General features: G+C 33.3%; 3 protein-coding genes, 1 long non-coding RNA gene and 3 pseudogenes across 4 annotated transcripts; 3 read left to right on the top strand and 4 right to left on the bottom strand.

Moving 5' to 3' along the window:
• The first annotated feature begins 10,225 nt into the window (after positions 1 to 10,225).
• On the top strand, positions 10,226 to 12,586 carry LOC137829294 (uncharacterized; annotated as a pseudogene).
• On the bottom strand, positions 10,773 to 10,878 carry LOC137830786 (small nucleolar RNA R71; annotated as a pseudogene).
• A 17,451-nt stretch (positions 12,587 to 30,037) lies between the features above and the next one.
• LOC137828807 (cell division cycle protein 48 homolog) lies at positions 30,038 to 34,171 on the bottom strand. The gene is made up of 9 exons (XM_068635518.2): positions 34,093 to 34,171; positions 33,829 to 33,994; positions 33,519 to 33,747; positions 32,496 to 33,262; positions 32,189 to 32,410; positions 31,992 to 32,063; positions 31,625 to 31,906; positions 31,095 to 31,454; positions 30,038 to 30,686 (listed from the first exon to the last, which is right to left on the bottom strand). The coding sequence occupies exons 1-9, from the start codon at positions 34,119 to 34,121 to the stop codon at positions 30,378 to 30,380; spliced, it is 2,436 nt and encodes an 811-aa protein (XP_068491619.1). The 5' UTR covers positions 34,122 to 34,171; the 3' UTR covers positions 30,038 to 30,377.
• A 12,994-nt stretch (positions 34,172 to 47,165) lies between these two features.
• Positions 47,166 to 54,146, top strand: LOC137828806 (membrane magnesium transporter). The gene is made up of 4 exons (XM_068635517.1): positions 47,166 to 47,433; positions 47,570 to 47,622; positions 47,701 to 47,801; positions 53,758 to 54,146. Exons 1-4 carry the CDS (start codon positions 47,361 to 47,363, stop codon positions 53,849 to 53,851), a joined length of 321 nt encoding a protein of 106 aa, XP_068491618.1. The 5' UTR covers positions 47,166 to 47,360; the 3' UTR covers positions 53,852 to 54,146.
• Positions 49,933 to 50,822, top strand: LOC150025944 (uncharacterized; annotated as a pseudogene).
• Positions 54,147 to 57,510: 3,364 nt separating the features above from the next.
• Positions 57,511 to 58,442, bottom strand: LOC150025943 (uncharacterized). The gene is made up of 2 exons (XR_016523335.1): positions 58,135 to 58,442; positions 57,511 to 58,019 (listed from the first exon to the last, which is right to left on the bottom strand). It is a non-coding gene; the product is annotated as an uncharacterized LOC150025943 (long non-coding RNA).
• A 5,072-nt stretch (positions 58,443 to 63,514) lies between these two features.
• Positions 63,515 to 65,136, bottom strand: TAF8 (TBP-associated factor 8). The gene has a single exon (XM_068635516.1). The coding sequence runs from the start codon at positions 64,849 to 64,851 to the stop codon at positions 63,793 to 63,795; it is 1,059 nt and encodes a 352-aa protein (XP_068491617.1). The 5' UTR covers positions 64,852 to 65,136; the 3' UTR covers positions 63,515 to 63,792.
• Positions 65,137 to 72,089: the final 6,953 nt, after the last annotated feature.

Below are 72,089 nucleotides of genomic sequence, written 5' to 3'. Positions count from 1 at the left end.
ATATAATAATAATATGTAATTATAAGTTTGTAACACTAAAAATATGACATGTAATTATGAACTTACAATACGCTGATGTCATTTGACCCCTTGGTTTAGTTATAGCCAACTTCCATTTCTCATGTCGACTATGAAGGACATATAAGTTCAGCAGAACCAGATTCTGCCTTTTGCCTCTTTAACTTTTCTTCTATTATTCTTCTTTCTAGCTAATCATAACCTCCCCGAGACAGTCTATGGGGAATAGTATTTTTTGTGCAATTATATGAGCTTTCTTCCTCTTTTCCTCTAAGTCATCATATACATAAATTATGAATTTCATATAAGATTTAATATAACACACACACACACACACATATAATGAAATATTCACCAACCTCCCATTTGGGATCTGATGAGGACCTAGGAGGGAGTGCGCCTATGGACTAGGCCCAACTTCTGTGGAGGAAGACTAAGAGCATGCCTCAAGACATAGGGCCAGACCAAGATTCTCCAACCACTACCTCAACACCTAGTTTTCCCTAGAGGATCACGAGGAGCAGAGCACAGGCTTTGGGTGCTGAGCATAAGTGGGTTTCATTATTGTTAATAGAATAGAATATGTTGTAAATAATTTGGGCTCACTTTAGTGGTCCAAATAGCAAAGATAAGCTACAATAAGGTGCCTTTAATAGGGGGTGTAAGTATCATTTTAGTTTGCTCCTAGCCTTTTAGGAAGACAATTTGACCTAGTTTCTACAAGGACAAGCCTAGGATGCGGGTTTGACTAAGACTGCCCATTTTTTCCTTTTCCCATCCTACCCCTCTTGCTTGTTTTCCAATGCTCTTTCACCTATAAATAGGAGGTCTAACCATCGTATTTGACATGTTGAAATTGAATAAAAAAGTTACTCTGCACAAATATTGTGAGCTTGAGTGAGTATTGTCTCCTCTTCCTTTTGGTCTTATCTTGATGAGAATGAAACTCTCAAGTGGCGGCCTAACACTTATCTTGGTTGTTTCCATCCATTAAGTGGTGTGACCATCCACCACCATCTCCATAAGTTTCTTCTTCCATTTCCTTCATGTTTCCCTTCCATTAATGTTTCCTAGTTTTCTTCTTTATTTCGGCAATTGCATACATGTCACCATACAATGTCTTTTTTATCTTTGCCTTTGTGAAATGCACCTTCACGCCTACTTAACCACTTGGCTAAGTTAGTGTCCAGTGGGAATTTTACTAAGGTCATTACCATTAACTCCTAATCACAATCTTAAAGTAAAGTATCACCTAAATGAAAACATCTAAAAATCAACTCACAACATGTTTTTAAGCTTATCTTGTTTAGAGTTTATTGAAACTTTACTTTCTTGCATCTTTAATTCCTTGTATTTACATTCAAGTACCTTTAAATTCTTGTCTTTACATTCTTGCAATTTAATTTTCTGCCCTTTATTTTTCTTGCAATTTCATTCGACCATTTTACTTTTCCATAGCTTTGTTTCGCTTTTGGATTGTTATTTTGTGTCTTATTGTGTTCTTTCCTTTTTGCTTTTATTCATATGTTCATTAGTGTTATAGGAGTCCTTACTTTGATTCTATTTACTTTTCTTTTAATTTTGAAAGTTTAAAAAGTAATTAGAAACTTGTTTTAGTAGAAGTAAATTTAAGTTTCAAATAAAAGATTTCAAGTGATCAATTATTTTGAATCCCAATTTTTTTTGTGAAAATTGGAGCTATTGGAAAATATGCATGATCAAAACTCTGGACATTTCATTTCTATAATTCAAAAACTAGTATGAAAAAAAAACAAGAGAAGTGTGAAACGCAAATTTGGGGTTCCATTTTCTTAAAGAGAAAAGATTTCAAAATTTTGGGTTCAACTTGATTGACAAATTGATTTCAACCATTGTGGAATTTTTATCCTTTTTCTTTAACAATTTCTAAAGAAAAAGTTTCATTGTTAAAAGTTTAGTAAGTATCTTAGAGTCTTTTTGTATTCCTTTTTCTTACTTGTTTCCTTTTCAAGTTTTGTCATATTCTCTTTCTCAAATTTGGTTTAGCTTTTCTTGCTTAAACTTTTCTTTATTGTCTTTTGTATTTCTTCTTTAAGTTTTGTTGCGGTTTCCATTAAGATCAAGTGTTTAAGGCTTTGATCCTTTTCATTTGAGAGTTTTCAACCTCAAGAAAGACCTTTGTGAGAGGATAAAATTCTTTTTGAGTGCTTTGAGTGCTCTCTTCTTGTTTTCTTTTCACCAAAGTGACGCAAACTTGAGAGAGTGTTTTCTAACTTCTATTTGACTAATTATTTGTTCACTTGAGAATTATGGCTCATCTTTCTTCAGAGAGTCATCAAAACCCCAATCTCCTCAAAAGGCATTCCTTATGGGTGAGTTGGCGGCGACAAAAAGGTCAGTAGCACAAAAGGATGAAGAAATGAGACAAATGGAGGAGAGACTCCAAAGACTTGAATCGGCTCATGGAAGACAACCAAGGAGATGGGAGCATAGAAGAGCTACAAGGAGTTTCACTCAATATGGTAGCCATGAGGAAGAAGAAGATTGGAGGTTGAACCACTTTGAGGAGAGGCGCCAACAACCACACCATGCTCCTAAAATTTCTTTGCCTTATGTAAAAATTCCTAGTTTTAGTGGGGAAGGTGATCCCAACATTTACCTAGGATGGGAGGATAAATTTGAACAAATTTTTAATGTACATGAGGTCCAAGAATACCAAAAAGTCAAGTTAGTCTTCTTAGAATTTTTAGACTATGCCATGCAGTGGTGGCATAAAACTATAATGGACATTGGCTTAACAAGAGGCTAGTCGTGGTCTCTTGGGATGATTTAAAGTTATGCATGCGCACTAGGTTTGTTCCTCCTCACTATAGGAAGAAACTCTTGTTGAAGCTCCAACGGCTTCAACAAGGAACAAAAAGTGTTGATGATTATTTTAAAGAGCTTGAAACGATTTTAATCAAAATTGATATGCATGAAAGAGAGGAATCTAAAATGGCTAAATTTGTAAGTGGACTAAGAAGGAAAATCCAAGATGTGGTGGAACTTTATGAGTATTCATATTTAGAAAAAATGGTTCACCTTACCATGAAGGTTGAAACCTAACTTTCCAAGAAAAACTATTTCAAAAACTCTTATAATGATAGCTACTACCAATCATCTTGGAAAAACAAAAACAAAAACAAAAATTCTTCCAAAACTTTTCCTTCAAATGTTGAGAAAGATTCCACTTACAACCCTATACATTCTAATCCCTCCACTTCAACACAACTCTCAAAGGTCTAGGTACCCTAACCATTCTAGATCCCCAAGTAAGGAAGATAGTGAGAGTTGTTGAAAATGAAGCTTTGATGCCTCCAAATCTGTGAAGAGAGCTTGATGCATGTGCTGGTGATGTGATTCCAATAGCCACATAGAGAAAGGTTCTTGACCTTCTTAGGAATCAACTTGAGTTGGACAATAGTTAGGCACTTTTTCTTAGAATTGGATCATTGTTCTAAGTCAAGAACTCTCCAAAAACTAGCACCAATTCCAAACTCATATGGAAGTTCCAATTATAGTCAAATTGAACCGAACAAATGAGCAAGAAAAGAAAAGGAACAAGATGAATGGACAGAATTATAAAATTGCCGAACCAAAAACTCATAAAAACAGCAAGAACATCTAACCAAAACTCAAGAACACAAGCTAACACAAACAATAGAAAGAGGAGAAAGGAAGGAGAGAAGAAATGCTCATGAAGATGGAAGGAGGATGGATGATCTCGCCACTAGAAGTGTGGAATGCTCCTAGATGAGAGTGATGTCGCCACTTGAGGACTCCATTGATCCATCAAGATAAGACTAGAGAAGAAGGCTCAAAGCTCTCCAAAGTTCACTCAAAATTTGAGTAGAGTTTTCTTAGATTAATTCCAATCTGCATTTTACAAAGGAAGCACCTCTATTTATAGCCTAAGGTGCTGAAAAATAGGTGGGAAATTTCAAATAAACTCATTTGAAATTCCCACCAAAAACAAGTCACATGGGAGGAGGTGTGACCTATTTCTACTATGACACCTCCCAAAAACTACACCTACACCACTCTCCTAAGTCACATGGGTAATGTGACTTTATTTTACATTTTCACACTCCTTTATTTAATAACCACACCTCCTAAAACTATACAAGAGTATTTCAAAGCTTGGCCTTGCCCCTCATGGGATGGACTTGGGCTCTTTGGGCTTTGGCCTTCTTGGGCTTGGGCATGGGCTTTGGGCTTGTGCCTCATCTTTATTTTATGTCTTCTTTTAATTTTGAGAAGACTAGAAGGAAGAACTTCAAATGTGAGGGTGGATGTCCTCTTCCTCCATTAATAAAAGCCTCCTTTATTTGATTATCATCAACTGGTGTGTTTGGGGTTTAGTTCTAGGTAGTTTAGAATTTGTAAAATTCATTCTTAATCCAAAGCACAGCTGAATCAATCTGGTTTTGAAAATGAAAAGTGTTTTTCTAAGCTAAGTGAAAAACAATCAGTTGATTTCTCGGTTTAGTTGGTTGTTTTCCACCTAGCTTGTTTGGAGGGTTTTCAAACTGTTTTTGATTTGGTTGACTAACTGTCAAAACCAATTCAACCGGTTAAAACGATAGTTCAACCAGTTGATTTTTGAATTTCTTAACAGTTTTTCCAAAATCTTATTAAATCTGCTTTCAGTTGGTTTGAAACTGTTTTGGCTGGTATTTAAGTGCCTAAAACGGCTAGTTTGAAGAACTATAAATCTGGGTTACCCTCCATATTTGAAATACACAGAAAGAGAGATTAAGAAACAGGTTTGAGGAAGATTTGATTCAAGCTTTGCTAGATTGCCTAAGGTTGTGCCATTGGTTCAAGAAGTGAATTAGGAGCTCTATGATTTCCTATACACTAGGTGTCGGTTCCTTCTATTCTTGTAATTGTTTTTCATTTTGTACACTTGTAAAACAGTAAATCTGCAAGTCAGAGGGTTGTTATGATTGTGTGTGTGAAAAGGCAAAGAGGGTGTGTGTTCTTGTGTGGTCAAGATCACCTCTTTGTGGTGTTTGTATGTTGTAATATGTTATTGATTACCTAGTGAATGCCCAGTGGTTTTCTGGAAGGAATTTGTACTAAAAAAATCAAATTGTTCCCCAAGAACGGTGCCAAAAACTTTATAACTTTTTTACGGCAAGTGTACCGTATTGTGATAAGTAATAATTTGTCCCTAAGGATGAATATCGAACCCAAAAAGAACTGTTGAATAATCAAGTAAAGATTCACTAAATAGAAAACAAAATAATAAAGTTTATTGGAGTTTGTTAAGATTGCAATAATTAATATGAAAACAAGTCAAAGAGTTTGTTTCTTCAATTGGAAAAATAAGGATTGAGGTTCATCTTTCTCACTCTTTTGTATTTTGATTAGCATGATAAAATTGTGTTCTTTGATTGATATTGATCCCCGTATAAAAATCATATATATATATATATATATATATATATATATATATCAATTCCTTGCACATAAAATTATTACGATGTCTCCTAAATATTGATTATTCGCATATTTATAAAAACTTCTTATCATTCAGACCAGAGGTTGATAGCAATTAACATTTCAAATTTATTTCTAGCATTCAAATATGTTAAGCATTATTATTTCGGTCAGAACCTTAGAAGTACTTTCCAGTCAAATCTAAGATTGTAGATCACAGTAAACCAAGCATTATAAACAAAACAGTAATACCTATCATCAATCAAGAACAAAATATTATGTTTAGATATCACCTCAATACATAAGAGTTTGAACATATTACTCTCAACACCAATTGGCTTGGGCTCGCCTAGGAGAGTTGCACGAAAAAAAGGCCTAACATAGAGTAATCTCACTTGAGCGAGATTGAGCTCTCTTGAGCGAGATCCTCTAGGGGTGTCTTGCTTAGGTAAGTTTGGGCGAACTTTGGCGAGTGTTGGTGCGTTCAAGCTTTCCCTTTTTAGCTTTGTATATTCTTCTTTTTTAACTAAATAAATTTTTGTGGCACTATGGGCGTACCAATGCAAACCACAATAGACACCCTACAAATTATCCTATGACATGAATATAATGTTAGTTTTGGAGGTCGACAAGTCGACTATCTGAAAATTTCGAGTGTCTCTTAACTGAGCTTGACCTATTGCATAAGCTACAGGACAAGGCAAAGCTACGAGAAAAAAGCTTGCAAGCACAAAGAGATCAAGCCCTATAATACATAAGTAAAGCCAAGCTTTTTCAAATAAGGCAATATAGTGTGGAGAATGAGGAATGACCCTCGAGAAGATTTAATTGACGAAAAACTAGCCCTAAATGGGGGGGTGGGACCTTTCTAGCTCAAAGAAAGCTTGCGAAATAAGACTAACCGGATCAAACATCTAAACGGGGAAGACATTACAAGAACATGGAATGCTAGCCAATGCAATTTTTACTTTAGTTGAATCTATGTAACAAGTGCGCTATTTCATACCATTTGTATTCTTTTCGTATTAAAGGTTTTGGCTAAAGAAGGTTTTAACGAGACACCCAATAATGAAACATTTTTATACTATCTTTACCTATCAAGAATGATGAAAGATAATACTTCTTAATAAATTTCGAATCCAACTACACGATTCCTTACAGAGAACAGGTCTTGAAATTGTTGGCAAAGGTTGAATCCAACCATGACATTCCTTACTAAGAACAAAGTTCGGTAATGCAAATTGCTCTCGATGAAGATTAAATCCAACCACATGACTGAGAATGAAACTTGAAATAACATGATGCTTTCAACAAATCAACAAAGGTTGAATCCAACCACATGATTCCCTACCGAGAACAAGGTTCAATGGTGTAAATCGTTCTCAATAAAGGTTGAATTTGACCACATAACTCCCTACCGAGAACAAGGCTTAGGAAAACAGGAAGCTTTCTTGGTAGTGGTCGAATCCACCAGAATGAATCCCTATGAAGAATGATGATTAAAACTAAAAGCGTTTTTGGTAAAGATCGAGATCAACTAATAGTATTCACAATCAATCAAATTCACTCAATTTAATTCCTATTAACTGTTAAAAAAACATAAAACATTCATGGTCAAAGTTCAAAAATTGTTAACTGACAACATAAAACAAGAGAGTCAAAAGTAGTTTATCATTATTTTGGCTCACTAGCCAAATGGAATACAAAAAATGGTTAAATGTTTACAAAATATAGAATTACATTTGTCCTACCAAAAATAAACAACATAGAAACCAAAAAGAGACATCCTCGAGAATTTGTGGCCTTGTTCCATCAGGAGTTGCTAACTGAGCTGACTCTTCCCCGCCATCAAGAATATCTTCAACAATGATGAGTTTCCCTCAATAGAAGTCCTTCTGAAGTTTGAAATTCCCTTTGTCTATAGAAGAAATCTTGTAGAAGAATGCAATGATTTCCAGAATCTGTTGATGTTTCTCGGCAAGTGTACCGAATCAACTGTAATATAGTACTCTTTAAAGTACGAATGTCGAACCCACAGGGAACAATTCTAATTAAGATGTTCTGTTTTAAAACTCATTAAGTATAGAAAATAATTTTGAGACTTTGTTCATAACCAAATTAAAGATTTCACAAGAACTCAAAGATTTAGGGTTTGGTTCTGGATGTAACAAAACCAACTTATCAAATATAGAGAAAGATACTTGGGATTGAATTGCGTCTATCTCAATCATTTGTATTTTGAATAATACAATATATAATACTCAAAACTACTTATTCTTGAAGCTTAATTTAAAGTCATTCATCTTGATTCCTCACAGATGAAATTCATAAGATAATTTCTCAAACACTGATTCCTCAGATATTTAACAAATCATCCAGCTTTAGGAACAGAATTATAATGCAATCAATAACCTGGAATCTATTCCTAGCATTACAAGTTATCAAGTATTTTCATTTATTTCAGATCCTTAAAGGTACTTTCCAGTTAAATTTAAGGATCAAAATCAAGACTCTATTGATCAGACAGAATCAAGCAATAAGCATAAAATGAAAATACCAAGAACAAGTAGAAAAGAGAACTTTATATATATATATATATATATATATATATATATATATATATATATATATATATCACCAAGAATACATTTGATCAAGATAAATTACATTCAATCCCAAGTTAGAAAGAACTTAGCCACTCATGACAACTCCTCCAATCTTCATTCTTGATCTGGATTGCATAAGAAGGGCTGATCTGAGTAATTTCTTCTCCTAAGAACAAAGGTTTCTTCTCTTTCTCTCCTAAGAACAGACTTTTCTTCTTTTCACACTTAATAAAAGATTAGCATATTTGCAATTCAACTTCTAATTGTGTTATCCATTATCCCTTCCATAGGATTCATTCACATTGCTTCTTTTTATATTCTTGTAATCCTCTTTGCTTTTCTTTTTCTTTTTCTTTTTTTTTAGAAAAGAGAATGAGAATTTGGATAATTTTGTCATTCCCTTTTTTTTTCTTTTTCTCTTTTTTTTTTCATTCTCAAAATCCCAACAGCCACACCAAACCCAATTCTTTTAATTATAGAAATTTGAATTACACCTATGCTCTCCTTTTGTTAGCATACCACAAGGTAGGACAATATATGTATATCAGAACCTAAGGTGCAATAAAACAAATTTGGCTCTAAAAAGGGTTATTTTTCTGCACATTTCATCATATATTGCAAAGATTAGCTGTTTGGCTTTGAGTTTTCTCACCTCCAACTTTATTAAACATGCCTCAATCATCTCCATATTTGTTTTGATTTAGTAGTATGTTTTAATATTTGATGTCTTTAAAACGAGTTTGATATGTGGAATGGTCATGTAGGTTTGAAATGTTTGGTGAAATGAATAGATGGAAGAAAGCTTAGAAAGGTTTGAACCTTTTGGCAAAGACAAAATTGAAAATTTTCAAGAAAATTTCATTACAGGGTAATTTTAGCTTAAGCTAGAACTTTTAGCCTAAGCTATTTATGCAGAAAAGGAAGAAAATTTTTTGTTCTGCAACTTTCGCTTAAGCTCAAGCTAAAACTGTCCAGAGTTGATTAAAAATACTGATCTAGCTCAGGCTAGAATCGCTAGCTCAAGCTAAAAATGCACCGAACGATCTAGCTCAAGCTAAAACGGGCTAGCTTGAGCTAAAGTTGATTATATAAATTTTGAAACATAATTCAAAACCAGCGGTGGAAAACAGATTGGGTTTTTTAGAGAGAGACCAGTGAGAGAAAGAGAAGAAACCTCTGTTCTTCGAAGAAGAACTTGCTCAGATCAGTCCTTCTTATGCAATCCAGATCAAGAATGAAGATTGGAGGAGCTGTCATGAGTGGCTAAGTTCTTTCTAACTTGGGATTGAATGTAATTTATCTTGATCAAATGTATTCTTGGTGATATATATATATATATATATAAAATTCTCTTTTCTACTTGTTCTTGGTATTTGCGTTTTATGCTTATTGCTTGATTCTGTCTGATCAATAGAGTCTTGATTTTGATCCTTAAATTTAACTGGAAAGTACCTTTAAGGATCTGAAATAAACAAAAATACTTGATAACTTGTAATGCTAGGAATAGATTCCAGGTTATTGATTGCATTATAATTTTGTTCCTAAAGCTGGATGATTTGTTAAATATCTGAGGAATCAGTGTTTGAGAAATTATCTTATGAATTTCATCTGTGAGGAATCAAGATGAATGGCTTTAAATTAAGCTTCAAGAATAAGTAGTTTTGAGTATTATATATTGTATTATTCAAAATACAGATTATTGAGATAGACGCAATTCAATCCCAAGTATCTTTCTCTATATTTGATAAGTTGGTTTTGTTACATCCAGAACCAAACCCTAAATCTTTGAGTTCTTGTGAAATCTTTAATTTGGTTATGAACAAAGTCTCAAAATTATTTTCTATACTTAATGAGTTTTAAAAAAAAAACATCTTAATTAGAATTGTTCCCTGTGGGTTCGACATTCGTACTTTAAAGAGTACTATATTATAGTTGATTCAGTACACTTGCCGAGAAACATCAACAAGTTTTTGGCGCCGTTGCCGGGGAACAATTTCTTTTAAGAATTGCTGAAGTATAACTCATTGAGTATTGTGAATATTTTGTTTTCTTTGTGAATAGACACTTGTTTATATCTTATTCTTTTATCCTGTGCTAATAATCCTTGCTTGAGTTGTCTTAGATACATGTTATTAAGAGGACAGGTTCCTGAAGATCAATTGGAATTTGATCCAGAAATTGAGAAGACAGCTAGAAGAAATCAGAGCAAGAAGAGAGAAGAAAAGAAGAAGCAAGGACAAGCAAAAGGAGAATCTTCCAACACTCTCAACTCACACAATCAAACAGACTTCCAAATGGCTGAAAATAGACAAAATCCACCTAGAAGGACATTGGGAGACTATGCTATGCAACAAGGACCAAGGCATTTCTCCAGCATAGCTATACCTCCAACCACCAAATCATTAGAAATGAAGCCAGCTTTTCTTAGCTTAATCAGTACTCATCAATTCACTGGGATGGATCATGAAGACCCTTATACTCATCTATCCACATTCTATGAGTTGGTTGGGACTATGGGCTTCGAGGAAAATGATATTGAATCTGTTTATCTGCGTCTATTTCCTTTCTCACTTGCAGGCAAAGCAAAAGAATGGTTAAAGTCGCATCCAAACCAGAGTCTAAGTAGTTGGAATGATGTAGAAGAGAAATTCCTACACAGATTCTTCCTACTCTCTCGATATATCAAGGCTAAGTCTGATATCTCCACATTCAGGCAAGGGCCAGAAGAACCTTTTTGTGAAGCTTGGGAACTCTTTAAAGTGATGTTAAGAAGATGTCCTAATCATGGCTTTGAGGATATTACTCAGTTGAACATATTCCACAATGGTTTGAGGCCTGATACTAAAATGATCTTGGATGCTGCAGCAGGAGGTACAATGATGAGTGTTGATGCAGAACAAGCTACAAGAATCATTGATGCCTTAGCCTCAACAGGTTACCAAGCTCAACATGATAGATATACAGTGCAAAAGAAAGGGGTGCTGGATCTTAGTACTTCAGATGCAATTTTAGCACAAAACAAGATTTTGACTCAGCAAATTGAGGCATTAACCAAGCAAATGTCAAAACTGCCTCAACAATTACATGCAGTAAATTCTCCTTCAATTCAGAATCAAGCTTTGAAGTGTGATTTTTTTGGGGGAGATCATCTTAATGGCCAATGCTCTTACCAAAATCCATCAGAGGAAGAGGTTCAGTATATGAATAATCAAGGAAGACAAGGTGGCTTTGCATATAATTATCCAAATAACATGACTCAAGGATGGAGGAATAATCCAAATCAAGGATTTGGGTGGAAGCAAGAGGTTGGATCATCTAACAGACAAGCTCCTTATTAACAGCAACCACATTATCCTTCCGTTCCTGAGAGAACATCCAAGTTGGAGGATACATTTGAGAAATTCATGCAAGCCTCTCTATCTAATCAGAAAAATACTGAAGCATCAATAAGAAATTTAGAGACACAGGTGGGGCAGCTGGCTAAACAGTTAGCTGATAATCAAGGAAGTCAATTTTTAGCAAATACACAAACCAATCCCAAAGAGCATTGCAAGTCTATCACCACTAGAAGTGGGAAAGTTATAGGAAAAGGAATTGGAGATAATTTAGTTGTTGAGGAAGAGATTTTAAGTGAGAGAGAAAATGAAAAAGAACAGAGTGAGTGTGAGGGAGGAGAAGGAAGGAATAAGGAAGATGTTGTAGATATTAGAGAGAAAATAGAAAAAAAAAATCAAAAAAGTGAAAAACAAGAGAGGAGTGTTCCTATAAAAGATGTACCTTATCCACATGCTCCTACAAAGAAATGCAAAGAAAGGCAATTTGCAAGATTTATGGATATTCTCAAAAGATTGCAAATTAACATTCCTTTTACTGAAGCTTTAAAGAAGATGCCTACATATGCTAAATTCATGAAGGAATTATTGACAAAGAAAAGAAAATTCAATGACCAGGAGATAGTTGAATTGGAAGCTGGATGCAGTGCTATAATTCAAAAGTCATTACCGCAAAAATCTAGAGATCCTGGGAGTTTCACTTTGCCAGTTACCATAGGAAATCTCACTGTTGGAAAGGCATTATTGGATCTTGGAGCTAGTATTAATTTGATGCCTTCATCAATGCTGAAGAAAATTGGAGATGTAGAAGTGAAACCAACAAGAATGACTTTGCAGTTGGCTGATAGATCAATCAAATATCCACATGGAATTGTTCAAGATTTATTGGTAAAGGTAGATAAATTTCTATTCCCAGTAGATTTTGTTGTAATGGATATTGAAGAAGATGTTGAAGTACCTTTGATATTGGGAAGACCATTCATGAAAACTGCCAAAGTTATAATTGATGTAGACAAAGGAAAATTGAAGGTTTGTGTTCTAGATGAAGAAGTAAACTTTAATGTTTTTGAAGCAAAGAAGTATTCAAATGATCATCAAGAGTATTTCAGAGTGGATATGAATGTTGTTGAACCTTCAATGATGTTAATCAGGCGTCAAGCTATATGACGTTAAACGAGCGCTTGCTGGGAGGCAACCCAGCGTTTTGTTTTCAAATGTGTCTTTAATTTTTGTTTTGATTTAGTAGTATGTTTTAATATTTAATGTCTTTAAAACTAGTTTGATATGTGAAATGGTCATGTAGGTTTGAAATGTTAGGTGAAATGAATGGAAGGAAGAAAGCTTAGAAAGGTTTGAAACTTTTGGCAAAGACAAAATGAAAATTTTCAAGAAAATTTCATTGCAGGGTAATTTTAGCTTAAGCTAGAACTTTTAGCCTAAGCTAGATATGCAGAAAAAGAAAAAAAAATGTTCTGCAACTTTCGCTTGAGCTAAACTGGGCTAGCTTGAGCTAGAACAAATTTGTTGCTCTCTGTCAAACTTTATCCTAAGCTAAAATGAGTTAGCTTGAGCTAAAACAAATTTGTTGCTCTCTGCCAAACTTTAGCCTAAGCTAAAATGAGCTAGCTTGAGCTAGAACAAATCTGTTGCTCCTTGCCAAATTTTAGCTTAAGCTAAAACGAGCTAGCTTGAGCTAGAACAAATCTGTTGCTCTTTGCCAAATTTTAGCCTAAGCTAGTGAGATTTCTAAAAAAAAAAAAAAAAAACTGCAGCATTTTATAAAAATCACATTTTGAAAACCCTGCACCCTAACTCAGTTTCAGAAGCACCCTCTGTTCTAAAAAACTCCCAAAGCTTCCATCTACATAACCATTCTCAAACAAACATTTCATCTACATTGCCATTATCAAGGTAAGTAATTACTCATCTCCATAATAATTTTCATTGCCATTTCCATTCAACCAAGTCCAGTCATGCGTGTTTCTGCTTCCAGTTCACAGTTTCGTTTTTTAAATTGAAAGATTCAATCTTTTTAAAATTTCAATGTCTTGATGTTGAATAGGATTGTGGAATAGGATAATCAAAGTTAAATACGGTTTCCATGGATAAAATACCAAAACAAAAAGTACTCATTCAATTTCATTTTATACATTGCATATCAAGTGTTTGTTGAAATGCCAATCAAATAAAACACTTTGATTTGAGAAATGTTTATTCTTACTTGTACAGAAAAATGAGTCGCACCAAATCCACAGCTGGTATTAAATAATCTGTCGTTGACACCCACTAAATTTGATTATTATCTATCTTGGCATGGGGACATGCACAATTTTTCAAGGGAGGCAAGAGAGTTTCGAGTTGGAATTAGAGTTGAAGAGACACCAGAAATGGCAGCTGGAACAACTGGAGCAGCAATACATGATGAACATTCAAACCAAGTTCAGAATGATGATGTTGGCACAGAGCAGAACAAAATCACAAGAGGAGATTGATACTTATCATGCACAATGAACAAAAAACTGGTTTTATCTTTTTGTTTAACTTTACTTTCAGTTTAATTTAGTAAGTTGATTTTAGCAGTTTAGTTTAATATTTCTTACTTTAGCTTTTGTTGATGGCAAGCTTAAGTTAGTATAGTAGTTGATGTTTGCATATTTTGTGAAGTGAAATCTTGTATATAGATAGATGATGGTATAAATTTTTGGAAAAAGAAATCAAACCATAGTTCTAAATTAGAACAACCAAATGGATTGATCAGGGACTTAATTTGAAAAAAGAATTTGTGGCTAGAACCATCACTCAAATTGAGAAAGGATAGTAATGTGTAAAAGTTGGAACAAGGTAAATAGTTGAAAGCAATGTCTGAGAACAAATGAGTAATTGAAATTAGCCAACCAAGTGAGAGTGTGAAACCTTTAAACAGTTTGAGAGACTTTCACTAGTGAAGAGTTAATTGAGGTTGCCTAATTTTCTATTCAATTTACATCACAAAATCAAATATGGAGATGATTGAGGCATGTTTAATAAAGTTGGAGGTGAGAAAACTCAAAGCCAAACAGCAAACCTTTGCAATATATGATGAAATGTGCAGAAAAATAACCCTTTTTTGAGCCAAATTTGTTTTATTGCACCCTAGCTTCTGATATACATATATTGTCCTACCTTGTGGTATGCTAACAAAAGGAGAGCATAGGTGCAATTCAAATTTCTATAATTAAAAGAATTGGGTTTGGTGTGGCTGTTGGGATTTTGAGAATGAAAAAAAAAGAGAAAAAGAAAAAAAAAAAGGAATGACAAAATTATCCAAATTCTCATTCTCTTTTCTAAAAAAAAAAGAAAAAGAAAAAGAAAAGCAAAGGGGATTACAAGAATATAAAAAGAAGCAATGTGAATGAATCTTATGGAAGGGATAATGGATAACACAATTAGAAATTGAATTGCAAATATGCTAATCTTTTATTAAGTGTGAATTTTGTTATCCTGGAAAAACTAAATTTTCTTTGTAACCCAACCTCATTACAACATGAAAAAGACCTCAAGATCTATGTTTGTGAAAGTGTTTGTAATCAACTGGAAATGAAGGGCAACCTTAAATTAACTTGGAATTCAGTGAAAAAAAGAGGGAAAACACTCACCAGTGAGGAATGAAGAGAGAAATTCCTTAGTTTGATTCTCAGTGAAGAGTAACAATTGTTTACCTTGTAAATTGAATACATTCTTATCCTGTCTTGGTTTGAATTGATAGGAAACATCATAATTTTTTGTTGAATTAACTTGTGCTCTTTCCATGAAGTTGTTCTGATATTAAACTATAGATTTGATTTCTAAGGATTTTGGGGAAGAATGAACTCATATTTTTTGGGATTCAATTACTTTGCTTGAGGACAAGCAAGATTCTAGGTTGGGGGGAATTTGATAAATGCCAATGTGTAGTTTTTATGATTGAGAAAATTGAACACTTTGGAACTTAATTGTTGCTTAATGTAAGAAAATTACCCTAATCTGAGAATTATTGAATCTGATTATATATTTTTTGAACCAAGAAACAAATGAAGAAATTTAATCTCAATTTTTGTGTAAATTGCAGATGAATATGAAGCATTGAAAGAATGTATTCAAGCTGGCATTGAAAGAAAAAAAAAAGTAAAAAATCAATTGGATCACAAGAAGATTTAGCTCAAGCTAGAGGATTTAGCTCAAGCTAAAACTGTCCAGAGTTGATTAAAGGTGCAGTACAATTCTAACCCAGGCTAGAATTGCTAGCTCAAGCTAAAACTGTCCAAAGTTGAATAAAGGTGCAGTACTGATCTAGCTCAGGCTAGAATCGCTAGCTCAAGCTAAAATTGCACCGAAAGATCTAGCTCAAGCTAAAACGGGCTAGCTTGAGCTAAAGTTGATTATATAAATTCTGAAACATAACTCAAAACCAGCGATGGAAAACATATTGGGTTTTTTAGAGAGAGACTAGTGAGAGAAAGAGAAGAAACCTCTGTTCTTAGGAGAAGAACTTGCTCAGATCAGCCCTTCTTATGCAATCTAGATCAAGAATGAAGATTGGAGGAGCTGTCATGAGTGGTTAAGTTCTTTCTAACTTGGGATTGAATGTAATTTATCTTGATCAAATGTATTCTTGGTGATATATATATATATATATATATATATATATATATATATATATATATATATAAAATTCTCTTTTCTACTTGTTCTTGGTATTTTCATTTTATGCTTATTGCTTGATTCTGTATGATCAATAGAGTCTTGATTTTGATCCTTAAATTTAACTGGAAAGTACTGATAACTGTCTAATTTCAGTAATATTTCATATTAAAATATAGGCACTTATGAGGATTTATTGCTAATTTACATATAAAATAATCCCTAATTTATGAATTTATACCTTTTTACATTTTTTATGATCTTTATTTGAATAAGAGTATTTTATTCCCAAATTTGGTGTTAATTGCAGATTTCTAAGGAAGATTGGAGATTTGGATTAAAGATGAATGATTTGAGCTAAAAAGATAAAGATAGAAGGTCCCAGAATGGAAAAGATGCAAAGAAAGATTGGGCCTTTTTTTATGTTTTATCATTTAGCCCATTAGCGCGACACAATAAACAACCTAACCCTAGAAAACTAGGATAAATAGAGGGCTAGAGGTTCAACCTTAGGTGCCAGATTGAGAGGAAAACACCATAGAGTGAATTGTAACCCAATTGGGAGAATGGAAGGTGATAGAAGTATGCGTGGCTAATTCTACCCTTTGGGATTGGGAGTAATCTGCTCAAACTCTTATGTATTGAGGTGATATTTTATATATTAATATTCAGTTCTTGATTGATTATTGGTATTGTTGTTTTACTTTTAATTCTCCGTGACAAATTGAGAATCTTAAATCTGACCGGGAGGTATTTTTAGGATTCGGACCTAAACAACAATACTTAACATATTTGAGTGCTAGGAATAGACTTGAAATGTTAATTGCTATTAAACGTCTGAGCTTCGTTCTAAGTTGTTCTTATAAGTATGCGAGGGATCGATAGTTAGGGAACATTCTTAAGGATTTTATATGCGAGGAATCGATATAAATGATTTTTATACGGGCATCAATTTCAATTAAAGAACTTAATATTAACATGCTAATCAAAATACATGAGAGTGAGAGAGATGAAACTTAATCCCAATTTTTCCAATTGAAGCAACTAATTCTTTGTTTGTTTTCTTATTGATCAGTGCCAACATAATCACTTCACACTCTTTTTTTATTGTTCTGTTGTTATATTTAGCGAATATTGTACTCAATGATTCACTGTTCTTTGTGGGATCGATATCCGTCCTTAGGGACAATTATTACTTCTGACAAACGCGGTGCACTTGCCGTAAAAAGTCATCAAGTACCTTTAAGGATATGAAATAAACGAAAATACTTGATAACTTGTAATGTTAAGAATAGATTCCAGGTTATTAATTGCATTATAATTCTGTTCCTAAAGCTGGATGATTTGTTAAATATCTGAGGAATCAGTGTTTGAGAAATTATGTTATGAATTTCATCTGTGAAGAATCAAGATGAATGGCTTTAAATTAAGCTTCAAGAATAAGTAGTTTTGAGTATTATATATTGTATTATTCAAAATACAGATGATTGAGATAAACGCAATTCAATCCAAAGTATCTTTCTCTATAATTGATAAGTTAGTTTTGTTACATCCTGAATCAAACCCTAAATCTCTGAGTTCTTTTGAAATCTTTAATTTGGTTATGAAAAGATTCTCAAAGTTATTTTCTATACTTAATGAGTTTTACAACAGAACATCTTAATTAGAATTGTTCTCTGTGGGTTCGACATTCGTACTTTAAAGAGAACTATGATCCGAGCTCGTGTTAGTCGAGGACACTGTCTTGAAAAATTTCTAACTCTTTCTCAAACTTCTTAATCCTTTCCTGGTCCGTGTGATTGGAAATTTCCATGTCAATCAGGCTTTGTTTTAACTCCTCGATCTTTGTCGAGGACTTGAGGACCAAATTTTTTTTTCTTGTTCTTTAAACACCAAGCACTATTGATGCTCAATGTTAACATGCATCCTTGCTAAAGCAAGCTCAACATCCAACTCCTTGTTCTTATTGGAAATATAACTATTCCAAAGCAGCTTGGAGAGAGGCAAATAAGCTGCTCAATTGGGCCTTTAATCTATTCACCTCAGTCGAGCTCTTGTTTTTCTTCAAGTCTGGGCCCATTCACTTGTCGAGGACGAGGGTCCATAAACACAACTCCATGAAGGAATCATGGAGTTCATCCAATATCATCGAGAGGTACATGTCTTATTCGAGAGGATTTAAGCTGACAAAAACCCTTCAACCAAATGCATGTTGTGACTTAGGAAGTCACGACTAGAGAAGCTTGTCCCACTCCGAAATTGATTAACCGTCTTAAAAGAACACCCAGAAAAGGATCAATCAAAATGGTGTCAATGCGATTTTTCGCATTCTTTTTCTTTGCTTTTCCTCTTTTGGTTGGTGGGAGGAAATGTCTAAGTGACCATAACCATTTGGATTGGTACAACAATATTGACAACCACTAATCTCGACTCAGCCTTAAATCCTTGAAGTATTTTTTTGTAGTTCACGGGATATGCAACCACCATTATATTTACATAATACATAAGTAAACAAACATCAAAATTAAACAAAGTGTCAAGATGAAAAGATACACACTATAAATGTCAACAATTCGGTAAGGGGACAAGTTATCTTGAGGAGTTTTATGCTGAAACTAGTCTAAAATGGACAACACCTCCGATCATTAGCAACGTCAGCAATATGTGGTATCATGTTGGATATTTAGTTCAATTGAAAAAGAATCAAGGTCGACGAGGAACAACACCATATTCGATCTTTCAACCTTACACTATTGAAATGCATAAAAGATTGAGGTGTTGATTTCTTGGATAATGATGAATGTACCTGTATGGACGACGGGACCTAGTTAATATCTATCCACTAGTACACAATTCGATGTCGTACTCGTAGTCTCCTAATCCTTCAAAGCTTTTCCTCTCGCTATGTGTGCGCTCCGCCGGTCGGGGGTACCTACGATTGCACTCCGACGCTCAAGTCAGTGCTAGTATTTTAGTCTGTCCTCTTAGGATATGGAAAACGTACATTTTCCCCCTTCAGAAGTCTTATTTATAGGTTGACTTGGGCCTCCACTTATGTTAGTCAAACAATTCGTTCACCAAGACGTGTGTAGTGGTCTTCAGATCATGTGTGGTGGTTTCCTGATATCACAGGAGTGTATCTCGAAGTGTCTTTGACTCATTCAACTTTAGTTACAACTGCTTCTTTATTACGCGTTCGTTATATTGTGTGTCGTTCGACTCGGTTGTCTGGTGCCCGACCGGTACACTTGTCCCCTAAGCTCGAAGAGATTCATCTCTGAAGAGTCGTGTAAGATGGCTGGGGATCCCGAGATAGTGTGTGATAGCTGGTAGCATTGAATGTTTGGCAGTGATGTGATGTTTGGCAGAGTCGTCGTTTCGTAGTGCATTATTTCATCAGATGCCTTCAACGGTGAAGATTGCGCGACGTTTCGTATGCCAAGTGGGTTTAACCGTTAGATTACATTAGATCCAACGGTGTTGGACGAGTGGTAAGGGTTTCTCTCTCCTACCTCGATGGCTATAAATAGCGCTTCATTGAGAGTTTGAAGGGTTTACACTTTCCTTCCTCCTTCAAGTGTTGCGTTGTCTGCTCCGAGTGCCGAGTCTATTACGCGTGTCGAGTGTTGAGTCCAGGTTAGTAATGTCTGCTTCTGTAGATTCTTTGAATAGTGTTGCAAACACTGAGTCGTCTGTGACTCGCTCTGCATCTAGCAATGCGAGTCAGTCTTCAGACGGCCCAAGCTATGACTGGGTTGATCCGTCAGTCCTCAAAATTCCTACTAGAATAAGGAGCGTTGATATCTTAGACCAATTCCTTTCTGAAAATTCTTTTCTATCGCCTGAATGTCCATCTAAAGCGATAACGCCAGACATATGTGGTGTGACCGACCATGTTTGCCACAGTCGGGAAAATGCACTGCATGACTTCTTTTTTGTATATAATACTTTTTTTGCTGACTTGCATATAACGTTTCCCTTTGATGATTTTTCGATTGGGGTCCTTCGGATTCTTAACGTCGCGCCCACGCAGTTGCATCCCAACTCGTGGGCATCTCTTCAGACGTTCTGACTGTTATGTCGAATTTTCAGACTTCAGCCTACCCCTGAATCCTTTTTATATTACTATAACACACGTTCGAGTACCTATGTTAGCTGGTTGTCTTGTATCTAGTCGACCGGGGAATATTCGTTTTGCTGTTTTTAACACCTCATATAAAAAATTTAAGGAAAGATATTTTAAGATATTTGTGGAGCCGGATGGCCGAGACCTTTTTTATAATGTGAATGGAACGACCAAATTTCCATTCCATTGGACAGAGAAACCTACCCAACTTGGTAATTGGTTGTGGTCGTCACTGTCACCGTTTGACAAGGAGATCCTAGTGGTCATTGACCAGTTGCCCTATAAGCTGCCCACTCAAGAATTGATAACTTTGTATGGGTCTTTTAAAAAGTGGGCAGACTTCAATGGTACGTAGATTTCTTGCATTCGGTCGTTCCTCCGTTATGTTAATATTGTTTAATTGTACTTGTATCTTGTAGAGATTATCAAGAAGATGGATCCTTCTTTGAGTAACTTTTTGAGCAATTTGAAACGCCAGGCGGCTGCGCGAAAACTGAGTAGCCTCGCTGGAGTGGAAAAAGAAAAGGTTGTGGAGGAGGAGGTTGCACCGACTGTGGTGGTGGCTCCTCCCGCGGCTAACTGGAAGAAGGGGCGTCTGCCGAAGACTCAAATTGGTTCTGATGTGGGTCAGTTGTCCAGTCGGGGCTTGACGATGTTGAGTCCCTCATTGAGAGTTGCGCGGGCCATGCAAATAGATCTTCGCCTGGAGGATGAGGGTATTTTGGCAATTATCCCCACCAAAGATTTAATAGAGGAGTTGGTGGAGTTGCAAAGCAGGGCTACAGTCGTCGGTAGGGCGCTTGGTGATGAATTAAGCAGGGCGCAGACGGTGGTAGTGCCGAAACTAAAGGCGGAGTTGGAGGCTTCGGCCAGTGATAAGTGTCTAATTTCAGTAATATTTCATATTAAAATATAGGCACTTATGAGGATTTATTGCTAATTTACATATAAAATACCTAATTTATGAATTTATACCTTTATATTTTTTATGATCTTTATTTGAATAAGATTATTTTATTCCCAAATTTGGTGTTAATTGCATATTTCTAAGGAAGATTGGAGATTTGGATTAAAGATGAATGATTTGAGCTAAAAAGATAAAGATGGAAGGTCTCAGAGTGGAAAAAGATGCAAAGAAAGATTGGGTCCTTTTTATGTTTTATCATTTAGCCCATTAGCGTGACACAGGAAGCTACCTAACCCTAGAAAACTAGGATAAATAGAGGGCTAGAGGCTCAACCCTAGTGTGCCAGATTGAGAGGAAAACACCATAAAGTGAATTGTAACCCAATTGGGAGAATGGAAGGTGTTAGAAGTATGTGTGGCTAATTCTACCCTTTGGGATTGGGAGTAATCTGCTCAAACTCTTATGTATTGAGGTGATATATTATATATTAATATTCAGTTCTTGATTGATTATTGGTATTGTTGTTTTACTTTTAACTTTCCGTGACAAATTGAGAATCTTAAATCTGACCGAGAGGTATTTTTAGGGTTTGGACCTAAACATCAATACTTAACATATTTGAGTGTTAGGGATAGACTTGAAATGTTAATTGCCATTAACGTCTGAGTGTGATTCTAAGTTGTTTTTATAAATATGCAAGGGATCGATATTTAGGAAACATTCTTAAGGATTTTATATGCGAGAGATTGATATAAATGAATTTTCTACGGCATCAATTTCAATCAAAGAACTCAATATTAACATGCTAATCAAAATACATGAGAGTGGGAGAGATGAAACCTAATCCCTATTTTTCCAATTGAAGCAACTAATTCTTTGTTTGTTTTCTTATTGATCAGTGCCAACACAATCACTTCTAAACTCTTTTTATTGTTATGTTGTTATATTTAGCGAATAATGTACTTGATAATTTACTGTTCCTTGTGGGATCGATATCCGTCCTTAGGGACAATTATTACTTCTGACAAATGCGGTGCACTTGCCGTAAAAACTCATCAACTCTCTGAAAACGACACTAAAGACTGCGGACCCATGCAGGGAAGAAATGCAAAAGAACGAACAACAAGGAAGAACAAGAAACTCAGAAGGCAGCACTCACCAAAGTGATGGCCGAGCGGGATCAGTTGGTACAAGAAAAGGCTGATGCTGAGGCTAAAGAAAAGTCTTTGGCTGTCGAGATAGAAAAAAGTCAAGAATTCATGTTACGTATAAATGAAGAGAGTTTCTATCAAGGTGTTCGACAAGTCACCTTTTTTCATTGTGTACCGAGCGATGACTCACGGTATGACTCGGAAAAGGACGTGGTTGATTGCCAACTGGTACCGCTTGGAGGAGCTGCCAACCATGTGATGGAAGATCCTCAACATATTGATGTTATCCAACCAGAGCAATCGATCGAAGAGATTGATTAGGAAAACACCTGAACCCAGGTTGTGGCTGTGAACAATTAGCTATCTTTCTATGCTTTCATATTCGACTATTTTGAACAATATACTCATGTGGTTCTGATGATTTCATTGTTATATATGTATGCATTTTCACTAAGTAAGTCATACTTATTTCTGACCGAATGGGTGGTAGAATAAGAATTGACTTATGAATGAGTTTCGGACCAAGAATGTTGGTGAATAACCTTTAAGTTATAAAGTACTAACCGAACTATTCGATTAAATAACTTATAAATGAATTTCAGACCAAGAATGTTGGTGAATAACTTTTAAGTTATAAAGTGCTGACCAAATGCTTTGATTAATAAGAATTAACTTATGAATGAATTTCAGACCATGAATGTTGGTGAATAACTTTTTAAGTTATAAAGTGCTGACTGAATGCTCGATAATAAGAATTAACTTATGAATGAATTTCAGACCAAAATTTTTTGGTAAACAACAATTAAGCCATGAACTGCTGATCGAACGCTTCGGTGAATAACAATTAAGTTATTAACGGATTTCGAGCCAAGAATTTCGTGAATAACACTTAAGTTATAGTTTACTGGCAGAATGTTCGATAATTTAACATGATGGCATGTGCATTTGAGAAATAATTATTTTAAAATGCCTCGTTAAAACCTTCTCCTTAGGGCTAAAATAACTGAGCGAGGAAAGAGTGCACTAATTTTATTTATCAGTTGTAATAGAATTTGATATGTGTGGCATTCCATGTTCTCAGTCGACACCGGACGACCGAGTCGAACGACACACAATATAATGAACGCGTAATAAAGAAGCAATTGTAACTGAAGTTGAATGAGTCAAAGACACTTCGAGATACCTTCCCGTGATATCAGGAAACCACCACACACGATCTGAAGACCACTACACACGTCTTGGTGAACGGATTGTCTGATCCACAAAAGTGGAGGCCCAAGTCAACCTATAAATAAGACTTCTGAAGGGGGAAAAGGTACGTTTTTCAGATCCTAAGAGGACAGACTAAAATACTAGCACTGACTTGAGCATCGGAGTGCAATCGCAGGTACCCCCGAGCGCACACATAGCGAGAGGAAAAGCTTCAAAGGATTAGGAGACTACAAGTACGACAGCGAATTGTGTACCAGTGGATAGATATTACCTAGGACCCGTCGTCCATGTAGATACAATTGACGTCCACAGTGGTGTTAGAATATGTGGCCTTAAAGGAGAGGGGAGTGAATTGTTTAAGAGGGGTTTTTGAAAACTTTTTCAGGTTTAACAAAATTCTTTGTGTAAATCCAGAACAGGAATCAAGTTAGCCAAGAATTTAAGTAGTTATACAGCAAAGCAACAGAAAAACAATCGGTTGTTTCTTCGAAACAATCGGTTGTTTATATCAGCAAAGCTTAAAACAGAATTTAATTGAGTTCAGGATAAGAGAGAAATACACCAAAAGTTTATACTGGTTCACTCTTAAACCAAGAGCTACATCCAGTCCCCATAATACCACTGGGTAATCCACTAAGCAATCAAACTAGATTACAAAACACAAACCACCAAAGTAGTGATCTTGAACCCTTCAAGAAACACCCTACCTTTGGCAAACCACACCAAGAGTATTGATCTTGAACACCTCAAGAACACACAACACTCCTTGACAACACAACACCAGAAATACAATAGTTTTGGAACTGAATTATGTTAGGATTCTCAAAGAAATAATTGGTTGAAACCACGAAACAATCGATTGTTTGGCTTGACAGTTAAGTCAACCAAACCAAAACAGTTTTCAACCTTTTTCAAAACTCCTAAGATTAAAACAACCGGTTGATTCGACAAAACAACAAGTTGTTTTTCATTTAGTTAAAAAAACACTTGATTTCAAAAAGGTTTTTAATCACATTGATTTTAGATTTAACAAAGAAGTGGATCACACTTTATTCTACCCAGATCCCACCCAAACACAGCAGCAACACCAGCCTTTCATCAAACACCTTGGATTTGGATTCTTCAAAGCACATTATCACTTTAGATCAACACATGGGGCCTGAATAATTTTTAGCCTTCCATTCACAAGGACTTCAACGAACAACGATGGTATCCACAATGAACAACACAAAAAATGACAACACGGCAGAAGAGCAAATGGTGATGCTCCAAGCCCTCCAAGCCCAGATGCAGGAACTGTGACAAAAGGGAATTGCATATCAACTGTGTCATGAAGAGGATCGACGTAAGCAAGAGGAAGAACGGTGTCGGCAAGCTTAGGAGATGGCTCAGTTGAAGAAGCAGAACAAAAGATTGCTTCAGGGACTTCAAGAGTCCGAACGGGAAGAGCATTCCCACACACCAATACCGACACCGCAGACGCATCAATCCAAAACAAAACCACCAACTCCTCAAACTCATAAAGCACATCACGCTTCACTTACACACCCCACACACCAAAGCATTAAATATGTCGCTCTTGACAAAGAAGAAAATCCAAGGGGTCATCCTTTCACAGACGACATCATTGTTGCACCCCTTCCCAGGTTTGACGATGAACATTTACGATGGTTCTACTGGTCCAGATGAGCATCTGAAATGACGTTATACACCATAGATCAGACGGTGTGGTGCAAGGTTTTTCCCACCTCTTTGAGAGAGGGACCACTAGGATGGTTTACCAAACTCCCTCCGAATTCTATGACTAGTTTCAAGGTTCTAGAAACAAAGTTTACCACCTAATATTCCACGAGTAGGCCCCACCGTACGTCATCGATGTCTCTCCTCAACGTCAAACAAGAAAAAGAGGAATCATTGAGAGCTTTTATGGACAAATTCAGCAAGGTTTGTATGGGGATCAAGAACTTGAACCCATATATAGCAATGCACCACTTAGTCTCGGCCATACTACCAGGTCGATTCACTGAAAGCCTTATAAAACGACGACCATAACATGGACGAACTAAGAAGGAGCCACCAAGTTCATGCAGATAGAAAAACACATTGATTATCACAGGAAAACGCTAACAGAGGCTTCTGAAAAAGAAAGGGGGAAAAATAAGGGCATCCGTCATGGGGACCAACCGTGACCGATACCATCCGGATAGAGGTCCTTGTTTCCACAACTACACCCCTCTGACGGTACCTAGAGGAAAAATTCTAGATGAAGCCTTACAAACCGAACTTATCCCGACACTCAAACAAGCGCAAACACCACACAATGTAGATAGGGCCAAATGTTGTCAGTATCATCACAATTACGACCACACGACCGAAGGCTGCCAAGCATTAAAGGATAAAATAGAAGAACTTGTTCAAGCGGTCTCCTCCATAAATTCATTAGAACGTCTGTAGCTGCACCACGGTCACCCAGCGTGACATTGACTACCTTAGAGACAAAGAACCATCTAGACGAAGAGACACTGAAGCCGTAATGATTATCGTCGCGCGACCCGACAAAAATGAAGTGAAAGTTTGGTCTAACAATCCATTCACCAAGACGTGTGTAGTGGTCTTCAAATCGTGTGTGGTGATTTCCTGATATCACGGGAGCATATCTCGAAGTGTCTTTGACTCATTCAACTTCAGTTACAACTGCTTCTTTATTACGCGTTCGTTATATTGTGTGTCGTTCGACTCGGTCATCTGGTGCCCGACCGGTACAATGAATAAAGCAGTCAAAATGCATGTAAAGACACCTAGTTATTCAGGTGCAACCAAGTAAGTGTAATGTTTAAAATATGCAGGAACCCATCGCAAGCTTGTTTTACGAGAATCGGATATGGACATCCATTATTAAACAAAAAATTAAAAAATCCTTAAAAGAATCTTATCGTTTTCACTTACATAAGGAAACAACATTGTTTAACATATCATCCTCAAATATATCAATGCTAATGGCGAAAGATTAGAGCATGAATGTATATCGATATTTCAAGAATACTCCAAACTGATCATTCACCCATGCATAGTTGGATACCCAAACTAGATTCTGACCCATATTCAACCATACATGGAACACTAGGAACATAGCCTCGACACTACAGTTATTCTATGACTAACCTGATATTATTTACTTATGTTCCCAGAGTAACTAAAGTTAAAATTAAATATATCTATCAAATATTTTAGTATCCTCTATAAAAAAATATTTGACTCAGCTAAAAATGAACCACTATTAAAGGAGAAAGAAAACATGTTTTATTTATACAATACTCTTCAATTGACACACTCTTGAACAAAAATGAACAAAAAAAAATCAAGTAAGGAAAGAAATCAAGTAAGGTGAAACGTGAAAAGCACGAGCCACTTTATTTATAAACATGAAAACAAACAAAGGTGAATTATCATAATCATCCGCAATCGTTAGATCACTTCATCATCAACGATCATGATCACACAATCTTCCACATTTTCTTGTTACATGTCACTTCTAACATATTAGATCTTTCAGAGGTTACATGTCATCATGTAACTGCTTGGGCCTAGGATCCAACATATCTAACAATATAAAATACATGTTGATATAACAAAAAATGATTTATTTTCAAACTTTTTGTCTTTACATGAACCTAGTCGCCAGTGTAATACAATATTAAAGGCCTCCAACTAATATTAAGAGCTTAACAAGATAATTAATAAATCTTTCACAATAAACACCTTACAAACGATTAGAGAAATTTGAATCTATCCTAACATAATCATCTATACAAGTAAGGATCCAATAAAATTAAAAATAAATGAATACTATACCAATTGACTTAAATGTCAAAGTATAATCACAAGTACTTCTATCGAAAATCTAAAAGTCGCATATCTGAAGTTCCAAAGACCCGAAGAACCAATCAAGTAAAAAATGTTTTTAATAAGATTTATAAAAGGAAATCAACTTAAATTTTGAATTTGCTTATGACTAATTATTTTTTATAATTAATTATATTTTTAGGTCTATGTAATTTTGATTATCAGAAATTTGATGATAAAAATAATTATTGAAATTTCTAATGCTTCTAAAACATTTTCTTTGAATAAACAACTAATTATGTTATTTACATTAGAGTATATAAACCCGCTGAAGGAAGGAGAAGACTTAGGAGGTAGAAAATCAAAACATAAACAACAAATTTAGATTCCTATATACTCATGATGAGAAACTTTGATATATAAAAAATTCATCTATATAAATATCATCATTTACCTCCAAAAATTTATATACTTTTTATAAAAAAACTTATACAATATTAGTTATGTTATTTACATGTCCGAGACATTCATTAACCAAATAGATTCTCTTTAAATAATTTAACATTTAACTCAGTAATTATAAATCTTAAATATAGTTATCTAAGTGAATTCTCTTTTATTGAATAATTTATTGTCTATATTTCTATATGTATCCATCTATCAAGAAGATTAATTAAAATAAATAAAACTATTTACAATTAAAAATATATGAATAATTCATATTTTGAAACTCATGTACCAAAACTATTTTAAAGTTGAATACTTAAACACCAAAAGTAAAGTAAATCATCCAAATTAATAAACTAAAGTTGTGTTCATCAAACTCTATACTTAAGCTTTTTCACTTTCAAGCAAGATCTAGCAGGATAAATCAATGCAAAATATAATGGCGGAAGAATTTAAAACTACAAATGAAGCAACAATAAACATGAATATTTCAACCATGGCTCAGACCTACACACAACTTCTTATTTAGGTAAAAACAGCTATCTATTTATCAATAAACTCAACACTGTAATAAAATCATTAAATATAAACTAAATTAAAAATAAATAAAAAATAATTAATAATTATATTAACTAAATTAAATTAAATTTTATAATTTAAAATAGTTTCTATTATTAATAAAAAATTATAAAATATTTTTTAAATTATTAACTATCAAAATTTTAACCATTAATTACTTTAAATTTTAAATTAACTATTTTTAATGTTTACAAAGTTAAGCATTATTTACTAATTTGCTAAAGGTTGTAAGCAAACAATGTTGTTACAATATTGTTATAAAACCTTATAGGACAAAGAAAAATTAACAAAGTCTTATTACTTGCAAATAATGACTTTTTCTCTTATATATTTCTATTTGAAGCATGTCTTTATATAAAAATTAACTGTTGCATTCCTAAAGTAGTTTTAAAACTCATTTAAATATTTTTATTAGCAAGAGTTAGTTCCTCTACTCCCTAGCTTGCTCTTCTTTACTGAAAGTTTTTCCTAAAGTTGGCAACTTTTTTCTTCTCTTTTCAGAAGCTCCCCTTCAAATTTCTCCTTCGGTTATTTCACTTACACTAGTTTTAACTATCTTTCATAAATTATTTACATAAATCGTTTTAGAAACAATTTTGAACTACTAACAAGAAAGTTGAATCACTGCTTCGTAGTAAATTTGCAATATAAAATATGAGAACGAGTGGAAAAAATTTGGAAATTGATATAAAGAGATCACATCCAAAAGAAGCTCCATCTTTGTCAAAGGTAATATAATACAGCCTAAAATAGTTACATAATTTAGAATGAAATGCACATTTGTCATCGTCTATTTTTTACAGATATATCAACAGTCCTAAATAGAAATACTAACAATCCATAGACATATCTTCAAAAGTCTTAAACAAAAGAAGGAAATTGGTATTTTCTGTAAAAGATAATCACAATATACTCCAATTAGATTCTCTAATTCTAATTTTGCTAAAAATTTCTGACCTCTAAACTAATGTGAGATAAAAAATGATAAAAAAAACTTCGGGTTTAACTATTTTTGAAATATGTAAAATCAATAAGTTAAGACGAATAAAATTTTGGTAACAAGTTCTTGAAACTTTCTCAATTGATTAATTAATATGAAGACAAATTTTATCATATACACCCATAAAAAAACACATTTTACTTAACCATAAAAACAACACATTTTATTTACCAATAAGTTCTTTTAACATAAAAGGCACTAAATCACATCAAAATATCTTTACTAAAGAAATTAATGAAAACCACAATAAAGTGAAAAATAAAGAGAACGAAAGGAGAAAGAAATGAAGCAAAAGAAGAAAAAACATTTTGATCTCACAAAAAATATCTAATGACCAAAAAAAGATTCTATAACATTCTAATATATAAAGTTTAAATTTTTCCATCTCTTCTTTAGTTCTTCCATTAGTTCTAAAGAATTGAAAAATGTATTACAAGACCTACAATCGGACAAATTGAATAATGTCGTCAAGCAGTGCATAGTATATACACACATATACATATAAATTGAATAATTTATGTACATATAAATTGTACATAGTATATATACATATAGATATATGTATACATATATAGATATATGTATATATGTATACATATATACCTGTATATGTATGTGTATGCATTACCTGTTTGACCAGTTCAATGAGTGAAATCAAATATCATATTACTCCTCCATATCCTATAAGCCCTTGTTCACATAAAATATTTGTTTTGATTTGACAGTAAAAGTCACCATAAGTTTTAGAAAATTATTCCGGTAGACGATACAATGCATGAAACTCACTAAAAATAAGTTACAAGTCTTAGATTACTATAAATTTAAATAAACCTAAGATCTTTTAAATGTCCTTCAAATCTCTTTCTGAAGTCCAAATAAATCCACTTTCAAAAGAGACTTACACCACAAGAACTAGTGCCTTTTATAAAGGATGACAATAATAAATCCACAAGGTGCTTGACTTCAGACAGAAAAAGAGGCGTACATAAATTAGCAGCATTATCGGTCAGAGTTCAAGCAAAGACACAGGTTGGCTAACTGTAAAGATCATCTTCATCAGCTCCACCAGCACTTGCAAAAGGGTCGGATGCAGCGCCAGCACCTGCTCCAGCACCACCAGTGCTGGTATCTGAAAACCTGAACTCGGATCCAAATCCTCTTGACTGCTGCAATGTCTGCGCAAATGCCTGGTACTTGCGAATGTCAGCATCACTTACACTCCTTCGTGCATACTTCATTGACTCCTCAAAATGAGCTGCCTTGATCTCAGCTACCTCTTCCTCTTCAATATCCTCTTCCATTGCCTCAGGGTTATCTCTTTTCCTCCTCTCTCTCTCGATGTCCTGCCAAGATAATAATAGTTCAAAAAAGCTGTTTTGACTGTCTAATAATATTTGTAATTTATTTGAAAACCACGAGACTAGTTAAACTAACAAAAATTTATTATTTCCAATAAATTTCAACCTACCCTGGAAACTGTTAAGAATTGTCCTGTATTAACATTTCTCAGATAGTACGTAATTGTCATTGCCACGGCACAGTAGTGAATAACACAGAAAAAGGTGTCCCCCAAAAGTTTACCTTCTCAATGTTCTCTCTTATAGCATACTTTTGAACAGTTTTTAAAATAGGTTGGTAAATTTCAACACTGGTCAACAGTGTACGGTTTTAACATTCCTCAGATATTTCATTAATTATCATTGCCAAGGAACATAGTGTGAATAACGAAAAAAGTGTCCTCAAAAGTTTACCTTCTCAATGTTCTCCCTTATAGCATACTTGCATGAACGCTGGCAAATTTCAGTAATATCTGCACCACTGAAGCCTTGAGTATACTTGGCAAGAGCTCTAAGGTCAACATCTTTTGAAACAGGAGATTTTCTCAAACAAGCTTTAAATATCTGATGACGGGAATCCTCATCTGGGAGTGGAATATAAATCAATTGATCCAGACGGCCTGGTCGCAGAAGAGCAGGATCTATAATGTCTGGTCGATTAGTGGCCCCAATGATGAACACAGTTTTCTTCGCTGACATACCATCCATCTCTGTAAGCAATTGATTCAAAACCCTGTCAGCAGCACCACCAGCATCTCCTACACTGCTGCCTCTCTGCCAGATTAAAAACCCACAAGTTTTAAACACAACTAACAACACAAGACAATTACAGTAGTCTTACAACTAATTAGCCAGGTTGTAATTTATTTAAATGCAGTAACATCTTTGATACCAGTAACTTTTGCAGATGTCAATCAAGCCATAGATTATAGAGTGGTACAAACCTGAGTTGCAATAGAGTCAAGTTCATCGAAGAACAGAACACATGGAGCAGAACCACGAGCTTTATCAAAAATTTCCCTCACATTAGCCTCACTTTCTCCAAACCACATGGTAAGCAGCTCGGGACCCTTGACACTGATGAAGTTAGCCTGACATTCATTGGCAATAGCTTTTGCCAAAAGGGTTTTACCACAACCGGGAGGCCCATAGAAAAGAACCCCCTTCGAAGGTGACATTCCAAACTTCTCAAATTTCTCAGGGTGTTCCACTGGATATTGAACCGTCTGAGAAAAATAAAATACATTAAACCTATTATTCAAATGAGAGAAAACATGTAGAGATATTTCTCAATTCAGTAGCTCAACTTACCTCTTGGAGTTCTCTCTTAACATTTTCAAGACCACCAATATCTTCCCAGCTGACATTGGGCACTTCAACAACCTGGTTCATTAATAAAACCAATGTTCGCACATCAAAGTTTGAATGGTGTGATCACACACACGAGTGTCAACCAAGGAGGAAAGAAAAGGAGGATAAAAACTACGAGACACTAGTAAAATACTTACGGTTTCTCGGAGAGCAGAAGGATTGCTTGTTCCAAGAGCAGTCTGGAAATGCTCATTTGACACTGCCATTGAGTTCAGTATCTCAGCATCAATGGACTCATCCTCCAAGTCAATGACGTCCATTTTCTCTCTGATGCATTGAAGTGCAGCTTCAGTACACAAAGCAGCCAAATCAGCACCAACATATCCATGTGTGTCCTTAGCGATCCTTTCTAAATCAACCTGCAAATAATACAACAGACATAGTTCACATAGGTCAGACATTCATATCAAAACACAACAAAAGGAAGAAAGGATTCAATCTTACATCATCAGAAAGCTTCATATTCTTTGTATGTATACGAAGAACCTCAAGGCGTCCAACCTCATCTGGAACGCCAATATCTATCTCCCGATCAAACCTCCCAAACCTCCTAAGGGCAGGGTCAATGCTATTGGGACGATTTGTGGCTCCAATAACAATTACATGGGCACGGGATTTAAGACCATCCATGAGAGTCAACAGCTGGGAAACAATTCTCCTCTCAACTTCCCCATGAGTCTTCTCCCTCTTTGGAGCTATCGAATCTATCTCATCAATGAAGATAATGGAGGGTGCATTCTTCTCAGCTTCCTCAAATGCCTTCCTCAGATTGCTTTCACTCTCACCGGCAAGTTTTGACATGATCTCAGGGCCATTAATGCAGAAAAAGAAAGCTCCAGTTTCGTTTGCAACAGCTCGAGCAATTAAAGTCTTACCAGAACCAGGGGGTCCATATAGAAGAATTCCTTTAGGTGGCTTGACACCAATAGATTTGAACAACTGTGGATGCCTCAATGGCAGTTCAACCAGTTCTCTAATCTGTGCCATCTGCTTCCTAACACCACCAACATCGTCATAACCAACCTCGTCTAACCGATTCTCATCTTCCCTTTTAACGGGCTCTCCCTCACAGAAGATCTCAGTGTCAGGAGCAACAACACAATACTCTGCAGGATCGGTTTCAATAACCTTGAACTCCACACTTCTCATACCCCCTCTCACAAGGAACAAATCACCTTTCCTCACTGGTCTATATGCCTCAAGGAAATAAGCTGAAAAAGTAAAACAGATAGTTGGGTTATCTTAATTATAGAAAAAAAAAATTACTTGATTAAGCACCATCCTCATACAGCTTCTACGATGAATAAAAAAGACTACTCCATCATAGTTTTCAGATATTGCAAACATAAACATATGTTCTAATTTAAGATAAAAGTCCATCCACACAGAACCCAAGACCACTAATTTGAAAATAATAGAAGCATTGCGAAAATATGTAATGAACGAACAGTAAGTAATTCCACTCACGCTTCAAGTAAGCATCAAAGAGATTCCCAGTAACTCCCTCAATGGTGTCATCTACGGGAAGGATGTGCACTCTCTTTCCGTACTTAACATCAGGGCATGGGTGAACGGAAACAACGTCACCGAGTCTAACCCTAAGGTTATTCCTGACGACCTTGTTCATCCGTATCTTGGGCTCTTCACAGGTATCGTCGGCAAGCGCAATACAGACCGTATCCTTCCTCTTCTTCCCCTAAACGACAAAAAACAGCACAAAACGGTTATAAAAAGAACTCAAGTAAAATCCAAACCAAAAACCCCTTGGGTCGTTCACCTTGAGAAGAATTGTGTCACCGCGGAAAAGCTGGAGCTTATCCATGGTGTCAGGGTGGAGCGCGACGACGGAGTTGTCATCATTTACGGCTTCGTCAACGACGAGTCGATTGGGCGCCTTCTTGCGCTCCAAGATCGCAGTACTGAAATCTCTCTTTGTTCCCTTACTGAAGCAAAAAAAAAAGAATGAATTAGATTTAGAATCGGTGGGAAGAGAAGATGATCGATCGAATTATTAAGATCTGATGAGAACGCAGAAGCTTACGCATCGGAGGACTCGGGTTGGTTCGCCATGGAATTGAAGAGATTTGAAAGAGAATGGGAAAACAAAGGGATCTGAAATTGAAATTGGGACTTCGGTAGGTCACTGGATATTTATAAAGTGCCTATTTCTCTTAGCTTCTTTTCTTCTCGCTCAAGAAGCCTCGATATCAAGGTCTTACGCTCAAGAGAAAGGGAAAACAAAGGGATCTGAAATTGGGAACTTGGGTAGGTCACTGGATATTTATAAAGTGGTTATTTCTCTTAAGCTTCTTTTCTTCTCGCTCAAGAAGCCTGTTATATTTTCTTTTGAATTTAAGTATATCGAATAATCGAATAATAATAATAAAAGAATTGATAATTTAATATTTAAGAATTTCGAAAATTCTAGAATGTTTGAAATGTTTAGTAGAAGATACTAGTGGAAATAGTGGATATACTTGCCTTAATAATCATTTAGTGGAGATGGTTTAGTATAGTAGTATTCGAATTATAAAGAAATAAAATTTTACAAAATAAAAATAAAAAAAGTAATAAATGAAAAATATTTAGTTTAATTTTTTTTTTAAATTAAAAAATTAAATCCTAGAATAACATAAAAGTTGAATTTATAAACAAAAAATATTATTTATTTTTATTATTATTGATGATATAATTATGTTAATTTTAAATAAAAAATACTTGACATAGTTATAAAAAAACCAAAGTCAATTAGTATTAATTAATAGTGGACACAAATAATATTAAAGTGTCTACCTTAAATACAAAATCCTAAAAAAAACTAATTCACATGCTACACTTAATGCTTGAAAATGAGAAAAAAAAATGCATAAATAAATAAATATAGAAAATAAAAACAACAACAATAAAATCAAATCAAAAACAAAAAATAGAAAAAAAATAATGGTAGAAAAAAATAATAACTAAAAACAGAAAAGATATAAAATAAAGACAAAACAAAATAAGATAAAGGTAAAATATATTAAAAAAATTAAAAACAGATCAAAACAAGATAAAGATAAGAGATATAAGGCGATAATAAATAAATATATGTTGAATATAAAAAAGAAAATAAATGAGAGATAATCATTCATTTATTTAATATTTTCTTCAATGATACATTAAATATGTGAAATAAAACATAATTAATGACGAGGTGAACAATCTTAATGTTGGGACACTTTCTTTTTGTATGCATTGATATTTGACAATATGAACATTTTTTTTTTTATCATATTGTTCTCTTATGTTCATATTAGTTCTTATTCGACTTGACTCAGACTTCCCCATTGATTTTCCATTGAGGTTCTTTTATCTTTATCTTATTTTGTTTGGTCTTTATTTTATATATTTTCTGTTTTTAGTTATTATTTTTTTTTTGTCATTCTTTATTTATTTTTGTTTCTATTTTATTTTTATTCTTGTTGTTTTTATTTTCTATATTTATTTATTTTTACATTTTTTTTCTTCTCATTTTTAAGCATTAGGTGTAGCATTTGCATTAGTTTTTTTTAGGACTTTGCATATAGAATAGACACTTAAATATTATATGTGTCGACTACTAATTAATACTAATTGACTTTGGTTTTTTTATAATTATGTTCTGTATTTTTTACTTGAAATTAACATGATTACATCATCAATAATAATTAAAATAAATACTAATTTATGTTTATAGATTCAACTTTTATATTGTTGTAGGATTTAATTTTTTTTTTCTTCATTCTTAATAAAAAATTAAACTAAACATTTTTAATTTATTACTTTTTTATTTGTATTTTGTAAAAACTCATTTCTTTATTCATTAATAACTATTTTAAACATTATAAATATTTATTTTTTTAATGCATTTAAATTTTATTTTATTTTTTTTACTTTTGAAAATGGTGCTGGATAGGAAAATAAAAATAAAAGGATGCTAGATGAAAAAATAAAAGTGTAAATAGTGTTATATGAGGAATTGAGTCGAGATATGTTATTGGATTTTAAGAGATTTGAGGGATGAGTGAGATAAAATAAGAGAGAAAAAATTAAAAATTGGTATACATTCAGAACTGTTCTACATTCAAAATTGTTTTTGATAACTGCTTTAAATAAGAGAATCAATCTCTTGACTCTCCTGTAAGTTAATAAAATAAAATTTGAAAATTAAAAAACTGTTTATTTAATAAAGAAGAATATCAATTTAAAATAGAGAAGTAACTAATCTCTCCACCTGCTAGTTAGGTGACAACAAAATAAAATTAGCGTATCAATCTCTCCACTCTCCTAGTGAGAACAAATAAAATAAAATTTTAAAATTAAAAATATGCTTTATTAACTTCTAAAATTATAAAATATTCAAATAACCAAAATAAATTAATAAAACAAAATATTAAGTAAGGATAAAATATGAAAACAATTTAGAGTAGTTAAAGTAGGGAATCCTTTACATATAGGTTTAGATTAGTTGGAACACAAACACTCTCGTTGTGTATCCACATTTTTTATTTTTATTATTACAACACATGTGATATCATTAAGCAATAAATCAAAAAATTCATTCTCAATTTTTTAATCAACATTAATTATGCAAAATATTATATACAAAAGAAAAAAATATAATAAAATATGCTTCTATTTTCTTTGCCTTTGACTCCTAGAGAGACTCAATCAAATCGTTTATATCCTTTACCACCATTGTCAACCACTTCTCCTTTAAATTCTCCATCACCACCACCTCCCTTATTTTTAACCCTCCAAATCAAATCTCAAAACATGTTTCGCTTATTTGTTCTTCCCTCTCTCGGTCCATTTTCTCACTCCTAGACTAACATGCCTCCCCTTTTCTCCCTAAGTCCTCTCTTTCTCATAGACTAACCGATCTCACTCCCACCAACGCACTTTTTATCTAGTACGTTTTTTCCCTTTCAATTTTTTATTCAATGAACAAAATCTTTCTATTCTTTTTTTTCTTTAATAGTTCTGTTATAAGTTTGATTAAATTGTTGTCTTCGTATATTTTATGGCGTTATTTGTGTCATCACAATAATAACAACATTATTATCATCGTACAATGGGAAAGACATGCATAAATGAATAAAAAAAAAAGTAAATTCAGACATTGCATTTCCATCTTCTACTTTATAATTGAAAAACAACACTTATTGGTCGGTTTCGTGGTTCTGGAAGGAAACTACGACTTCTTATATTTTGAATATGAAAATGGGATAAAAGTGAAGATGAACGGGAGAAAAAGATGCAATTGTGCAATGTTCCTTATCAAGCCTCACTTTGTTTAGTTTTTAAGTTAAAATTTTTTTAATTTAAAATCTTTTGATATTTTTTAATTTAATTTTTTTTAATTTAAAGTAGTGTTATCTCTTTTGTTATAATTTTGAGATATAAAATTAAAATTGCTCATATAATGACAAATATCTCCTCTCATATATTTTTAAAATAATAAAATAGAAATATAATTATAAAATTGGAATAAAATAAAATAGTAGTTAAATAGAGAAATCCCTATATATATAAGAGTATATAAAATTGCAAAGCAAATTGTGAATATAATGTTAGATTAATGGAGGTATTAATCGTGATATTTGTATTAATTTAGATTTATAATTACAAAGACATGATACATCTTTATAAATAGAATATTAACCAATATCAAATAAAATACGTAATGAATAAAGACCAAACAAATACCGACTTAACATCGAAAAAAATTTACTTCACTAAAGACCAAAAGTTGAAACGTATTAGGTGTCGACATCCATAAGTCGGAAGAGTACAAGTGACAGAAAGTGAGATGTTCTTGATTCATACAAAAACAGTAAAAAAAAATGCAAGTTTTTTTTCCATAATAAATCTTCTTAAAAAGAATTTCCCAACTACATCCAATGTGAATTTTATTTTTTAAATAAACTAGTGGTTGCTTATTAATTTCGATTTTATTACCCTTAAATTATTTACCATTAGTATTGCATTAATGATCAGTTTACAGGTTGTTAGTATTCTTATTTTATAGCTTTCAGTAATTGTAATTTTATTATATATATTATTGAAGTAAATCAAAATGAAGGTATCAGTTCAGCAGTTTTACAATTTCGTGCAATTACGCTACATCAGTTTCTACAACTTTTTCCTTTTGATATTTCCGTCAATTAGTTTCTACAACTGGTATCAAAGCCAGTATGTTATCATGAACTCTACCCAATTATCAGTCTCTATCCTTGATGGAAAAAATTACAATCGATGGTGTGTGCATATGAGAGTTTTGTTTGATTATCATGAGTTATGGGATGTCGTTGAGAGTGGAATGTCTGCATTAGCTAATAATGCAATTGGGGAGCAACGAGTAGCGCATCATGACCAGAAGAAGAAGGACAAGAAGGCTTTGTATCTCATCCATCAAGGGATGAATGACGAGACGTTTGAGCAGATAGAAGGACAAACAACTGCAAGTGAGGCTTGGATCATTTTGTCAACCAATTATAAAGGTGATGACAAGATCAAGAGGGTGCTTCTTCAAACCCTAAGACGCCAATATGAACTGTTGCAGATGGAAACCACAGAGACTGTTGATGTTTATATAGATAAAGTTCTTGCCTTGACAAATCAGATGAAGACCAATGGTGAAACACATTCGGAACAGGCAAAGGTGGAGAAGATTTTGAGGTCTTTAACTCCCAGATTTGAACATGTTGTTGCTGCAATTGAAGATGCCAATGACATTTCTGTTAGAAAAGATAGCTTTAAACTAGAGGGGGGTGAATTGTTTAAAGGGGTTTTCGCAAACTTTTCAAAGCTAGAATGAACTTATTTCATAAACCAATTGATTCAGCAATTCAGTTAGCCAAAACAACAAGCAAAACTGTAATACTAGAAAAAACAATCGGTTGTTTCTTCGAAACAATCGGTTGTTTATACCAGCAAACAACAAACAAACTGAATTTAAAGAGTTAAGGATAGAGAGATTGTACACAGTTAAGGATAGAGAGATTGCAACTATGATGGAGCGACCAAGAAGGCAGCAGTGACAACCTGTACACCTTCAAGATTGTGAAGTAAATCTTGATGATGAAGTTGATGACAATGAAGATTTGGTTCACTTTGCTTTTCTTGCAGATTCAGAACCCGTGAGACTTGCATATGTCATTCAACACCCCAAAGGGCAATAGGCTATGCATGAAGAATTGATGGCGATTGAGAAAAACAATACATGGCAGCTCACTAATCTTCCAAAAGGACACAAAGCAATTGATGTGAAGTGGGTGTACAAGATTAAAGTGAAAGCAAATGGTGAGATTGATAGATACAAGTTAAGGTTGGTGGCAAAGGGATTCGAGCAAAAAGAAGGCTATGATTACGAAGAAATATTTTCTCCTGTAGCTCGAATGGAAACAATGAGATTAATCATTGCTTTAGCTGCACAAAGGCAATGGAAAATTCATCAAATGGACGTCAAGTCTGCATTTCTAAACGACCCACTTGATGAAAAGGTTTATGTAAAGCAACTGCGGGTTTCATACAATTTGGCAAATAGGAGAAGGTGTACGGACTAACTAAGGCTTTATATGGTCTTAAACAGACACCAAGAGCTTGAAAAAAAAAGGATTGATTCATTTCTCCATGCCACTGGATTCAAAAAATGTGCATCAGATCATGGTCTTTATGTAAAGACTAATGATTATGGAAATTTGCTAGTTTTATGTCTTTATGTTGATGATGTGATTTTTACAGGAAGTAATCTCAAAATGATTGGTGACTTCAAGCATATCATGATGAAGGAATTTGAGATGACTGATCTCGATCTTATGTCATACTTTTTGGGCATTGAAGTCATCCAAGGAGATGATGGAATCTTCATTCATCAGAGGAAATTTGTTGTTAAGTTTTTAAAGAAGTTTAAGATGGATGATTCAAACTCAGTTAAGACTCCAATTGAAACTGAAATTAAGCTCACGAAGGAAGGTGATGGGCGAACTGTAGATGTAACATACTTTAAGTAGATTGTTGGGAGCCTTAGATATCTCACGTGTACTAGACCCGACATATGTTATGTTGTGGGTTTGGTCGGTCGATACATGGAGTCACCTCGACAAGTTCATTTACAAGCTGTAAAGAGAATTATGCGCTACATCAAAGGTACTACAACTTTTGGTCTATTTTACTCTTCATCTAAGAAGATTGAGATTGTCGGATACTCAGACAGTGATTGGGGTGGAGATTTAGACGAGAGGAAGAACACTAGTGGTAATTGTTTTATGATCGAAAAGACTGTTTGCTTGTGGTCATCAAAGAAACAGTCAATTGTTGCATTATCTACTTGTGAAGCTGAGTATGTAGCAGCAGCAAGTGTGTCAATCAGTTTGGCTCAGCAATATCATGACTCAAATTGGTTTTAATTTAGATGTTTCAATCAAGATTTATGTTGACAATGACTCTGCAATTAATCTTGCAAAGAATCCGGTTTTTCATCAAAGAAGTAAACACATTGATATTCGATATCACTTCCTGCGAGACCAAGTTGGGAAGAACATGATCAAATTGGAATACTGTAGATTAGAAGATCAGATTGCAGATATTCTCACTAAGCCTCTGAAGATCGACGCTTTCATCAAGTTAAGAGATCTGTTGGACATGAAGGTTGTTCCAAATCAAAATTAAGGGAGGAGCTCCGATACCACTACAAACAGAATGAAAACCTAATTAGTTGCCCGTGGACACAGATTACAAATTGACGACCGAACCACGTTAAATCCTGTGTTGTTTATTTTTTTTGCAGTTGATTCGTGATAAATCCTGTGTTGTTTATTCCACATGCGTTTTTCCCATCACTAATTTATTTACTGCATGAGTTGAAAATTCAGATCATCAAAATAAATAGAAAATATTGCTTCTCACTAACTGAATTCCCATAGTCTATTTTTAAAAAAAAATGGAAGGAAAAATTTACTAAATAAAAAAATAAAAAATTTAAATTTTATACTTTTGAATAAAATAAAATTTTAATTTTATACTTTGAATAAAAAGGTATAAAGGTTTAAATAAAATAAATTATTTTTTGGATAGTGTAAAGAATGTGAAATAAATGTTTATTAATTTAATAATTTTGTTTATGTGTAATTAATTTTTTTATGTTAAAATAAGTTTTTAAAGAAGTTTAATAATCTATTGGAAAAGTAAGATTATTTTAAATGATTATTAAAAAAATATTTGGTGATAAAAGTTGGAAATGATTAACAATGACTTTAGGATTAAATTTAAATTTTAAAATATGAAAATAACAAATAATATATAATTTCAAGAAAAGGTGTAATACATAACTTATTTTATACATTTACTAAAATATAAACAAATTATGTAATAATAGTTGGGGAAAAACTTATATTAAAAACATATATTATTGGTATTTAATAAAAAAATTGAATATTTAGTGATCATTAATTCAGATTTAATTTATTTGATAATTAAAGGTGAAAATACATGAAAATTATAAAATATAATTATTGTTTAAAGGAAGTTGATACACATTTAATCAAGTTTGTGTAATGGTCAATGTAAGTATTGCCTAGTAAGTTTCAAACCATTTCATCAAGCACTACTTGTGTAATTTTTTAGTTTGAACAAACAGATCAATATTGATCGATGATTTTTCATTTATACACACTTGAATGAGGAAGTTGATTATTTTTTCAGTGATGGATCATTTGTGCGACGTCAACATCATTTTGTATATGTATTGACTCTATTGAAGCTTTATTGTTAACAACTCTAACTGGACGTCGGTATTTGATTTTTTAACTTGTTTTTAGTCTTTGATATGTTGTCAAATAGTCTATTGAAAAAGTAGTTGTGTGAGACTTTCATTCTTATAAGATTTAAACATTTGTAAGTTAAATCGTAATCATTATATCGTAATCATTACTTCAATGTAAGTGAAAGCATTTGGATTTGTGGAGGAGATTGTAATGGGTGAGTTTAGAAGCCTTATAGTTTATTTTGTAGATCTTATTAACTTGACACGTAGTTCAATCATTGTAAGAAAGAGAATTTTGGGACTTACAAGCTAACAATTAAGATACATGGTCATCAATTAATATTTGAACAATGTCATTTCTTATCAGACTATGGTCAATGGTTAAGGTCAGCAATAGTACAACTTTTTCAATCTTGTCTAATTGGGAAGTTCCAAAGCAATGCACAATTTTTCCTTCAAATGAGTAAAGGTACATTTGTGTAGGATTCAAAACAATTTAGAAGATGGACATTTATATTAGACACCTTTTGCAGTTTGTGTTATTTCAGTTTGTGTTATTGGACCATTTGTAAATGCAACTATAATATAATAATTGAAAAAATTATGTGATTTTGTTATGCAAAATTGGTCCATTAGAAGGTGAATCTGACATTATGGAGTGAAAGAAGATTTGGCATGTTTGGTCAGAATAGTGTGTTTTCAGTTACATGGTTTTAATTTGATAGATTGTTGAATTTATAAATGAAGAATAGCATGAGCCTTGTGAGTTGTCAAATGAATGGTGTAGATTAGATTTATTATATTGGACTATTTTGAATGTAGACACACAAAACGATAAAGTCATATGAAAACATTGGTGCTGGTGAAATTCATGTCATGTGGTACATACTATTGATCAATGTTGTTTGACTAAAAAGTGAATTAGGAAGGGTTGTGCCACATTGCAATATTTTGAACAGTGTGGTATGACTAAAATCAAATTGTGAAAGGTTGTACAACTTTGCATTAATCAATGTTCCAAAATGAAAAGCAATTTCTTAAGGATTGTGCAGTGGTGCAATTTTTTTTAACAATGTGCCTTGACAAAGAGAAATTCATGGAGGACTATGCAATGATACAATTTATTGATCGGTGTTCCTTGATAAAAAAAAAATTATGGAGACATATGCAACTATACAAACTATTTTTATCAATGTGTCATAATGAAAAACAAGTTGTAGATGAGAATGCAATTTATGGATATTTTTAAGTATTCGTTTAAAATTATTATTAAAATGTTATTTGCAATTAAGAAATTGTATTTATTATATGATAAGAGGTTAAATAATGAATTATATCTTAAAGATAAAAGTATATTAAATTTGCATTTTTACAAAAAATACATGGAATAATTTGTGTTTAAAAATTCGTAATCACAATTGTTTTGAAAGATTCAATTAGAATTATTTTTAGAAAGTATGAAATTTGAAAAGATTTTTTCTTATACTTGTCAATGGAATGGTATTATTATAAACTTAAAGAATAAACAAATTGAAAAGTGATATGTTGATTATCTATCATTTAAAACATGATTATTGCTATATATATATATATTATATGTTTAAATTGTTCTTTTTTTCAAGAAAAGAAAAAAGCTCGTTAAGATCAAGTCACTTCTTACAAGCTTCCGGTCAACGAGTATCAAAAAATGTAATGCAAGATTCTCGTAGCTGATAACATTATTAGATCTTAACCTTTATGTTTGAAGCAAAAATCATCTTGAAGATTTAAAAGAAGATGTCAAGATGGAGATGAACATGAAGACAAAGATGGAGTACAAATTAATACACAACACACCAATTCACAAGAAGTTTACGAGAATTACAAGTCTAGTTTGATTGTTCTTTAGTGGGTGTGAGAAACACACTTGTAATTCTTCACAACGTGAAGTTTTCCAATGAGCTTACAGTGACATCTATTTGAGAGTTAGCTCTTCTATTTTTCTGTTAGGTCTTAATCTTCAAAAGAGATTAAAATGGTATAACCAAAGGTGCTTTGTATACTTGTTATAAGCAGAAGTGATTTATGTACTCATTATAACCAATAATGATTGGTGTACTTATTGTATTCAATTTATTTGATTAGTAGAACCTCTTAAGCTTTGTATTAAGGGAGAACTGAAAGTATCCCATGAGTTTGGGTAAACCAATATAAACCCGTGTTGTATTATTTTCCTTGTTTGTTTGTTAGATGATGTTGTCTAATTATTTTCATGAAAAGTCTAAGGGTTCTATTCACCCTTCCTTTTAGAGTCAATTGTGTTAATAGTATTTCGTTACGTCTTGTGTACTAGACTCTTGTTAGATATAGTTGCTTAAACAATAAGGGGTGAATTGTTTTCATAAAATTTTCGCAAAGTTTGGAAGTAGAGTGAAAAATTATGAAAAATTAACCAATTGATTTTTTGTCCAACTCAATAAATTTTATGTTTTAAGGTTATTTATAGAAAATCAACCTATTGTTTTCTCGAAACAACTGATTGTTTATACCAACAGAATATAAAACAAAGTTAAAATAGTTTATAAGAGAAGAGATAGAGATAATCACACAAGAGGTTTATACTGACTCACTTTTAACTAAGAGCTACATTCAATCCACAGCTAATCACTGATCAAACCTAGATTACAAACCACACCCCAACAGTGACGATCTTGAACCCTTCAAGAACACACACCACTCTTTGGCAACACCACAATTTTCAAAAACACTTTTCTGAAACTACCTTATACAAGAACCCACAAAAATACAATGTTCAAGAATAAGAGAATAGAATACACCTGGGCTTTACAAAGCTATAGTTCATAAGTATACAAAACTCAATCCTATTCCATACACTTGTGATGATCCAAAGTTATTGAAATCTAGAAAAACATTTTTAGTAATCTTTCTTTCTCAGAGACTTGAAAAAAAAGATCAAACAACCTTTATATAGACTCAATCAAGTGGTCAAAGTTGTTAGATCACGAATCAAAAGCAGTTGGGAGCATTTAAAATAGTTAAAAACACTTAACAGAATTTTGTTATAAAAACAAGTTGTTTTCCAACACAATCAATTGAAATAAATTTTTTATTAAGGTTTCATAAAAACAACCAATTGTTTTATCGAAATAATCGATTGTTTTTATTTGACAATAGAGAAAAAATAAGCAAAGCTTTTCCAAATCATTTTGAAAACCACTAAGTGTCAAACAACAGGTTGTTTCGACAATTCATCAGGTTTAAAAACTTTTCTTAGCCTCAAACCTTTGAGTGACAGCTTTGTCAACTGGTTGATTTGGAAAACAATTGAATAAAAATTTCTTAGCTTTTAAGAAAACATTTATTTCAAAAGAGATAAAGATCAAATGAGCTTGAATCATTTCAAGGAGTGAATTAACAAGTTAAAAACACACATCAACAGGGTCTTCAAGCTTTCCACACAGATTTAGAGACATCAAAGCATCTTGTTCACAACTCTTTCATATGCAAACTTTCCAATGGTGGAACATACATTTGTAGACAGTTTAATGAAACAAGTGGACAGTTTATTGTAATCACTATATCAATTAATTAGGTAGATTTTAGTTAATGTTCCAACTAACTTGTATCTATTTTGTCTCTTTTATAAATTTGAATTATATAGGTTCCTCAAAGATGTAATGTGACACAATAACAACTCAAGTTGATGGTTGTATTCATTTATTCTTTATCATTCAATTATGTGTTCTTCCTCTCCATCGATGTGATTTGCTTTATTTACACAATTTTTAATTATTCATTAGTACTCATTCAACACCTTGTGCACAACATTGTTCGATCTTTTATTTTACATGTGAAACACTCTTGTATGAAGATGATCAATATTTGTTATTTTTGCATGCATCTAGACTTTTCTTCTTATAAGGATCTTCAAAAGGTGCCCATTGGAGGCAATATGTGTTCTCTTCATATCTTTTGAGCCTTTATGCTTTTTAGGTAAGTATGCGTTAGAGTTTTTTCATGTTTTTTGTGATTGATATTGCTACTGCAAAGTTTGATTAACTTTTATACAAAGTCACCTACTTTCACCATAAAAGGTGTGAACACACACATGATCTTAAAAGTCATGCCTTAGTTAGATTATATCTTAAAAGTTGTGTTCAACTTGTGTCATCTATAGACAAGTTGTATATGTGCATAAAACATGTAAGTACATTTTGTGTTGGTTGCTTCATTTAATCATATTCAAAATTGTTACATATGTACATATGGTAGAAAAATTTAATTCTTAAGCTTCGTATTATGACTCTTTAGGTTTATGTTTACACTTTGATGCTCATGTGATTTGTTGCTTAAAATTTAAGTCCTAGATATGTCTTATTAAAACATTAGTACATCAAAATTTAACTTATAATAAAAACACTTGAGTGTTCGGTCATCTAATCCTAGTTATACAATTCAAATTATAACACTTAAGTATAATAAAACTAAAGTATGAATACAAAGACAAATTATTATAAATTAAATCATATTAAGAGTTCCCATGGTTTTGTTAATTGTGTTGAGTTCTTTTCGAACTCTATACCTTAACTTTTAGTTAAACTATCTTTTTAAGTATGCTTAATAACTTACACTCTTCTATTCTTTCTCTTGATTTAGTTATGTCTTCCATGGTTCATGATCATGTGAAATCACGGTGATAATAAATATTCAATAATAAATGCAACACCATCACATTAAGGAGAGATTATATTAATATGATGAGAACTCAATAGTTGATGGAGAGGTGACATAAACCATTTTTCCATCTAATAAGAAATGAATGAATGTCTCATTAATCTATTTCACAATATATAATTAAAATTAAAATTATTAATAATAAAATCTTTAAAGATGAATAGTATTTTCCTATAGTATTGTGATGATTTTTTATATGGTGTAAGTGTTTTTGAATGTTTTCAATTTAATCTTATTTAAAAAAAAACAAATCTATGGTACTTTTCCCCTTAAATTATGGTGAAGATGTTATTATATTAACTTATTTAACTCACTCGTCTCTTCCGCTAACAAGTGAATTTTAATTGATAATTTATTATTCATCCCTTTTTGTCAAGTAATATCATTGTAACAATATTACCATTAATATGAGGAAAGAACCATATTAATTTTTTTTTAAATAGGATCAAATTATAAACATTCAAAATAATGAGATATGAAAAAAATTATAAACCATTTAAAAATAAATGCGGTTAGCGGAAAAAAATAATTAAAAAAGTGGTCATTTAAAAAAAATACAATAGGAAATATAAATCTGATTTTGTTATGGGCAAAATAAGCATAATTTAGTTAAATAAAAAGAGAAAGAGAGAAGATTTTAGCAGCTAAAATTGTGCAATTGCAACTCGGCACAGTGTGGTGGGGTATTGGTGTTCGTCGATGATCACCCATCCTCCTCGAAATCTCTAATCTTTGTGTAGTTTTATTGTCTCCGTCATCGATCACCAACGTAGATTGCACTCAAAGAAACAATGGGTTTAGGTTTTGTAGTCGGATTCTTAGGCCTTCTCATTCTATCTCACGCAGCGTATTCCACCATCCAATGTATACATATCCTCACCATGGTCCAAGTTTTTTTTTTTCTATTTATTTTATGTCTTTGAATTTTGTTGAGAGAAATAGCTTCAGGGCTTTGATGCACACGGATCTGAACTAAAATTCGGATTTTGTTTGGTTGCAGACAGGGGTTTGTTGAAGATTAAGGAGGAAGAATTTTCTGGGCCTCCTTTGAATGTGAGTGTTGATTTTGGGGTGGTGAGTTTGGTTTTGTGTTGTTGGAACAATTTAAATTTTAGATTTTGGGATTTGCAGGTGGTAATTGGGGTGTCTCTAGGACTAGCGTTTTGCATGTGGGCTTCACTAACCGTGACAGGGAAGTTTTTGTCCATCCACCCTAACTCTGAAGAGAATAGGTAATTACTTTTTGTTTTTTGTTTTGCCTTTTGAAGGTTTGATTCTAGTGCGAATTTGAGCTTATGGTTGATTTGGTTTTGCTTTCTTGCTGAAGTGTTATTATCAGCACGGCCATTCTAATTTTTTGAAACTTACAACTTGATCAAATGAGATTTTCTATGCTTCCTTGACTTTGGGAAGGAAACAGTGATTTTTGTGCAATAGCTTTAAACTAGATGTGTTCGTTAGCCTTGTTTGAATTTGGGTGGAGAATGACTTCTGGGGAAATTTTGATGTTAGAAATTAATCTTGGAAGATTGATAGAGTTTTATGTTTGAGGTTGCGGATTTATAATTTTGGATGAGTTGTGGTTCATGAGCCTGGGTGAAAATTTTATTTTGGGACTCAGAAGAACTACTTTCGCGATGGTGCAAAAATTTATGTAATATATGGCATCTTATATAAGTTGTTAACTATGTCTGTCTTTTCCTTTAAAGCCTGGTCTCTCTACCTTGAACCAGTTCGGTAGTGTTTATTGGTCTTTCCTTTAGTCAAAGAGCATACTGATACAAAGATGAGGAAATATGGATACAGACTCTTCCAGAAGAGACCCTTCGTCCCTATTCCACTCCAAAACCAAAGAACCCTCTCTTCTCCTAGTTATACAGCCCAACTGTCACACCAACCGGCTATAACTGTGTAATCATACCAGTTGCTAACTGCTATTTCTGCTACTAACTGATTCAAACCAACTGAGGTATTTAGCACATACTTTGGTAGCAAGAATGAAGGTATATTGAAGTGAAAATATAATAGGTGTCGAAGTTAATAGGATTGGCAAAAGTTTGTTTTACTTCCACTATCCATTCTTGATTGGAAGATAAAAGCAGAAAAAAATTCAAAATCATCTTTAACCACCTTGCTTGTTAGGAGTTTGGAACAGAGACAAATACTTCTACGCAAGAGTAAACTAGCATAGTAAAATCTCATGTTTAGTACAGGGGATTAAATAATTGGTTTCTTTCATTTTTATACCTAATTAATCTTTTTCTTTTCCTTTCAAACTAGAGGAATAGTTTGTTGAGATGAGGATTAATTAATTCAATTTTGATATGCCCATTTCAGATCTATGAAGTTATTTGGCATTTGCTTTTTATATTAATTTTGGATTGGGCAGTTACAGCTTATGACGTGAAAGTTATACTGATATAGGTTGTGTTGTTGACTACTTTAAGGCAATTAAGGTGTAGAATTGTTATTCCTTGTGTTTTGAAGGAGTAAACTTTTCACTTCCAATATCTTTACAATTTACTTTTCAGTTTTAATTAGTTTTCTTTAATTTCTTACAATCCCCTACCTGCAACTAATATCTTCTTGATATCAGCAGTGGAGAAGTTTCTCTTCAACCAAGATGTACTTTGTATTTGGTTTCTTAGTTTCCCTTCTTTGTAAACTTGAACACCCAAACAAGAGCAATTGATTTCCCCTTCTGTCCTTTTTTCTCCTTTTCCTTTCCCATTATTTTACCTCCTCTAAACAACTTCCAGTTCCAATAAAGAAAATCAGTCATCCCTATCTTTACATAGGAAAATGTCCATTCGTGTACCATAGAATTGTTAAGCTACTTATGTTAGATTCTTCATTCATAATCTTGTACATTAGATGATAGGTAATTGGATTGACAATTATGCTCAATATGGCGTTATCTATAAAAAAAACCATAATTTGACAGTTCCTCATCATGACATGAATATGTTAGGCCTCTTACAAATACATATTATAAGAGGAGAACCGAGATTTAGGCTTTTAGTAGGACTATATTGTTTTAGTAGTTATTAACTATTTTAGAAGTTATTAGTAGGGGCAAGTGTAACTACCTCTAAGTAGTTATTAGCAAAATAAGAAATACGAGAAGAAGGAAGAGAGGGAACAATTTTTTTGTAAGTGGTTTTCGAGAAGGGAAAGACCAAGGTCTCAACATCTTGGGAGGAAATCTTTGTATTTACTCTATTTTACTCCATTTCTAGTGTAATTTGTAATTTTGTATGGTTCAATTGAATAAAATCCAATCCTTATTCTTATACCAGTTGGGTCTATCAACTAGTATTAGAGCTAACAAGTTCTTGGAGACCATTCATGGTTTCGATGCGCATGGAAGTGGGGGTGGAGGCATTTGAGAGGGGGATCGAAGGTTTGTTAGCGATGCGTTAACAATAGTGAAGAACGATGAACTAAACGAAGTTTAGGCCTTCGTGCGAGACATGACAAAGAGAATAGCGATGGAAGCCAAACAATCCCAAAGGGAAGCACATAGGGGAGCCATAATGGTGGACGACACAAAGTGGATAGGTGGAGGAAGTTAGAGATACCTATTTTTGATGGAGAGGACACAAATAGTTGGACAACCAGAGTGGAAAGGTACTTTGATTTGAAAGGGATGTCAGGAGAGGAGAAATTATAGGTGGTTTTGGTGGCAGTGGAAGGAAAAGCGTTGACCTGGAATCAATGGTGGGAGTTCTCTGGGCACCAACTGACTTGGGAAGATTTTTGGCTAGCAATTATTAGGCGTTTACAACCAACCATGGTTAAAAATCCTGTTGAATTGTTGTTAGGTCTCAAGCAAACAGGTTCAATGGAAGAATACAAAGAGAAGTTTGAACTCTGTGTTGGTCCGTTAAAGAATGCAGAACCAACGTACTTGAGGAGCATATTTTTGAATGGGCTCAAGGAATTAATTAAAGCAGAATTAAAGCTCTATCCAACAAAAAACATGGTTGATTTAATGGATTGTGCATAGAGGGTGGATGAGAAGAACCAGTTGGCCACAAAAGGGGGAAATTCAGCAAGTATGGTGAGCATGCCAATGAGGACATATAGCCGTAACCCCAGAGTGACATGGGAATAGGGAGTGAAGTGTGGTGAAATTGGGAGTTCTACAGGAGAGAGAAGTGAGGTGAAACATTGTTATACCTGCAGAGCAAGAAGCTTTAGAAAGTTAACAGATGTATAGTTACATGAGAAGTCTAGGAAGGGGTTGTGCTTTAGATGTGATGAAAAATTTGGTCCAGTTCATGTGTGTCTAAACAAACAGTTACACATTTTAGTGTTGGCCGAGGGGGAAGAAGGGGATGCAAAGGGTGGTTGATGCTTTATCTATAAAAATGACACTTTTAGCTTTGTCCTCAGACCACTTTGAACAAATAGATGATCGAGAATATGAAATTCAGCAAGATTCTCAGCTCCAAGGGATAATTCATGTTCTTATACAAGATCCTAATTCCCATTTGGGCTATAAATTTTAGAATAAAAAGCTATTTTATAAACGTCAATTAATGCTTCCAAAAGACTCTTCTCGAATTTCCTTCTTATTACATGAATTTCACAACTCAAGTTGTGGGAGACATTAAGGTTTCTTCAAAACCTATAAAAGAATCTCTGAAGTTGTGTATTGGGAATGCGTAAAGAAGGACATCCAACATCACGTAGCTACGAGTGAGACATGCCAAAGGAATAAATTTCAACCTTTATCTTTGACAGGACTTCTTCAACTACTTCCTATACCAAATTGTGTGGGTTGATATACCCATGGACATCATTGAAGGGCTTCCCAAGGCTTAAGGAAAAGATGTCATCCTAGTGGTGGTTGATAGATTAGATTGACTAAATACGCTCATTGCCTTACACTAAGCCATCCATTTACTACAAAAGGGGTTGCTAAATTTTTTATCATTGAGGTAGTTATGTTGCACGGGTTTACCTCTTCTATTGGATCAGAATATGACAAAATATTCCCAATCCACTTCGGGTTAGAATTGTTCAACTTGGCCGACACAACTCAAATTTAGCTTTGCATACCATCTCCAAACATATGGCCAAATTGAGGTGGTCAACCGATGCTTATAGACCTATTTAAGGTGCTTCACTGGAACTAAGCCTAAGCAGAAGTGGTTAAGTTGGGTTGAGTTCTAGTTTGACACTAACTGCAACAACTCTTTGAAATTGACTTCTTTCAAAGCATTGTATGGTCGCAACCCACACCATCTTCTGAAAGGAGCCACTGTTCCCTCAACTATGGAAGAGGTGAACATGATGACCAATGACAGGGATCAAATGTTACAAGATCTGAAAGGAAATTTGGTCAAAACACAGAATCAAATGAAGAAGTATGCTGACCAATCTAGGTGCCCACTACTCTTAGCTATTGGCGATTGAGTGTATCTCAAGTTACAACCATATATGTTGCAGGTGACATCAATTGTCCCGTGACGGAGGTCAAGTGGGCCAAGTCACAATCAAATTGTGGTGTTTGGGCTGTTAAGCTCTTAAGTAGAATGTGTTGCACCTTGACTATCAGTTTTAACTTTTAGTTTAGTGGTAAGTGCTCAATCCAAAAATTGGTACTAGAGTGAAGGCATGAGTTCGATTTCCAGTGGGACAATTGTTCAGGAGGAGATTGTTGTAGGTTGCACAATATTAACAACTCCTCAGCCTCTACCACCTATGTTATTGGAAGAGTTGGAATTATAGGTAACACCAACTACTATGAAAGCAGTGCAACACAACTCATGGGACTATCAAAGTGCTTATCATTGGATTGACCTGTCATAATTTGAACCTTCTTTTCACCTTGAGGGCAAGGTGACTCTTTTTGGGGGAGTATTGTTAGGCCTCTTATAAGTAAATATTATAAGAGGAGAGACATGATTTAGGGTTTTTAGTAGGACTAGATTGTTTTAGCAGTTATTAACTATTTTAGTACTTATTAACAGGGGCAAGCATAACGGCCTCTAAGCAGTTATTAGCAAAATAAAAAATAGGAGAACAAGGAGAAGGGGAAGGGGCAGTTTTTGGTAAGTGGTTTTCGGGAAGGGAGAGACCAAACTCTCAATATCTTGGGAGGAAACCTTTGTATTTACTCCATTTCCAGTGTAATTTGCAATTCCGTATCAGTTCAATTGAATAAAATCCAGTCCTTATTCTTATACTAGTTGGTGTCTACTAGAAGGTTACTAGAAAGTTCAAGCTTAGAGGTTCCAACCATTGAATTCCCCATCCACATAATCATTTATTTCATCGAGGTTACAATTTACTGAACAAGAACCTACTTTCTACTTCGTCATACAAGTGTTAGTTGCACCCTCCGTTAAAGTATGGCATGATGCGTGATGTATTGATGTTTTCGTATAAAACTATGCTGCCTAATACAAAGTAATACTTTTCACACAATTTTACACCTATTTTGTTATTATTGGATATGTTGTTAGTTGTTACCGTTGGTATGAGATATCAAAGATGCGTGACGTGAGTGGCCATTGGTGGTAAAACATTGTGTTGGAGAGGACAAGAGTAGCATGCAAAAAGTGTTAAAATATTATTGATATATAGTTTAATTATATTTTTAGTCCTTGAAATTGAGGGTAATTCTAGCTTTGGTCCTCCAAATTTAAAAAATCTTATTTTAGTTCTACTAAATTGAAAAGAATATGGTTTTAGTCTCTAAGCACTAAAAGGGATCAAAATGAGCATTTTAAATTGTTTTTAGTTTCTCAAATGTACTGATTAAAGACAAACTATTTTACTAGATTTGAAGGAATATAATAAACTCTTTTTAATTTGAGAAACTAAAAGATTATCTATAACAAATTTCAGATATTAAAAACATAATTAAACCTTGATATATTCCTTTGCTAAGGAGTTTTCTCTTTCCAAACCTTAGTAATTGTTGTCATTGGCATAGAAATTAATTTATACCTAAGCTAATTTGTAGAAATTCTCTTATGAAACTTTTACTTTTAACCGTGCATAAATTATGAGGAAACTATTTGTTTTTTAATTCTCTTATAAACTTCATAAGAGTGTTTCTGGAATAGTTTGTCCAAACATATCTTTAATATGATTCTATTGGCAATATGAGTTGTTATGTTTGTAGTGGAACCCCAATCCAATTACCTAGTTTTTGGCTTTGGATGGATGCAGGATTGTTTCTTTACCAGCCAATATGGACTTCATGATCTTCAACCATCGATACCAAGTATCTCCTGTAGAAACGGTTGCGAAGCTTAGCCATTGAGTAGTTTTATATGATTGGAGCAAGTAAGCTTCCTTTCTTATATGTGGATGAAAATTCTTTCCTGGAAAAATGAATAACGTATTTGTGGATTTGATGAGTGGTGGTTGATGAGTTTTGCAGATTTCTTTTGTAGCTTTAAGTTTTTGTACTGGGCACCTTCATGTTGTCGTAATTTTGGCAGGATGTTACTATTAGAGCTATATACTTAATTTGACCATCCTTGAGTTCATTGTAGGAATATTAGCATTGTATTTTTTTGAAATGAAAGGCAAATGAAATGATTCATGTCGCGAAACGTATTATCCTTCTGAAATTATGGGTGACAAAATGGATGGATGAGATTAATTTATTGTCTATTTGAATATGGAATTTTAAGATAAATTATGAGTGTTATATTATCAATATTATCTATTGATAAGTGTCAACAAAGGTTGCATTATTTACTTATTTTTCAATCAATAACATGAATGTTATTTTCTTGTTGATGTAACTCAAAGTTGTTTCCCAACCAACATTTGTTTCAGTTTTCTTTATCAATATTAAATGGGATTTTTTTTGTCAATTAGCTACACAAATTTTTCAACCTTCGAACAGTTGACAAGAAAACCTTAAACAAAAATGTCGTAAAATAATTATGTCGTAAAAACAATAATGTCGTAAGAACAATCATAATTAATATTAGCCTAAATAATTATGATCGACATCTTCTGTAAACAATATCAGTGTCAATTAAAAGACTTTATCAATGTCAATTAAAAAAATTGATAAATTAACAAAAAAAAAAGAACATTAACCAATATAACAACTATTGACCAAAAAAAAATCGATATTACTATTTTAAATCACTAAGAATGATTTACTATTTAAATAATTTTTGTATTTGATGATAATTAAAATACTTATCTAAATAAAAAAAATAAAAATTTAATAAATTTAAATTGTCTTATTTAAATAAAATATTTTAAAAATAGAATAATTCAGTAAATTTAATATATTATGAAACGTATGATTAAATTCATATTGTAATGGAAAGGATATTTTGATTGCTTAAAATATTACTGAAAAAAGTCGATTCGTCTTTGATTAAAAATCCATGTATTACCAATTTTATCATAAACGAATATTTAATTTTATCATATTATCTTCGGTTTTATGCATAAGAAAAACATTTCATTATTAAGAAGATTACTAGGCAATTAAATTAGTTAAATTAATTATGTCATACATTTACATTTTATTCAAAAATATTTATAAAATTAATTGATTTAAATTGTGGTTATAGTTCTATAAAAAGGGTGGTGTTTCTATTTAATGGCATTACTTGATGTAAACCTTAAAATTTGAAAGAATTTTGATGAAATGCTGATGCTTGCGGCATTTAAAGAAAAGAATTAGAAAACAATAAACATGTAACCAAATAAAATAGAAAATGAATAAAAGAGATGAATCCTAAAAAATAAGTGCAAAAATATTCGTCACCTTAGAAAGCTTAGCAAGAGAACTCTCAGGTTTCACAAAGATTATTAACAAAAGAGAAAATTGCATTCAATCTTAAAAAGTAATTTCTACAAGGACTCTCCTTTTATAGAAACATGGCATGACCACCTTTGCTAATTAAAGAATAATTTCATGTGTGTTTAAATTTTTAAATATATTAGACTATTTAAATTAACTAAACCTATGTTTAACACCTAGTTAACTCTTGACTAACTATTCACATGAGTGACTCATTGATTTAAGGAAAAAATACATGATTGGTTAAGGAAGTAATTTCAAGATTTAAGGAAAAACTAATGATTACATGTACGAGAGAAATAGGTGGCTCATAGGATAAGGAAAAATCATGTGAAATAATTGCAACCAATCATGTGCTTTTGAAAATGACATGTGTGTTGGTTATAAACTTTTTATATCACAACCCTACACACGGAACTTGACTAATCATGCTTCTTTGAATTCCTTTGGATAATGTAAGGACTTTAAAAATTTGCATGTTTCTTTATTTTTTTCTCTTTCATAGTTTGGAGCACCACTCTTGTAAATCTCTTTTGGAATATTTTTTTACTGCACATTCTTTATTGTTCTTTGTTATGTTTTTCTTTATTCTTTTTTCTATATCTTTAACAAGTTTTTTATCTTTCTTATTTACATTTTCTTCGGGGAGAATTAGTTTACAATTTCTTTTGCATTACATAGAGAAAAATCATATACATTAAAACTATGACTCACACCATACTCATTAGGGAGATCTAATTGGTATGCATTATTTTACTACTTGAAAATGGTTATGTCCCGTATCTTTAAAGTTTAAATTTTCTAAAATTTGAAATTTTTTTTAAGTGAAATCATACACATCTTCAGGTTAGAAGATAACATGTTTTTTTTTTTTTCTCTATTAACACTACTTTTATATTTTTTTTCATCCTTCTTTCTATCACTTGTTTGACTTTGATATATAGATCTTTTATAAATTTTTCTCTTTCATTTGGAGCTCTACACATTATTTTCTTTGGAGTAGGAAGAGGATATACTTCAAGGGAATCCATGGATTAAACCCTAAACAATCTAAAAAGGTGAGTGAGAAGATGTAGAATGAACTACTCTACTATATGTAAACTCAAAATGAGGTATATGTGTTTTTTACTCTTTGAGATTTTTAATAATCATGCATCTAAGAAATTAAGACCACTTTTGTTTGACCATCTATTTAAGGATGATAAGTATTTGAAAAAAGATGTTTAGTACATAATTTATTTAAAAAAAAATCCTCCAAAAATGACTAGGAACTTAGTCTCTGTCATATACAATACCTCTAAAATGCCTATACAATCTAACCACTTCTTTAAAAAATAAATTAACAATAAAGATGCTTAATCTACTTTGTAGCAAATAATAAAATGACATTTTTTAAAACTTACCAACTACAACAAACATTGAGTCATGTCTATTTCTTATTCTTGACAATACAAGTACAAAATTTATTGAAATATCTTTACAAAAAATGTTAGGAATTAGAAGGGACGTATATAAACCTTGTGGTAAGACTTGAGACTTGGTCTTTCTACAAATATTTCATTTTTCAAAAAAAAAATTGAAACTTCCTTTCTGCAAGTGAAGCCAATAAAAATGTTCTTTCAAAAAATTTAAAGTCTTATTAACACCTAAGTAACCCATAAATCCACCTTCATGAGTCTCCTTTATTACAAGTGTTCTTAAGAATCCCTTTACTACACAAAAGTTTTTGTCTTTAAAAAGAAATCCATCATTAAGGACAAATGATGACATCCTATTAATGAAATAACATGCTATAAAGAAAGCATCCTACCAAAATTAGTGAGGAAGATGATTACGAAGAAGAAATGTCCGAGTAACTTTAATAGGATGTATATTTTTACATTTGGTTACTCCTTTTTGTTAAGAATTATTAGGACACAGAGTTTGATGAAGGATAGCACTGGATGCCATAAACTATTAAAATTGATTAGATAGATATTCACAAGCATTGTCATTGCAAAATCACGTATGTATATACTAAATTGTGTTCTAATTTCATTAAAAAAAGGTTGAAATAACAAAGTTAACAAAATATTTGAAACCAGAAGAAGTAACACACAAGAATGACTCTAAATATCTGAATGAACTAAAAAAAAGAGACAAAATTTGTTTACTAAAACTATCAAGGAAATACTAACAAATATATTTCTTTAATTGACATGAATCTATTCAAAATAGATAAATTTGTCAACTGACATGTTCTAATTGTACATGAATCATCATTAGAGAAATCGGCAATGCACATATCAATGGGGATGGAAAGAAATAGTAAAGGTCATGTGCCTCACATTTGATGTCAGTCATTCGACTCAATAATGCCTGATCTTTCTAGTGAAGCGATTGAGTCAATCAAGTAACAAATAGTAAATTAAAAAACAATTAAGAACATAATCAACACTAAGAAATGAGACGGGTTAGGTAGTACCAACACCGCAAGCTTGTGTTTGTGACCCAAAGATCTAAGAGAAGGAGATTGAGAGAGAAAGCATATGAATTACCAATGTGAGCCACCAATGTAGTCTTACTAGTGGATTAACATGTTGCGCACCATTTAACTGAAGATGCCTAAGCAATATTGTGTGGACGAAGGGTTTTTCCATGCAGTTTTCAACACCTATCAATTGTATGTCCAATGCAATGGTAATGTTCACATTTTGGACAATTTTTAGAATTAAGTATGTGAGAGCATTCAGAACTAATACTTTGTGATGCAAAGACAATGTTTTCACCTGCAAAGTCCACGTTTTTAATTCTGAGGAATACAGCGGAGCATAAATTATGTGGAAGGCAATAGGGTTTATTGGTGATCGCAAAATCTGATCCGGTAGCAACATACTCATGTGGCAAGCCATACAAGCCCAAAGTCATAAAGAACGTATTGCAGTGCGATTCTCAAGTTTCTTCTTCATATTTGTAAATGGAGGAAGGAGCTCACTAAAATCATGTAAGGTAACATGAAGCCACCCAATATAAGCATACACAGAACCCTCAAAACGTCGCGAAGCAAGTGTCTTGGCACACGCCATACAGATGTTGCCTGTCATTGGTATAAAGGACATGAGCGTCACTCCTCCAAACTGATGCACAAGTTTGAGTGAAGTGTGAATTGTGCATTTAATAACACTACGGAGTTGAGCATTAATCTTTATCAATTGTTCTCGATTTTTTGTAAGAACAAATCCAATAGGGGTATTAAGATGGGATTTGTAGTCCAACCCACTTACCCATAATCCGATTTGGGACAAGGCCAATAGTTAGACCCACTCATCTTCTTTATACTAACAATATGGTTAGAAAATATATAAGAATCTATTCTGGAAGTTGATGTGATGTTAGAAGACAATTTTTTTCTAGAAAGTTGTTGGAAAAAAATAAAATAAAAATTGAGGGCGGAAAGTTGGTGAGTTCAGCATGATCCAAGCCTGTGTTTGCTGGAGATAATGGTGGTTGTTGGAACATCGCCGAAAAACTCATCAAAGACGGTGCTAGAACACTGAAAGCAAACTTGAGAGAAAGGTTAGAGAACTAAAATCCTCAAATACCTCATTCTCCTCAAGTACAACTCTAATCTGAGTGTCCTGATATCCTTACTTACACTACTTATTCTATTAGGCAGTTATCCACCCCTGTCCAACTAGTTATTAGTCACATCTATATTCCCCTTTACCTTTTACTTATCTATCCTGAGCTAGACCAGACCCTTTTAATAAGTGGTCTGCTATCAGTTAAATGCTGAAAGGGGAAAAGAAAAAGAAAGAGAATGCTTTTATTAGCAAGGACTGATACATAACACGATTAATAAAGCTCATTGTTCTTTTCCATGCTTTGTATGAAGATACCAGCAAAAACAATAATTGTGCTGCAGAAGACACATGGCAAATGCATTGCAAGAAAAGGTACCTTTGGAGAGTGGCTCAACATGGCATAAAAACAAGCATCAGTTAGGAAAAAAACGGTACTATGAATCTTGTGAAAAAGTTGCATTAAAATGTTCTTCTGTACCATCATATATTATATTATATTATGTTATAGATTATAATACACCAATTCAGAAAATGTTTGGTCTGAGCATACATGGTTAGCAGTACCCATAACTCAAGTAGAACTTTAACTTATATAGTGAGAACAAGAGCTGTAGAGCCATCGTTAAAAGATTTCTTTGTTTGCAGTAGGTTATAAAGCAAAATCTAAAGCATATATCCTATAATACACATGAATTGGTCATTGTGGCCCTTGCCTGTAATTACTCTCCTAGGCATGAAGCCGACACACAGATGACAATAGCAACATATCATGATGCAGCTACCAGCAGCAATGAAAACAGTGCAGATTATCAGCAGAAATTATGACAGAAATAGTAATTATTACCATTAGAAAATGTAGAATCTGAGTCAGAGCATGAAATTCTGACATCTTCCAAACAACAAAGGGGAAAACTTGCTAACTTTAGTATATGTTTACAAATGCAACTTTTATCAGGAAACAAAGAAAACAAACACCAATCCACAAAAAGGAAGAAACAATTAACTGGAAAATATCAGGCACACATAGTATACCTTTCCCAGACATGTATCTACTGCATTTCTAATATTTCTATTATATTTTTCTCTAGTAAAAAAGTAATCATTGAAGACTTGAAGTAGCCACAGCATAAAAAATTTCCAGAAAACTAAGAAAACTACTTATTTTTTATCTAGCAATTTAAAATTAAAACTCAGGGATAAAAAGACATCCTTATTTGTATTACTTAGCAAAGAATGCATTACCATCCATATAATTACCATAGATCAAAGAAACCAGAGTGAAACAGTCTATTCTCTAAAGGCAACGGTTACAACCATTGGTTGTCAAACGCAAGAGTTTGTAGGAGTTCTGTAAACTTGACTTGTAAATTTTCAAGTGTTTCCTTCTTATAAAAAGTTATTAAGACAGCTAGAAATAACATAATAATAATTCAACAAAAGGTTGTCAAACTTGAGATGTACACTCGTGGGAGCTTAGTAAACTCTTTACAAGAGTACTTCATATGATAAAAAAAGATTTCAATAATATAATTAATCAAAGTAGTTAAAACAAATAAGTCCACAACACTAAAATAACTACATTTCTACTTCTATTTTTACTAGATGAAGATGCACTTGGATTGCAGTTGAATTTGATCCACTCCCAAACATACCTTAAAAAACCATGAATTTAAGAAATGAAATTTTCTAAAATTAAAAACACAATGCAATTGAAAAAAAAAATCACAATCTGCAAATATGCACTGCAGTAATATCCCCCATTAAAAAAATCCCAATTAGAAAATTTCCCCCCACTGCAGTGCCACTTATCTCCTCCAATTAAAAAAAAAAACTGCATGTCTGCCCTAAATCCCCAATTAAGAAAACAGAGCAAGCAAAAACAGCACAACACAGGACCATCTCTGATGTGAGTTGATTTTAGGATTGCACATTTTAAGGGTTGCACTTTGTTTATGAGTTTTTGTTTTAAGCAGAACTTAACCAAGTGATTAAGTAAGTGTGAAAGTTCACTTCTAGAGGACAAAGAGAAAACACAATTATATAGTGTTAATGATAAATAGGAGCAGAATTAAAGAGCAAATATGGGAAAGAAAGAAGATGGAAACCGAATAGAAAAAGAAGAACACAAGAACATAAAGGAATGAAAAAATAAAAAAGATGAGAGGAAAGAGAAGCTTAGGATGATGAAGGTGTGGTCACACCACTTGGACAAGGAGAAGACTCCAAGATGAGTGAAGAGCCGCCATTTGAAGTGTAGGGCAATCAAGATAAGACCCAAATTCTAGGAGACTCGGTTCACTACACTCTGACACAATTTCTTTTCTATTCAAAATTCAAGTCTAAAATACAGGAGGCAAGACACTCTAGAGTGTCTTGGCGAACAAGATAGAGGGGTAGGGGTGTCATTTGTGAGAAACCTTCTAGAAGGTAGGTCAAAGAAACCCTAAACCTAGGTAGGTGGGCTTGGCATAAGCCCAATTTATGCTAAGTGAACCCTATTCTAGCTTATTCTTCTATTTGTACCCCCAAAGTGAGTCTAATTTATTTACATAAACATGTCTTTTAAAAAAACCATAAGAGAGAACATTTGATGCTCTGGCCTGTGTCCAGTTCTTCTTCTGTTGAAGTCTTTCTGATGTTTTGTGGGGCATTTGTCTTGGATGCTGAGATGACTGACCTAATTATGAAGTGTTCATGGTGTCCTTAGTCATCTTCCTGTCGATTTGGGTTGAATCAATCTCTCTTACCTAATACCAGATCACCACCACCACAGATCAAAACTATGATAGAAGGGTAGGGGTGTCATTTGTGAGAAACCTTCTAGAAGGTAGGTTAAAGAAACCCTAAACCTAGGTAGGTGGGCTTGGCACAAGTCCAATTTATGCTAAGTACACCCCAATTTATGCTAATTGAACCCTATTCTAGCTTATTCTTCTATTTGGACCCCCAAAGTGAGTCCAATTGATTTACATAAACTTGTCTTTTAAAAAAACCAAAAGAAAGAACATTTGATGCTCTGGCCTATGTTCATTTCTTCTTCTGCTGAGGTCCTTATGATGTTTGGTGGGACATTGTCTTGGATGCTAAGATGACTGACCTAATTGTGAAGTGTTCATGGTGTCCTTAGTCATCTTCTTGTCTATTTGGGTTGTATCAATCTCTCTTACCTAACACCAGATCACCACCACTGCAGATCAGAACTATGATGAACACAACCACTCCAAGACAGAAACACAACCACCGCAAGGAAGGAATGCGACCAACACGCGACAGAAACGCAACCACCGCACGACAGGATCTCGACCATCGCACGACAGGATCTCGACCATCGCACGACTCGACGCGACCACCGAACACAATCACAAACATAGGCAAGGCAAGGTGAGCAACCACGAACACAGGCAACCACGAAGACGATGAACGACACAAACGCACGAACTCTTTGGACTCGCCAACTCGGATGCGCAAACTCGCGAGTTCAACCAAATTCACCGAGTTTACAATGAGTCCACCGAGTTTACTCCAAAAATGAGTTTGCTACTGAGTTCAATCGTCCAGTATAAGTGGGAACGTAAACTCGAACTAGTTAACGAGTTAACTCACAAGTTTGATAACCATGATTTAACATTTTAATTTCATAATAATGAAAATAGTAAGTCTCAACATTTTTAATTCTAGTTTTAGCAACTGAGGCAGGAATTGTCATTTATTGAGTTTGATCCTATCCCACTTGCAGACATATAATGAAATATTAATATAAAACAATATAGGAATCGGTGTGAATACAAATTTCAATTTCAAAAGATAATATATATATATACACACACACATACATATATATGATTAGTATCAGCAAATTGGGCAGTGAAAAACATAGACTTGACACCCATATGAAGTATGCAAATTTGGGGTAGTGGAAAATGGAACAGATATGAATCATATGTGCAAATTTAATAGAAAGCTGGAAATTATGAAGTTGCAAAAACAAAACAGAGTAGAAGTTGTTAAAAAATCAACGAAATCAAATGGAAGGGAGCTGTTGAACTTTAAAGTTGACATTGTGGACTTGAAAATTGTGTCCAGTGTGAACTTGAAATTGAGTCTTCAACAGAAGAGGAAAACTTTGAAACCACAAACACAAATAAAAAAGAAATGGACAATACCCACAATCATGAAGAACACCAGTTACTGTGAAGAGAAACCAGACGATAAATAACAATGTTGCAATGTTGAAGATAAATTTGGAAGGATAGCAATGGTTAGTAGCTGCAATTAGAGGAACAACAGACTGCAATTCAAAATCCCTAACCTTTCTTCTATTTTTGCGACCCAAAATGACAAGGTAGGCGTTTTTATTGTAAAAATATGCAACTGAACTCCCCCACTCAGACCTAAATTCACCACCCGGACCTGAACTCATGTGTTTACAAAATAGAGTTTGCTTGTGAGATGACTCAAACCAAGGTTCTGGGATTGTAAAATCACCTGAGTGTACTACTTAACTCGCAATCTTTATTAGCATGGTTATATCAACTGAGTGGTGCCCAAAAATGAAGCTATTATTACATCATTACAATACTATCACTGCATCGAAAATTCAGTATATTGATTCAATTGAATTTGGTGAGTAAAGTACAATATGAGAAGCGGAAAGAGCATTTTGTTAAAAAATCCATTAACAAATTACAGCTACACTAGCAAGAAAAGAAACAAATTCAACTGCTCTAAAAACATGTTAAGAATGATTCTACAGGTAAGTCACAAAGTCCTCACCAAAGCATCGCAAGCCCTTTAGTTCCGATTCACCCTCAGCCATTTTTAATGCAAATCAACCACGCCAAGTCAATAAGTACACTAATCAATCTACAACAGAGTGAGTTCCTGCGGGTTCTCCATAGACTGTTTGAGAATATACTCAGCCCTCCTTTTCTTATCATCCCTCTCATCTTCTCTCCCAACCAATGCCACCGTCCGCGACGCATCCTTATTCCGAATTCTCATATCCAACGACTCCCCAATGAACTTCTTCCCAGTCCTAAACTTAAAATGCACAGTAGGTCTCACAGCGGGAAGGTCACTTCTGTCTCTCTCCCCCAACCCATCATCCTCATCAGCACCCAACCCTCCACTCCCAAGCATCTCAATTGCCGGAGCAAAGGCCTCCAACACCGAAACACGGTTCCTATCACCACCATTACCCTCATCCAAAACTGAAACCTTAACAACCGGAGCGACATCTTTATCAACATCCTTATGGTCATCATCAACACCTTGAGGTTCCAAAATAGTACTATCTGGTGAACCTGATGTTCTTGCTTTAGCTTCCACAGACCCATTACGCAACAACAACCGTTTCTGCAAACTCAACAACGACCTCTCAGCCTTCCTACGCTGCCTAGCTTGTTCAATTTTATCTTCACGAGGATCAGAAACCCTCTCATCCCACACTGCAGTGTGAATATACGTGTGGGGATCGGGCAAAGCCGGTAACCACGCGGGAATATGCTTCGACGGTGGAGTCTCCCCCATCTGATCAAAACTTGGAATGCGACGTCGTTCCTGAGCGACCGGAAACCGAGGAATCGGTTGAGCGAACGGAACCTCATCCGCCGATTCCACGAAGGTCATGATATCTCTGACTCCGCCGGCGCCGGAGCCGGAAAAGGCTCGTGGCGCTTCCAGGTCCTCGAACGCGCGAATCGCGTCGAAGACGGTGCACTGCGATCGGCCGGCGTGGTTCGCGTAGGACTCGGCAGTTCTGCCTACGTCTAGGAGGTAGCGGATTGCGATGTCGGCGAAGGCGTCCAGCGCAGAGGCAGTGGCGCCGTTGAACCCAGCGGCGTTGCAGAGCTGCGCCAACGCGAGACGCGCTGCGGCTCGGCCGAAGTCGTCCGACACGGCTCTTCCATCGCCGTTGGTCATGGTTGGTCTGGGGCGCAATTAGGGTTTCCGCGCGCGGCATTGTTGGCGTTCCATGGAGTTCCAATTCTTGACACGCTTCAATTGAAAAAGGCCTCGTTTGAGAAAGCAATACAAAGAGATGAAAAGGTTAAAGAAAACAAAGGAAAACCTAGTTTGATTTATAAAGCTTGCAAAGAGTGATTCAGAGTGTTCCAGCAATGAAACTCAAGCCTGCATATATAGAGAGTCAATTCAAGCCATACTAGCCTTTGTCCACACATTTTCGATTCTTTCTTTATTCATAGTGATTTCGAATGTCAAATGACATTATTTATTTATTTAAGATTATGTAATGTCGCTACAAGATCATAAATTATTTTTAAAAACTATTTGGTCTTTTATTAAAAAAATTCTCATTTCATTTCTAATATTATTTGTTATTTGTAAATATTTTTAATCCTCAAATTATTATATATTTTTCCACTAAATTTCCCGTTAAACTTATTTTATTAAGCCTGTATTTTTAATATTATAAATATTTTTTTCAATTTTTAATGTAATATTAAAGTTTTATTCTTCTTCTTTTATTGTAGTATTATTGTCTAAGAATACTTAATAATATGCATTTTTTTAAATTAAGAAAAAGATTAAAAATATTTTAGTAATTTAGTAGTCTTATTCCAATAATTTTTTTATTATACAATAACATTTAAACTTATCATTAGTATAGTATTTTAATGCAAGTAGTCTTATGAGGTGATTTTCTATATTATTATATTTCTAATTCATCTTCAAAATAGAATTGATATATATATATATATATATATATAAATTATAAATTTTTATTTGACATCTTCACATTACATTCCTTTCCCCAATCAAAAGAATAATCTAAACTAAATATTGTTGTATCGGTATTCACTAAGATTGGAGAAGTGAAGAATTTATCGGTATTCACTAATATTATTTACCTTTTAAATTACTATCTATTTTTAAAGATAGAATCATTTCAACCATGTTATTGATAATAATTGTATAAACAATTTAAAACTGTCTTCATTGGTGTCACTTTCTAGCTATTTTCTTCTAAAACAATATTTTTCACTAATTCCAAAAACTTTTGAAGTTGTGTTTAACAATCCATTATTGCTAAAATAAAAAAACTAAGAATTTTACGAACAGATTAAAGCAAACTTATATTTCTACAATATCCAAAATATATATTATCAACTTTTAAAATAAATGTACATACACAATCAACTCTATTAAAATTAAAAAATATAAATAAAGGAGAAACCTTATTAGATACATTTGAATATTCATTGTTTGGAGTTTACAAACCAGAAAAGTGCTTATCAATGACGCAAAATGTTTCTGTCACATATCCCAATTTTATCTTCTGTACACGGATAAAATGAAATCCCAAAAATCCATATGAAGAACACTGCTAACCAAGGCAAAACTTGTTTTTGTTAAATAACATTTTCTGTATAAGAAAACAAGTATAGAACCAGGTCATAAACAATACCAAAGACTATTTTTTAGAATATGTAGTGTCACATCATGTAAAAGTTTTGATTTTAATTAATCTTTATATAATAAATTATTATTCAAGCTTTGACAGTGATAAATTACAGTTTTAAAAATTTTAATCATTAGTTTTTTAAATTTCAACTACATAGTATATTATATTAATGACTTTCAAACAAATCTTTATATAACTTATAATTGCATGCTTGATTTTTTTATTTAAAATTATGTAATGTTGCTACAAAGATTTACATGAGAGAACTTATATTTTCAGCATGTTTGTAATTTGAAATTTTAACTTAAACTACCATAAGATTTCTAGGTTTTACTCTTTGAATTAACTTCTTGAAATAAGTTTTCTAAGATTTTCCTCATTAACTATCTTCTATAATTTCATCCTATTTGTGTTATTTAACTCAACTTTTGTCATTTTTTAATTGTTGATTATTGATAATTTTGTTTATTTAAAAATGGTTAGCATAATCTTAATTACATTTGAAAATAACCACATATATTGGTTTTCTTATTTAAACATATATTTTTTTCTTTTTTTTTTTCGGCAAAACATTTTTTTCATTTTTCACATTGGTAGATGCATGTAAAAGTTATTGACCCTAGTGTCTTTAACTTAACTTTTGTGCAAGAGATTGTGATTAGAGATATTAAAATGGGCTAATTTGATGGGGGAAATTTAATAAAAGTCTTGGATACCTCCTCATTAAAAATAAAAATGAATTGGTGGTTGTCCCAATATATATATCTGTAAGAACTTAACTTATATTTATTGTGTCCATTAATCACATGAGATTGTGGTTGTTAGCATCTCACAAATCATAAATGATTTGTACAGATTTCAAACAATTTATGAAGAAATCAATACAAGTCACATTAATAATCACAACTTTAATAACATTAAATGCTTCTCTATTGACATTTTCTTAATAGTTGTTTTGTTAAAAAAAGTGTCTTAAAAAAGAAACAACTTAAGGGTTTTCTTTTGCCATTTGTTCCATAAAATTGGGATAATCATTCCCCCCATGTCCCTAGGCTAGATTAGTTGTTGATGAATAATGAGAAATGTAAAGTTTTCATTCATCTCAAGTTGAAAAATAAAATTGACACTACAAGTTTAATTTATCAATTGAATTGCTAGGAGACAAGACCTACAATGTCTACTTTTTTTTCACATCAATCTGTTTAATGATCTTAGGAGAAAACTTGGAAAATGAGATAAATAGCATCTTGTGATTCTAGACTTGATGTATAGGCATTGTTGATTTAGGCCGAAATATTTATGTTGTTGTTTGATAGAGTGGGAATATAAAATTATTATTATTATCACAAATTTGAAGGTAGTTAAAATATAATAATTATTCCATGGGGTATAAAAATTGTTTGGTATACTAACATACTATTGAATTGCTTATTTTAATTTATTATTGTAACATATTTAGTAAGAATTAGGATATAAAATAATATTTTTTTTCCTCTCTTATTCTCACTCCTTTCCTTACTAATGTAATTTTTGTCACCTTATTATTGTGTGATCATTGTTATATAATTGTAAGGATATAGAAAATAACCAGAGTAGAAGTAGTATATTTTAAATGACACTTGAATATTTATTATTAAAATGAAAAGAACATATAAATAGAAAATTCAGTTATTCATGTTTCATTTTAAAAGAATCACCATCTCTCTAAATATTTTCTTTTTCCTTTTCTCTCCTTTCTTTCTAATATTTTAACATCCTCGCTCATTAGTTTGATGATCAGAGTACGCCATTAGACTCCTGGCAACGAAGACTACAAGACTGTCCGATTAGAATCACTAATAGAGTAAGTTCATTCTTGCTCTTCTCTTTGAGTCAAATTTTGAACTCGTAGGTTTGTCTCAATATAGGTTTTCTTTTACTCTTTTAGCTTCAGGACTAATCTCTGTTAGCTCAGAGTCTTAGTGTTATAGTTCTATTGTTTATTAGAACTATGTGGTGCAAGTTAAGCTACTCTTGAGCTTTTGGTAGAATTAGAGCTCTTAGTGAGAATCTGCTCAAGTAAAGGTAAGGGAAACTAGTTTAAATTGCTAATAGAATCATAGGTTAGAAGATTTGTATGTGGGGATGACGTGGTCACCAATCTCAAATTTTCTTGTAGGATTTCTTGTTTTTTAGTCGATTGGAATTTGTTTGAGATTGAAATGTGAAATTGTAGATATAATAGATGTTGTAGAATGTATATGAGTTTGGAATTGAATGACTTAATGAAGTTATTTGAATAGTTTGTTGAATTAATTCAAATGAAATGTTTGATGAGAATTGGTTGTTTGATTTTAAATGATTTTGGTTTAAAAATCATATATATATATATATATATATATATTGACATAATAGCTAATTGACTCAATGAGAGTGTTTGTATTATGTTGAGCAACAACTGTTAATGTAATGTGTAGTTTTATAAAATTATGAGTTAAATGAAATTATAATATTTGGTATGATTTAATTGTGTGATTTTGGATATTGTGAGATGTGGAATATGAATTTTAATCAAGACATAGTATTTTTAGGAAATAAAATACCGTGTTAAGATTGTTTATGATGTGCATTGACTAGGAATTTGTCTAGAAGGAGATATCCCGACTCTCTTGAGATAATGAAATCATATAAATGAAGTTATTCAGGTGGTGAGAGTCGAAGGAGGTTCATATGAATGGGTAAGTTGTTTGAAAGATAACTAGTGTGACCTGTTATATGACTTAACCATGTCATACTAGGAGAGATGATATTGAGATTATTTATGCGCATAGTTGTGTGGATTTCACAATGAGATACTATGACAAGTGCAGATCTCTAAGTCTAAGTCAATGTACGAGTCTTCCGGAAGTAGAGTCAAGTGTCTGAGTATGTGGGTTTGTAGAATTCTGACATGAGAAATATGAATAATGATTTATGATAGACACTTGATGGTTTGAGAAATTTTATGAGACTTGATGAATTATGTTTTTTTTATACAGGAGCAGATGATGTTGCAGGTAATAGAGCTCCTCACTGAGTATCTGAAGGATGAGATGACTTTATTTGGAAGAGAAATATCTTTTTGAAATATAATTATGAGATAATTGTATATATTCACATGTTAATTAGTTAATGGTTTTTTTTATTAAATATGGGTAAAATTAAGGATGTTACAATAATTATTATCTATATAATTTTTATTCTTGTCATTATTTTCTTATACATTATTATCATTGTCCTCATGATAATTTTTCATTTGATATTATTATCAAAGTGAGCCGGTTGTTATCATGTTATTATTGTTATCATCATTACTAATATTATTATAACTATTACTATCTTGCATACTATTGATGTCATTATCTCACCACAAGGAAAAAAAAATCATTAGATGTATTTAAGACAGTTTCTAATATTAATACAAATTTATAAAGTATTTCTAAATTGATATTTAACATTAGTTATCAATGTTTTAGTTATTAATCACTTTAGATTCTAAATTAGTCTTTAATTATAATGTAGTGATTAATTTAGAATATTAATTAGTAAGTAGTTAAAATCTTGATAGCTAATGTTAGATACCAATTTAGAAACTACTTTGTAAATTTTTATTAATAATAAAAATTACTTTAGATATCAATGATTTTTTAGTTTATAAATAATATCTAACTTAGTCAACTAATTAATAGATATAGATTACTTATGTATCGTTTTGGTTAATATATGAGTTTCGGTTTAGTCTCTCATATTTTATTGTATTTCCTTTCTATTTTTTCTTTTAATAATATTCTTTTTCATGCGGTGACAGATGATTGTTTTTTTTTATCAGCAATAAACAATGAATAAATGTGAGTCACTTTAGGGGTGACCCAACCCTTATACAAAACACACGAACTTTTAACCTTTTCCACATCACACACCCCCGCCAACACCTAAACACTACTTAAATAAATTCGGAAAGAATCGCCTACAACCTTCATTCTTATACCCAAACAAAACATCATCTTCATACAGACCAAAAGATCAACACACCAATCAGAGAAGGAGAAAATCGCATCCTTCGCCTTGGAAGTAACCCAAGCCCATGCCTTTATTTGCACCAAAGCGAATACTTCCACTACATCTATTACACCCTCTAAATATTACTTTGATTCTATGTTTCCAGATTTCATTGACGACTACGATCCAAATCACTCCCCAAACCTCATTTACCGAAACAGACTCGTTGCACAACCTAAAATGAGAAAAATTTAGCAGTGAAACATTATGAAACACACTTTGCACGCCCAACCATGCACAACAATGGTTTTACACTAGTCACGCAAATCTGCACTCAAAGAACAAATGAGTGCAAGACTCCTCCTCCAACCCGCAAAGACTACACACAGAAGTTACCACCGTGATCCCACGTTTTTCCAAGTTAGCCTTAGTAGCCAACTTATTTTCCAACACCCTCCAAGTTGTAATTTGTACAGAAGGTACAACCTTACACTTCCAGAACTTCATAAACTCCCCCTCTCTCTCCCCTACTCGGCCTCCCCTTAGACGAAGATATCCAGCTTTAACCGAATACCCTACCTCCTCCCTTTCCCTCCACTCCCAGCTATCTTCCTTCTCCAAATTCAAGCTCACACCCTGAACTTCCTGAGACAGTAGACACACTAGATTCTTTTCCCACTAAAAAAGATTCCTTCTCCAACCAAACTTCCAAACCCAAACGTTGTTGTTCCAAGCCCCTACCTCTGCCACTATAGAAACTTTTGAGACACTAAGTGAAAACAACCTCGGGAAAACCCTTTTCAACGCCCCTTACCCACCCAATTGTCTTCCCAGAACATAACTTCCTTCCCATTACCCACCTTCCAAACAACGACATCTTCAAAATTCCGACCCCACCCTTCTAAGCTCCACACCTCCCTTAAGTCTTTCCACCACAGGGATTCCCTACTTCCTCCCCTTCCCGCTCTCAAACTTCTCCAGCCCCCCTTGGAATCAATTAACTCCTTCCACAACCACCCTTATCCGACCCAAGACGCCAAATCCATTTACCGAGTAAAGCCAAGTTGAAAATCCTTAAGTCAATGACGCCAAGCCCTCCATCCTCTCGCGCTTCACACACCTTTTTCCAAGAAGCCCATGCTACCTTTCTTCCATCAAAGCCTCACCCCCATAGGAAATTCCTTTGAACACTCACTATCTCGTTTGCCACCCCAACAGGCATTTTGAAAAGAGATAAGTAAAACAGAGGGATAGAACATAGAACCGACTTGATCAGGCAAATTCTCCCTGCCATGGACAATAGCCTGCCTTTCCAACTACTCAGTCTTCTCTTCACTCTATCTACCACCCCAGTCCAAAACTCCTTTTTCTTATGACACCATTCTATCGGTAAACCCAAATAAACAAAAGGAATTGTCATCACCTCACAATTAAGAATTGTCGCAAAATGCTAAATCGATATTTGCTCTACCCCCACACCTCCTAACTTGCTCTTCATAAAATTCACCTTAAGCACATACACAAGTTCAAAACAATTCAAAGCCTCCTTAATATTAAAAATGCTTTTAACATTAGCTTCACAAAAGAAAAGAGTATCATCAGCACATTACAACATGTTGACCTTCACCTTTTCTCTACCAATCTCCAGACTATTTATCATCTTCCTCTCAGTTGCCATTCTAGACACAAGATGTCAGCTTAACTAAGATTGTCAAGT

This window comes from Phaseolus vulgaris, chromosome 7, assembly GCF_051622355.1.
Source record: "Phaseolus vulgaris cultivar YP4 chromosome 7, ASM5162235v1, whole genome shotgun sequence".
Lineage (NCBI taxonomy): Eukaryota > Viridiplantae > Streptophyta > Magnoliopsida > Fabales > Fabaceae > Phaseolus > Phaseolus vulgaris.
This window is presented reverse-complemented; position numbering and strand designations above follow the sequence as displayed.

Coding starts and splice junctions, on each gene's coding strand:
- LOC137828806 (XM_068635517.1), top strand. CDS start 47,361: ATGGGTTTAGGTTTTGTAGTCGGATTCTTAGGCCTTCTCATTCTATCT. Junction 47,623..47,700: donor TTTCTGGGCCTCCTTTGAAT/GTGAGTGTTGAT, acceptor TGGGATTTGCAG/GTGGTAATTGGGGTGTCTCT. Junction 47,802..53,757: donor CCTAACTCTGAAGAGAATAG/GTAATTACTTTT, acceptor GGATGGATGCAG/GATTGTTTCTTTACCAGCCA.
- TAF8 (XM_068635516.1), bottom strand. CDS start 64,851: ATGACCAACGGCGATGGAAGAGCCGTGTCGGACGACTTCGGCCGAGCC.
- LOC137828807 (XM_068635518.2), bottom strand. CDS start 34,121: ATGGCGAACCAACCCGAGTCCTCCGATGC. Junction 33,748..33,828: donor GTGACACAATTCTTCTCAAG/GTGAACGACCCA, acceptor TTTGTCGTTTAG/GGGAAGAAGAGGAAGGATAC. Junction 31,907..31,991: donor TTAAGAGAGAACTCCAAGAG/GTAAGTTGAGCT, acceptor TATTTTTCTCAG/ACGGTTCAATATCCAGTGGA.